Raw genomic sequence first — 72,089 nt, forward strand, 5'->3', positions numbered from 1 at the left:
GCTAAACGTAGAATATGATTACGAAGGACAAGGTACTCAAGATGAAGGTGGGGTAGGTGGAGGAATTATATACTTATATACTCTGGCTGTTGAGTTAAAGATTAGATGGGCTCACTCCTCCCTAACTTACATTTTAAGAACTTCATAAAGTTCAGCAATGGACTGAACTCAATGAACATCAATGGACTACTCCCAGCAAGGGGAACAAATAGGTTTTCACGATTGCTTGGGCTTAATACATGGCTCAATCTGAATGGCATAGCTGCATACCACATTCCTTTGGTTGGAATGTCTTTGGGGAGAAACCCACATCTCATTTCCTCCATGGTACTCTGAGGCTGAGGCCTGCAGCTCATACCAGGCTGCTGACATGGGATCTGGTCATTCTCCTGCAAGGCCTGGCTCCCTTCGAGCCTATCGAGGAGGTTCCAGACAAGTTTTTGTTGTCAAAAGCGTTGTTCCTTCTTGGTAAAAGCGTTGTTCCTTCTTGGTATCACTTCTCTTAAAAGAATCAAAGATTTGCAAGCCTTGTCGGTTTCACCTTCATGCTTGGAATTTGCACCTGGCATGCTCACGATCTTCTGTCCTCCTCATGATCCGGACCAGGAAAAGAATATCCTGCCTTGCCCAGTCAGGGCACTAGATACTTATGTCCACAGAGCTGCCCTGTGGTGTAAATCTAAACAGCTGTTCATATGTTTCAGGCCCCCCAACAAGGGGTCCCCAGCATTTAAGCAGAGAATGAGCAAGTGGGTAGTCGAGGCTATCTCACTGGCTTATTCATCGGTTGGACAAACCTTCCCTATGGCGGTCGGTTTCCACTGTACTAGGAGTATGGCGGCCTCTAAGGCCCTTGTATCAAGAGTTGCTCTCCAGGATGTTTGTGATGCGGCAGGGTGGTCCTCACCATACACATTTGTAAGGTTCTACTCTTTGAACCTGGACTCTACACCAGGGTCCCAGGTGCTCTCGTAGCAGTACTGCTCGTCATGATTTCACACAGGACGGTCAATTCTCGCTATGGTGGCTTTGGTATAGACATTACCACAGCGTCAATCGACCCAGCGTGAGTTACCTTGAAAAGACTGTAACCTCGGTTCCCTGAAGAGGGAACTAGACGCTGCATTAGAGGGCTGCATTGGGATTGAGTCCCGCCGGGTCCCGCGGGACCCAACGCAAATCTCGCGGGAGCGGGCGGTATGAACTTTGCTGCGGGCGGGAATGGACGGCTAAAAGAAACACTGCAGGATCGGGAGGTAGCCTAGTGACATGATGGAGATGTCAATAATGGAACTTTTCCACTACACAGTACCAGCTCGCCTCGGCTCGGATCGACTCGACTCGCCTTTGTTTGGTTTTCCACTGTGTAAAAGTTGTAACTGTATCTGCTTCCAGGTACTTTCATCTCCGGCGTGGTTCTAAATGAGCTGAGGCGATACTAAAATGTGACGTGAAAACACGGCAGACTGCTGATTGTTCAGAGAGAATCATTACTATTCACTGCGTCATCATTGCACGCGCCAGACGGAGTATCCTGAATAAAAAACAGCAAAAACAAAAACAAAACCATCCAAAAACAGCATACACTCGATTTCCTCCATTGTCCTGTGTGTATGTGTCCAGAATACATGCCGGCCAGGGAAACGAAACAAACAACCCCATGAATCTCTTTAATAATAGCAATACAAATACATGTTTTTTTCCTGCGGGACGGGAGAAGACACAAAATCAATGCATCTCTATTATTGTGCGGGAATAAATTCTCAGAGTTTTGCGGGTGCGGGCGGGAGTGGACATACATATTGCGGGAGCGGGCGGGAGTGTAACACATACGTTGCGGGAGCGGGCGGTAATGGTCAGAAATTCGGCGGGAGCGGGATGAAGAAAACAGTCCCGTGCAGGGCTTTACGCTGCATCACCTTGCCATACCTCCTACGTGCCTGTCAACGACTTAATTCAGACTTCTACGAAGATAGTGCTGTTTGTTTTGGGCATGCTTTATATTTTCCTGGTTCGTGACGCCACCCGCCTCTGATGTTTCGCCACAGCATTGGACTGATTTCACATGTGTTTCACAACGAAAGTAGACAGCATAACTCTGTCATACTAACATCCAATTTTTTCCAACCATTAATACATCAATTTCATACTTCCTTCATTTAGTATTTGTTCTTATTTGTTGATACAATTATTTTTATTACACGTGTTTTCCTTGTGTTGATGATAGAGAGACAGGCTCTGTAAGTTACTGTCATCTCACAAATCCTTCAGATTGTTCAGCTGATAAATTCCCTCCAGTTTACATATTTCTTATTTAACAATCTTCCTCCTTGATTGTACTTTATTTTTAAGGGGAAACACCCTCACACTGATCTTAAGTGATGTATATGACCAAAACTAACAATATTAATTTGGTGCCACTTAATGCTACATTGCGGTGGCCTGTGTGAGAAACTACTACACAACTCTTCCTCTTCCATTTCCTTTTCCCCTCTCTTTTCAGACGTAACTTTGTACGTATGATGTACTCTTTGTATGTAAGATGTACCCTCTCTGTACATCATACATAGTTTCATCTCCATAAGCATACCCTCTATGGCTGATGTTTATTGAGTGACCATTAGCAAGCATGCTCTGTAAAGTGAAGATATTTTTAAGGTTATTCATTTCCCCATTTCTCCAAGCCAAGAATCAATCAATTAGCAAGCACCATCGCACAGCTGCAGGTGATTTGTGCATGGGAAAAAAAAGTGAAGGTCAAAAAATCTACAAAAAACAAGGAACTCCCACACACTATCAGCACTTGCAATTGAGTATCAAAATTTTATTTGCAACGTTTCGGTCTCATGACCGTCATCAGGCAACCCAAGAATAAAATGTTCAAGATACATGGATGGGAATTTGCTCCCTAAAGAAATCTCTGTGTAATCTGTTGACCTCATCTCCAGCCAAGCAGCAGAAGCGTTTTATAAAACAACAGTCCTTGAACTGAGCCCAGACACAATGTTTAGCAGTGCACACAGAGCCTGGTCTGTATTAACAATAAGGTACAACAGGAATTTTTGTCAGGTACTATATTTGCAGGTCCTACATGTTACACAATGCGTGCAGAGATATATTTAAAGTTTATGTAACAACCATTTACTTTTAATTATAATAATATAATGTATAATAAGTAATTAAATGAAACTGTGTTTTCATGTTTTATTGTTTGCTTTTCCAGCCTGAAGGATGAACAAATCTACTGGTTTGGATCTGGTGTTTTCATCATATGAATCGCTGGGTCCAAGGAAATATGTATTGACTATTTTTATTTTCCTAGTTTACACAGTTGCAACCTTTGCAAACATATTTATAATGCTTGTTATCTACTTAGAATCAAGTCTCCATAAGCCAATGTATTTATTTTTGTTCAACCTGATGTGCAGTGGACTACTCGGAAGCAGTGCTGTTTGGCCAAAAGTTCTTTCAAATCTCCTAACTGATTGGCACACTAGTTCGTATGAGGGGTGTCTTCTCCAAGTCTATTTGCTTAGTATTTATGGTGCTTGCACTTATTCTACATTGACAGTAATGGCCTATGATAGGTATGTATCCATTTGTAAGCCATTACAGTACCATATTATCATGAATCCCATTAAAATTAAAATTTTGCTTATGTTAAGCAACTTAGTTCCTGTTTTCTCAATAGCTGGTCAAATATATTTGACATCAAGAATTCCCTTATGCAGCCGTACTCTTAATAAGCTATTTTGTGATAACCTTTCAATCATTAACATATCATGTAATACGAGTAGTCTTGGCTTTTTAAGCAATGTGTATGGTTTACTAATAATAGTGTGTTTATCTGTGCTCCCTACATGTCTTATATTGCTGTCTTATGTTAAAATACTTTCTGTTAGTTTAAAAGTGTCAAAAAATTGTCAAAACAAGGCACTTGGAACATGCCTTCCTCATTTGATAATCTTCATAAACTTTTCAATTGCTACGGTTTTTTCTGTTATATATAACAGATTTACTGTGCTTATATCTAGTGAGATGAATGTCTTTATATCAGTCCAAATAACACTTTTGCCACCACTTTTGCATCCAGTAATATATGGTGTTAGAACCAAAGAGATCAGAAAATGTACTGTCAAAATAACCCAGAGATTGTGTGCATCAACAATCTGTTATTATACTTCAATACTAAAAGTACGTAAAATATTTGCAATTTCATGATCTTTATGTACATTATGTGTTAAATTATATGTAAAGCTATAGACAACCAAATATATGATTAAAAGCAAATACTATTGTAAAATGTTTTGTCTACTTTCAGATTTTATACAGTAAGATACAATGGTCTGATCCTACTAGTGGAGCAACCTCTAATGTTCATTCTTTTTAAATAATACTACAGTGTTTTTCATTATAGATTATGTTATCATCATAACGATCTGAGGGAAAATTTGATTTGCACAATTTTCTAGTGTTTAGTGTGTGTCCTTGACAGCAGGGCTCAAGCACTGGCATGGGCGCTAAACCATTTGAGAATGTTCCAAGTATCATGTGCTTCACATCAAGAACATCTGACCTTTGTACAGTGCAGTTTGCGTTCTGATAACACTTTTTTCAGGTTTAAAGTTGGTAAAATCCTAATGTGTTCAGAAAATGTAAGTGTGGTCTTAGACATTTGAACCCACTGCAAGCTCATTTAATTTCATCCACAAAAACGTTAGGGTTATCTAAATATGTTCTCACTTGTGCACACATGTAAATGTAGTAAAGGCTGTTGCCTAAAAGCTGGTTAATTCATAGCTTTACCTGTTCATTTTGTACTGACACTCATTTCACTATAGGCTACAATGTCATGTGTGATAATTTTAATGACATAAAACCATTTTTTTATACTGAGTAATTATAGAGTAAAACAAAACAATGAATACTATTGATGCACAATTATTTCTAATTTGTTGTGTCATGTAAAAATCCCCCATATTTCAAAAATCTTGCCAAACAAATGTCCTGATTTAATGGTGATTTGTCACCATCTAGTGTTATCTTTGGGTTGGGTTGTTCTTTTGTTCCACAATGTTGAACAAAGAGACTTTTAAATCAGACCCAAATTTTATTTATTTCTTTAGCACGTGTTCTTATTTTAGGATTGAAGGCTCTTTACTGTAGATTAAGCTTTAAAATTTAGCAGCCTATATCAGCTCTTAGCTCTTATTGACAGCACAAAATAAAGTAAACAATTCCAAATATCTTTCTAATATTACCTGTTTATAGCTTAATCGCTGGCATATTTGAGATTCAGTTAATGGCTTCTTTTTTTTTTTTTTTTTGGTAACACTTTATTTTGATAGTCCGTTTGTTGAGACTTTACTAGTTATTAGTAGCCATTCAGTAGCTTGTCAACAGTGCATCAGTTGACATTCAACAACACTGTTTCAACTGACAAGTAACATACGTTCAACTGACTGCCTATAGACTATAAGGTACAATTCAAGTGTTAATCTACAGATTTTACGAAAAAGTGCCTGTTGACTGTCAATGTTATTTTGCAACAGGTTATTAACCAATTGGCGACTAACTTTCAATTGTCAACTAACTTTCTGTAGATTGAGTACCAACAACTCAAGATCAATCTGTCAGTTAAAAGTCAACAGTCATGTCAGCATATGAAGTACATGATACTGTATATCCTACTCAAGGGGTCTCATGTACATCAAATTTATGATTATTTTAGCTGATTTAAAACTGTTTTTAAAAATGTTTTAACCATTTGTAGATAATCTGTTGATAGTCAACTAAAGATTACATGTAGTTGCTTATTTGTTGCTTGTCAACAAATAAATTGTTTATGATCAGTAGACTATTAATAGACATTCTCAACTAAGCGTTAGTAGATATATTTTAGGACTATCTAATTAAAGTGAAAAAGAGTTTATATCAGTAGAAAGTCTATAACCTATCAACATATTAATATATTGTTTATGATCAGTTGACTATTAATAGACATTATCCACTAAGTGTTAGTAGATATCTTTTAGGACTATCTAATTAAAGTGAAAGACAGTTGATATCAGTAGAAAGTCTATAACCTATCAACAGATTGCATACCTAACCTGACTGAAGTAGAACAAACACTATGGCCAGCACATCAGAGAAAAAAAAATCACTTTTATTAAATAAAAAATAAATAAATACAACCCATTATTTACAAGGATATCACGATCACATCTGAACCATCTGATTATGTGAAAAAAATTATATTGAGCATTCCAAATGAGAAAACTCTCAATAGTCGACATCATTTCAAATGCCCGAGGCCAAGATCAAAAGTTATAAACAACAAATAACAATAATTATTAATGAATACATTTAGCCTTTCATGACAGTAAGTTTTACAGAAAATCGCATAAATGCAGTTTAACGTTATAACAGTTACTCATTTAAGAAATAATCTCTGTTCCTGCTGCAAACTCGCTTCGGAGAATTAACAGACAAGACTATAGTTTAAACCATTAACAATACCTTCTTTAATCGTTTAACCATTTTGTAACATTTAGTTCTCTTACGAGAGGTTCTCTCGTATTGCGTAAGTATAGCTTACGCTACGGGGTAAAGTCATCTTTTCTCGAGATATGAAGCCAAAAAATTATCCTTAATTTTTAATATCTTGTCAACGCAGTGCAGCAGCAAGCAGACCTAGAGCAAGCGAATTCGCGTGCTCATTGGCTGCTCTGCGGCAACTGCAGCAGCCTATCGCTGAAACCTTAGCGTGACGTCACGCCCAATGAGCGCGCTGGGCGCGCTCACGCGTCACGGCCCGTGAGAGGGGGTGTGGCTTAGCGTATAAAAGAAGGTTCAGAGGCTGCTTTTCTCTGATTTTTGTCTCTTCAGCGAAGCTCTCTGCATCGCTGGACTCTGAGGAAGCCGCCGTTGAAACAAGCGACCAGCAAGCCGAGGATATCAGCCTGAGGAAGCCGGCCGTCTTCGCCGCCTTCAGCCTTCCCTGCCTGCTCCGCTATCCGGCGAATTATATCCTTTTCTGCTCTGTGTTGTGTGTGTTTGTGTGTTCGCCTACTGCGACACACTGCATCTAAGAGCGCGAGGCGTTTGTTTCAAAACGCCTCGCAATTCCTGTGGCTCATCCAGAGCCCCGCTCAGCGACAGGGACCGCCTGTGATCTGCGCTCTCTGCCTGGGTCGTTACCGCGCAGCCCTCGCCCTTACTTCGGGCGGCTGCGAACTCTGCGAAGAACTGCCGATGTCGACCCTGCGGGCTCGACTCGCCACGTTCGACGCTTCCGCTGTCTCTTCGTCCGCGGATGCAGCAGCTGAGCGCTCGCCGGAGCCCCTCCCGCGAGCCTCGCTATCTCCTTCTCCCCCCCACCTCCCGACGCGCAGCGGCCGGCTTCGCCCGCACTGCCGTCGCCTCAGGGGATGAAGCAGACAGCGCTGCTATCATAGACAGCTGCTTACTCCCATCTGTCAAGCCGCGCAAACGGCGCCGCTCACAAGGGAGGTCAGAAACGGACGGTCTCGGGCTTTAGCTTCCTTTACGTTACAAGAAAGCTACCCCCCCCCCCCCGGATGACGCACGCCCCTTCCTGCGCTCTCCCCCTCTGTTCGAGCCGCGCAAACGCACCGCTCACAAGGGATGTCAGAAGTAGACGGTCACGGGCTGGCTTCCTTTACGTTATAAGAAAGCTACCCCGCGTCTCGGTCGCGCGCGTCACTCACCGGCCACCTCCGTTTCTCACACATTTCTCAGTCCCCTCCTAAGCTCAGGCGACTAGAAATATCTATATTGCAGTAAACGAGCCTGTTTTTATACACGCACGCCTGCAAACAGACGCCCAAACGAAACATGACACTCGCACTAACTGAAAGCTTATGTGTGCCCCTGTGGCTCAGTGGCAGAACATTAGGCTTTCGCGCGGGAGACCCGTGTTCGAATCCGGCTCTGGCGGCAGATAAATATTTTTCTGCTGGCTTCTCCGAGCTCACGGCCAGCTTTCTTACATTCAGAAAGCGAACCTGCATCTCGCACCCTCCCGCTCACAGGATGGTGCTTGAGTATTTATGAGCGTCTAAACATATGAGCCATCAAAGCATTTTGCTCTATCAGTTTCCTATAACGCCTATGGTGTTATAAGTGTAGAAAATGTGCCCACTCCCATGTGCTCACTGCTACACACAAACACGGTCTCCCCGGTAACGCTCACAGAGCGCACTCTCATAAAGCGGACACACGCCGCTTGAGTACTAAGTGTAGTAAATGTGCCCACAACTCTGTGCTCACACCTACCCGCTGCTCGCTCTGCCACTCAGTTACCCGGGTTGCAGATCCTCTAAAGCTCACAAACATTCCGGCTCTGGCCGAAGGTGTCATAAGTGTAGAAAATGTGCCCACTCCCATGTGCTCACCACTACACACAAACACGGTCCCCATGGTAACGCGCTCAGAGCGCACTCTCATAAAGCGGACACACGCCACTCGAGTACTAAGTTTAGTAAATGTGCCCACAACTCTGTGCTCACACCTACCCGCTGCTCGCTCTGCCATTCAGTTACCTCGGGTTACAGACCCTCTAAAGCTCCCAAACACTGGCCGTGTTATAAGTGTAAACTCTGCGCCCGCTCACGAGTACGCGCACTCACTTTTAGACACAATAACCCCCACGCCGCTCTCGCGCCAGGGGTGTTTGACAGCAAAACGCGCTCCATCCTTAGGGACCGAGCTACCGTACGCTGTACAGCCGGCCAGCACTGTTTACCAGCCCCCGTGTTCGAGCACCGGCGGCGCGTGCGCCGCCCCATCCTCTCTGATACAGGTTCCCCATCCTGCGGAGCGCGGCGATCTGAACCCAGAGACCATTCGACCCCTAGCTATGCGTGCAAAGCATGGGAAGCTATTCAGGGCGCGTCAGAATGGGTGCTGAATACTATAAAACACGGCTATTCGCTTCAATTCGCTCGTCGCCCCCCGTGCTTCTGGCGCAGACGGAGACGGAAGTGAGTTTAGAAGTAGCGCACCTGCTTCAAGCAGAAATAGTGAAGCTGCTGCGCAAAGGGGCTATAGAACAGGTTCATCCTTCTCTGAGCGAGTCGGGCTTTTACAGCCGTTACTTCCTCGTACCCAAGAAGGGCGGAGCGTTAAGACCTATTTTAGATCTGAGACATCTGAACAAAGCCCTCATGAGACGGCCGTTCAAAATGATTACAACCAGACAAATCCTCGCACAGATTCGCCCGGGAGACTGGTTTATCTCTCTCGATCCATATATATGCATATATATATATTGCATATTCTGGATGCATATTTTCAGATCCAGATAACCCCCCGTCACAGGCCATTCTTGAGATTCCTTCGACGGTCGGGTATATCAGTACACTGCCGTTCGGTCTATCTTTGGCACGAAATGCATGGACACGGCTCTCGCTCCCCTGAGAAGACAGGGAATGCGGATACTGAACTCTGGACGACTGGCTAATTCTAGCGCAGTCAGAGACAGAGTTTTTGTCTCACAGGACAGCGCTTCTCAGCCATCTGGAAAATGTGGGTCTCTCGGTCAACTGGACCAAGAGCTCATTACTGCCCCGCCAGTCTATCTCGTTTCTCGGAATAGAACTGGATTCGGTGGCTATGACGGCCAGGTTGTCGGAGCAGCGCGCGCGCCGCATTCGACATTTAGCTGCGTCTTTCCAGATGGGCAGCCAGACTCCGCTGAGAACATTCCAGCGAATCTTGGGGCATATGGCCTCAGCTGCAGCAGTGCTTCAGCTGGGCTTACTGCGCATGCGCCCGCTTCAACGCTGGCTAAGAGCGCGAGTGCCTCACCGAGCCTGGATGGCCGGCAGCTTACGAGTCAGAGTGAATCAGGGCTGTGTCTCAGCCCTCCAACCCTGGCTGGCAGCCGAATGGTATCGCACAGGAGTGAAGATGGGAGTTGTCTCACGCCGAAAAGTTATCTCGACAGACGCGTCCAACCGAGGTTGGGGAGCGCTATTCGAGGGCAGACCGGTCTATGGCCTCTGGTCAGACCAGGAGTGTCGCCTTCATATAAACTGTCTAGAGATGCTGGCGGTCGAGAATGCGCTCAAGCACTTCCTCCCATACCTGCAGGGCCACCATGTACTAGTCCGCACGGACAACACGTCAGTGGTAGCCTATGTGAACCGTCAAGGCGGTGTCAGATCCAAACGCTCTGCACCCTGGCGGAACGCCTCCTCGTGTGGGCTCAGCACTCACTGCGCTCGCTGAGAGCCGCGCATGTGCCGGGTCGCCTGAACGAAGGTCCAGACAGACTGTCCAGGGACAATGTTCCCCTGGGGGAGTGGTCTTTGCATCCCCATACAGTCCAGTTACTGTGGCACCGTTTCGGCAGAGCGAAAGTCGACCTCTTTGCGTCAAAAGACAACGCGCACTGCCCAAGGTTCTTTTCAAAGAGCGAGGACGCGCTGGCCCAGATCTGGCCCAGCAGCCCACTATACGCTTTTCCCCCGGTCTCCCTGCTGCCGCAGGTCATCGAGAGATTCAGGGAAGCGCGCCACACGGTGCTCCTCATAGCCCCGTATTGGGAGAATCAGACGTGGTTCCCAGATCTAATACGGCTGGCAGACACAACCCCCTGGCCGTTACCGGTGAGGAGAGACCTTCTCTCTCAAGCCCGCGGCTCGATCTTGCATCCCCATCCAGAGCGCTGGTCTCTGCATGCGTGGATCATCAACGGTTACCCGTTGACTTGCCAACAGGGGTTGTGAACACGATCACACAGTCTAGAGCTCCCTCTAAGAGACGGCTCTACACTTCAAAATGGTCTGTGTTTAGCAAATGGTGCACCGCCAAAGGGCTGGATCCACTAACATGTGGGGTATCGCAGGTGCTGTGTTTCCTCCAAGAGCTGTTGGACATGGGCAGGTCTCCCTCCACGCTCAAAGTGTATGTTGCGGCCATCTCAGCTTTTGCCGACTCGGCGCTGGGCCGCGCATTAGGGAGGAACGAGTTCATCATCCGCTTCCTTAGGGGAGCTAGGAGATTGAACCCACCGCGACCCCCTTCGGTTCCTATTTGGGATCTTTCCCTGGTCTTAGAGGCCATGAAAGCGCATCCCTTTGAACCCATGGAAACAGTGGATATGAAATACCTCACGCTCAAGACCGTTTTTCTGATAGCTCTGTCTTCAGTTAAACATGTGGGTGACCTTCACGCGTTATCAGTTAACGCTGCATGCCTCGAGTTCGGACCTAATGACTCTAAAGTCATTCTCAAACCGAGGCACGGTTATGTCCCCAAAAGTTTGGGCACACCGTTCAGAGCGCAGGTCATTTCTCTCTCGGCTTTGCCGGCATCCGGCAGCGAGATCGATGGTAAACTCCTTTGCCCTGTCAGAGCGCTTAGGAATTATACTGCATGCTCCGCCGCTGTCAGGCGCTCGGAGCAGCTTTTCGTTTCGTTTGGTGGGCGCACCAAGGGTCTCGCCGCCTCGAAACACAGCCTGTCCAGATGGATAGTGGACGCTATTGCAGCTGCTTATGCGTCTAAAAACCTGCAGTGCCCGTTGGGTATCAGAGCCCATTCCACCAGAGGCATGGCCTCTTCGTGGGCTTGGTCTAGCGGAATTTCCATTCATGACATTTGTGCAGCGGCAGGCTGGGCCTCCCCCTCTACATTTGTTAGATTCTACAATCTGGAAGTTCCCGCCCTGCAGGCTAAACTTTTATCAGTCTAAGTCTCGCGTAGCCGGCCCACTTCTGTGCGCAGGCTACTGCTGTGTGATTTAGCTCTCCTGGTTGAGCTCACTTTCAAGGGGTTTGTCAGTCAGACCGGCCGCGCCGCTCTGAGCGCCCTTATGTGTGCTTGTGTACTACACTAGCCATTCTATTGGCCACCCGGCTCCCTGTTATCGTGTTCCCCGGGCTTTCCCTGGGACTCATTCAGTGGATGCTGGGCGCGCACGGCGTTGACAAGGGAGTTCCCGTAGCGTAAGCTATACTTACGCAATACGAGAGAACCTCTCGTAAGAGAACGTACTCGGTTACCTAACGTAACCTCTGTTCTCTCTAGAGAGGGAACGAGTATTGCGTAACCCGCCGTGCTCGCGCCACGAGCCCACTTGCTTCAGCGACAAAAACCAGAGAAAAGCAGCCTCTGAACCTTCTTTTATACGCTAAGCCACACCCCCTCTCACGGGCCGTGACGCGTGAGCGCGCCCAGCGCGCTCATTGGGCGTGACGTCACGCTAAGGTTTCAGCGATAGGCTGCTGCAGTTGCCGCAGAGCAGCCAATGAGCACGCGAATTCGCTTGCTCTAGGTCTGCTTGCTGCTGCACTGCGTTGACAAGATATTAAAAATTAAGGATAATTGTTTGGCTTCATATCTCGAGAAAAGATGACTTTACCCCGTAGTGTAAGCTATACTTACGCAATACTCGTTCCCTCTCTAGAGAGAACAGAGGTTACGTTAGGTAACCGAGTACGTTTATTTAACGTTACGGAGAGACACAAAAGGCGTTTTCTCCTATAGAACCATAATACACCAAAACACAATATAAATTAACAAAATACATAATTTTTATTAGCTAACATAACGTTAGATGTAATCCAAATCTTTATAATCCATACGCAAGCAAGAAACAGATCCAAATTCAGCCCTTCATCCACATCCAACGATCTCCATCTTGTAAATGTCAAATCCCGCGCTCGTGATGAATTTAAGTTCAAAAATTGCGCCCTCAAGAAGCGTTACGACATGTTTTACGGCAGTGATATCAAACGCTCATTGGCTCTCGCCTGCTTCGTCACAGATTGCAGCATGCCGTGTTTCAGTTTAAACAACATTGAAATGCAGAAGCGCGCGCGCCGTCTTCATGCAGACTGAAGCTGGGTTAACATTTTCATGTATTAATAACTTAAATTCTGCTCTGTCCCTTACACAAAACTATTATATACTGCCAGAGAGGACTGCAACACATCGTCATTTGAGCGACTTTTGGTACCGATTTACATTTTCGCAATAAATTATTATGATTACACATCTGTTGTTTTTCTTCATAATTTTAGCCTGCATAGTTTTAAGAAATGGTTATGGGTAGGTTTAGGGGCAGGAGTAGGATTAATGTTAGTGGCTCAAATGCTATTAATAAAACTGGCATTTCCCTACACATCTCTGTCCATAAAGTGTTTTATTCTTTTTATATTCTGTATAAAATGAGTAATTTATATTTAGGTTTGGGAGTAGGGTTAAGGGAACTTACATTTATCTATAAAACAGTATAAGGGAAATGATACAGATATCTTTATGATTCGTAAACGTTTTGTAGCTGTCAAGTCAAGTCAAGTCATCTTCATTTATATAGCGCTTTTAACAATGTAGATTGTCTCAAAGCAGCTTTACAGAGATAAATGTATAATTTAACGTAAGATTGTTTTGGCTTTATAGCGGTTCTTTAATAAAGTTATTTTCCAGCTAAAGTTAGTTTTGATTGATTCGCTTCCGTCGCAACGATCATTTGTTTTTAAATTAGGGCCGCCAAGACGACACCATTCTCTCTACACAGACTTTAAACGCGAACCTGTGAGAAACGCTGATGGCGTTCAGATGCGCATTAAGAATGGGTTCTATAGTTAGTCTAAAGACCCCTTTTGCGCCGACGTCACAGTTAAGTCACGGCGCTAGCTGGAGGCAAAACAAACGGAAAACTGGAGGCGGCCAATACAAACCAGCACATATTCGGCTAATAAAGAGCTTAAATTATTATTTTTATTATTAAATGTCATCTTGTTGTGTTATTGGGTGCAAGAATCGATGAAAAATGAGTATGCTGTACCTGGAATTTTTATTTCTAGAAAATATCCACATCTTTAAAATTGCACCGTAATATGTCACTCTTTACATTGTCGTCTTCTTGGCGCTTGCTAGGCAGAACTGCAGATCGTACACACAAATCTTTACATGACCATTCAGCACATAGTTATAGGCATCTAAAGATTTATATGTCCTTTGTTTCTCGTTACCCTCAGTTTCTCTATCGGGTAGGTGTAGAAGTCAGGCCACTCAACTGTTGGTAGCGTTAACGTTAATCCTGTCAGATCGTCCATCCATTGACTGAGCGCGTGTACGGGTCGGCCAGTCTGGTTCCGTCCGTTAAAATTAACTTTTGCAAATAACAATCGCGGTCCTGGACAGTGAGTGACCTTGCACATTAAGATAAAACTGGATTTTCTCCAGTCATTGTTAAAAAAACAAGCTAACAAACTGGCAAACTAGCGTTAGTGAAGCGGCCAGAGGGATCTTTCTGCCTCCAGCTAAGCCCCGCCCACACAAATACTTCACCATGTTTACCAACTGTAAAAGGGTCTATACGCCTTATTCAGCCTGCCGCCATTTTCCGGAGAAAAGTGTTTGGAACACACTCTTGTGTTCTTTGTAATCTATACGAATAGGATATATTAGCACTTTGTTGTTGTTGTAAAATATCATGATGTAACAACTAGCAATTTATTAGTGTTTAAAGGAAGGTAAACTTGCTTAACACATAGAAATTAGCGATTAGCCAACAGGCTAATATCTAGAACTGATATTATATAAACAATGCAGTACTCTTACTTGAAAATTAGGTCCAATGTCGCGTCTAATTTTAACAATCCATGTTTTCCGAAGTTCTTTGTCCTGTGGAAATTTGTGAAATGATGTATTTTCTTTATTTTGACGGCTGAATGACCGGCATCCCGGTACACAACAGTACGCCATATGAACGCTCTATCCCTCACAGCCTCGTTCTGGAATCAAAATGGCGGCAGGCTGAATAAGGCGTATAGTTATGTGCGTTTGAATATATGTGTGCAGGTTTGGAATTCCCTAAAAACCAAGCCTAAACAAATTACTGGTGTTTCCTTATAGTTTTGATTCAGAATTTTATTTTATTTTATCAATTCGGGGTAGATACGCTTATTGATTAATTAAGCTGTGAATTCGTAATAATTCTACGTTGCAGACATGTCTGTATCATACGTTTCAGCATCTATCCAAACGTACAAAAAAAGTATGTTTTCAATCTGTTGATAGGTTATAGACTTTCTACTGATATAAACTGTTTTTCACTTTAATTAGATAGTCCTAAAATATATCTACTAACACTTAGTGGATATTAATAGTCAACTGATCATAAACAATATATTAATCTGTTGATAGGTTATACTGTAGACTTTCTACTGTTTTTCACTTTAATTAGATAGTCCTAAAATGTATCTACTAACACTTAGTGGATAATGTCTATTAATAGTCTACTGATCATAAACAATTTATTTGTTGACAAGCAACAGATCTAATCTTTAGTTGACTATATCAACAGACTATCTACAAATGGTTAACAATTTTTTAAAAACTGTTTTAAATCAGCTAAAATAATCATAAATTTGATGCACATGAGACCCCTTGAGTAGGATATACAGTATCATATACTTCATATGCTGACATGACTGTTGACTTTTAACTGACAGATTGATCTTGAGTTGTTGGTACTCAATCTACAGAAAGTTAGTTGACAATTGAAAGTTAGTCGCCAATTGGTTAATAACCTGTTGCAAAATAACATTGACAGTCAACAGGCACTTTTTCGTAAAATCTGTATATTAACACTTGAATTGTACCTTATAGTCTATAGGCAGTCAGTTGAACGTATGTTACTTGTCAGTTGAAACAGTGTTGTTGAATGTCAACTGATGCACTGTTGACAAGCTACTGAATGGCTACTAATAACTAGTAAAGTCTCAACAAACGGACTATCAAAATAAAGTGTTACCTTTTTTTTTTTTTTTTTTACATACCAAATACATTTACTCACAGAATATGAGATACTGTACTTATTTAAATATAACAACTTCCATTTATATATGCAGACCTGAAATTCATATGCCTTGTTTTGGTAAATGCAATAGCATCACCTTGTCCACATGGTGGACCACTTGTATAAGGAATTGCCTACAACAATTGCTGAAAGTAATACTATTGTGTACTTGAGCTGAGGAAAAAAAAAGCTTTGTGCGTTTTCAAATTTAGATTATAAAGATTAAATGTGAGCTCACAAAATATAAAAAATACAGTGCTGTCCCAAAAGGAATTTGTTAATAAATAAAAGACAAAAATATAGTGTCCGGTGTATGTTTTAGCTATAACATTGCTGTTTTAAATTTTTATTTCATCTTGCCGTTTTAATAGAAATTATGTTTCATTATGACACATACTGACAAAATTTAGTGTGTGTGTATGTGTGCCCTTGTTTATATTACATTGTGGGGACCAAATGTCCCCATAAGAATAGTAAAACCTGAGATCACCTACATTGTGGGGACCAGCCAGCGGTCCCTACTTTTCAAAAGGCTTATAAATCACACAGGATGAGTTGTTTTGAGAAAGTAAAAATGCAGAATGTTTCCTGTGATGGGTAGGTTTAGGGGCAGGGGCAGTGTAAGGGGATAGAATGTACAGTTTGTACGGTATAAAAACCATTACGTCTATGGAGAGTCCCCACAAAGATAGTGAACCAGACATGTGTGTGTGTGTGTGTGTGTGTGTGTGTGTGTGTGTGTAATACATGGCACTTTATGATTACTTCACGACACTCACAAACAGTAAGAATGAATTGCTTTTTAATTTAATTTAATTCTCAATTTTATTGAGAGTTACTTTTTTAGACTCCTATTAATGTGGTTATTAATCACGCTTAGGGAGCCTGTCATCTTCAAGTATTGATAAAACAAGCTAATGCACACATTGGTGTGCGAGCTTTGCATCAACGCTTTTGCGGAGCTTTGCCCCGCAGCTCGGTTATAAATACGGAAGTGGATGCACGCACCACTTGTCTTTCGCTTCGGAGCCGATCGGTCTTCATGACGGTGTCTCTGGAGAGTGTTGATTCATTCAACGAGCGAGTGTGTCGGTGCTTCTTCTTAAAGTCTCTCCCGGTGCTTGTCAGTACGAGTGCAGCGGTGGTCGCGAGCCTTCTGAGCTCTCAACTGCTGTTTTAACAGCATTCCTTTTTGAGTTTGTTTGTCTGACGGCCAGTTGAGGATATGTCAGCTATGCTGAAACGGGCCGCCAAGGCTGTCGGGTTCGCGTGGAATCCTCCACCGTGTCCCGAACAGTCTCGGTTGGATGATTGGTTTCTTGGGGCGGGCCGCACTGGTTCTCAGCCCACCGCCCCAGTGCCTTTCTTTCCCGAAGTGCATGGAAAGCTTTCCAGGTCGTGGATGGCACCTTTCTCTGCCAGAAACTGCTTGAGTAGCTCCTCCCCCCTCACTACCCTTGATGGAGGAGCAGTGAAGGGTTGCGAGGCAATCCCTCTAGTGGAGCGGTCTGTCGCGACACAGGTGCACCTGTGTCTGGCGGCCGCTGCCTCTTGGACGGGATGCTCGTCTCCCCTCTAAGGCCTGTGAGTTTTCGTCCGTTCTCACAGGCAGAGCTTACAAAGCCTGTGGGCAAGCCGCTTCCTCTTTACATGTCATCGCGTTGCTACAGGTCAACCAGGTCAAGGCACTCATGGACATACACGAGGGTAGCCCAGACCGTGCGCTCATAGGTGAGCTCCGCACTGCAACCGACCTCGCCCTCTGTGGTACGGCCGTTGCAGCTTGCGCGATCAGTCTGGCGATGTCCACTTTAGTGGTCTCGGAGCACCATCTCTCGCTCAACCTGGTCGATATGGGGGATACGGACAAGGTTCGGTTCCTGGACTCACCTATTTCACAGGTTGGGCTGCTCTGCGACACGGTAGAGAACTGCGCCCAACAGTTCTCTGCCGCCCAGGTGCAGACGGATGCCATCTGGCACATCCTGCCCTGGCGGCCTGCTGCTGCCTCCACCTCGCCACCAGTGGCAGATCCTCCCACTGCCGCCGCCTCCGCCTCCACTCACACTAGGCCACCGCAGCAGCCTCCAACCAGGCCTCAATGTGGAGCCAACCACAGGCAGGCCACCCAGCCCATCTCGGGCACTGCCAAACCAGGTGGCAATCGTCAGTCCAAGCGTCCCTGAGACAGGCCATCCAGGGAGGGGGGAACAAGCTCTTCAGATGGTTGCTGTTCCGCCGCTGACTTCCCAGAGTCCAGCGGTACCCGAATTGTCAAAAGAGCAAATTCCTCCGTTCCTGGGTCCCAAGAGGGCCAGCTTGGCGGTGTGCGACCCTGTGAAGCCTTGCACCCCTCAGCCCCCTCTTGTGTTGCCAGCCGGCAGCTGGGTGCAGTTCGAGGACCCGGTGAAGCCTTGCACCCCTCAGCCCCCTCTTGTGTTGCCAGCCGGCAGCTGGGTGCAGTTTGAGGACCCGGTGAAGCCTTGCACCCCTCAGCCCCCTCTTGTGTTGCCAGCCGGCAGCTGGGTGCAGTTGGAGGACCCGGTCAAACGCCTTCTCATGCACCTCCCTGGTCCTTCTGGACACGTCCTTCAGATGTCTATCCCTCCGCAACGCAGGCTATGCCTTTGTCTTTGTGTTCGAGAGTTCGAAGTCAGTACAAAGTCCTACCCTTTAAGTGCTCCACAGCCAGTTGGGTCTTTGGGTCAACTGGAAAAAGAGTAAACTAGCCCACGGGCTGAGGATCTCTTTTTTCGGTATGGAGATGGACTCAGTCCAACACTTTTCTCAGCAGGAACGTGTCCGGTCGGTGCTATACAGACCTTGAGAAAAGGTCCCACTGAAACTTTTCAGAGGCTCCTGGGGCAAATGGCAGAAGCAGCCGCAATAGAATGGCTTCCACCATATGATGACCACTTCAGCACTGGCTTCACGGCCGAGTCCCGAGGTGGCCGTGGCAGAGCGGCACGCTCCATGTGACAATCATCCTGGCCTGCCGCCACACCCTCAGCCTGTGATCAGACCTTTTGTTTCTCCAGGCCAGCCACCCCTAGATCAACTGTCCAACACCGGCTGAGGGGCCACGTACAACGGGCATGCAGTAACGTAGGTCTGGGTGGGCCTCCGACTGTATTGGCTTCAACTGCCTTGAGTTGCTAGCAGTACACCTTGCTTTGACACACAGAAAAATTCCGCTGCTAAGCAAGCATGTACTGGTCTGTACAGACAACATAATGCGACCATTGTGCTATGCTTCCCTCGCATGTCGCAACTCGCCCGCCACCTCCTCCCATGGAGTCAGAAGCTTTTGAGGTTGCTTCATTCCACTTAATTTTCCAGCCTGCTCAATTGTGCCACCGATGAGGCCTAACGACAGTTTGGAGACTCCATCCCCAGACGGTCCAGCTGTTCCGGGACCACTTCGGGGCCGGACAGTTACATCTTTTTGACTCTCTGGACTCACCCCATTTCCAGTAGTTTGCGTTGTTTACGGGTGGAGGGAGAGGGAGATGAAGAGATAAGGAAGGTTTGGACAGGACAATGTCCTGTGCTCTGTCTTTGCTATCTTCTGTCCAGGGTGCATTTTATGGCTTTATTGCAGGGTGAGTTTTGTCTTAGCAGGAAAATCAGTTCTTACACAGCTGGCCCCGGGGCCTACGCAAAGATGCATTTCCCCAGTGAGCCTTCTTGCACAACACTGTGCTAAGTCAGGAAGGAGAAGGAGCAGGTCTTCCTAGTTGCCCCTTAATGGCCCAACTGGACCAAGTTCCCCCGAACTTATGCTCCTCTCGACAGTCCCTTCCTGACCCATTCCTCTGAGACATCTCAGGGATGGGGCACCGTTGGCACCCGCGCCAGACCTCTGGAAACTCCATGTCTCGATGCGGAGGTTCAGGTATCTACCTCAAAATGATCATAGATACCATCACTTCTGCGAGAGCACCCTCTAAAAAAGTGAGGCTTGCTTACGACCTGAAGTGGAACCTGTTCGTTGAGTGGTGTTCTTCTCAACAAGAAGACCCCCAAAGGTGTTTGATCACTTCTGTGCTTTCTTTCCTGCAAGATGGGTTGGAGCGAGGGCTGTCTCCCTCCGCCCTTAAAATGTATGTTGCCTTTATATTAACACACATCATGATGCAGGGGATCCAAATCCCTTCACAGACGGGCCGAAGAGACCGGTGCTGGAGATGGGTGAATCAAAGAAAGCTGTCCTGTCTGCCTCCTTAATGTCTGTGAGGTTCAGCCAGAGATGAGGTTAGCCATGCTTCTGCCGATCGCTTGAGCAGTAGCCTTTGTAGCGCGCAGTGCTAAGTCTGTGGCGCTGTGCAGGTTACGGGAAGCCCCAGGGTCCAGGCCAGACTCGTCCATGGAATTGAGAAGCTTTGCCTAGAAAACCTGTAAACCGACCATCTGCTTGCTGTCTCACGTCACTGAGGTCAGATAAATCCCATCACATAAAGCCTCTTTCACCTAGATATCATCATATAGAGACTGTGTCTGTTTCCTGAACTAGGAAATACAAAAAACTCCCAAACCCATTCAAGGGTAAAAATGTAATTGATGTTCAAAAAAACACAAAAAAAACCCAGATATAATACAGATGACCAAATGATAAAGCTCAGGTTGCTGAATATTCAATCCCTTACTTCAAAAGCACTTATTAATGCACTTGTTAATGATATGTTTAAAGATTATGACCTAGATGTGCTTTGTTTGACAGAAACCTGGCTAAAACCAGACAATTACATTACTTTAAATGAGTCCACCCCCAAGATTACTGTTATAAACACGAGCCTCGTCTGAAAGGCAAAGTGGGAGGTGTTGCTGTAATTTATAGTAATATCTTCAGAATTACTGAGAAGTCTTGTTTAAATATAATTATTTTGAAGTGTTGGTGCCTAATGTAACACTATCTAGTGTAAATGAAAAATCACATTTGAGATTTGTGCTGGCTGCGGTATATAGGGCACCATACAGACTTTATCAAAGAATTTGGTAACTTTCTATCAGAGTTAGTATTGGCTGCAGATAAAGTGCTAATTGTTGGTGATTTTAATATACATGTAGATAACGAAAAAGATGCATTGGGAGTGGCATATGAAGACATGCTAAACTCTATTGGATTTATATAACGTGTCAGGACCTACTCATTGTCGTAATCAAACTCTAGATCTAATATTATCACATGGAATCAATGTTGATGCCGTTGAAATTCTATAGCAGAGCGATGACATCTCAGATCATTATCTAGTCTCGTATATACTTCATTTAGCCAAGGCTGCAAAGCCGACTCTGTGTTACAAATATGTTAGAACTATCACTTCTGCCACTAAAGATTGCTTTATTAATAATATTTCTGATCAGTTTCATCTCCTCAGCATCCTAGATAGCTTAGAAGCACTCAATATTGCGACATAAACTTTTGACTCTCTCTTTTCCAGCACTTTAGACACAGTTGCTACTTTGTGCTTAAAGAAGATTAAAGAAAATAGTCCAACGCCATTGTACAACAAGCACACTCAGGCCCTTAAGAGAGCAGCCAGAAAAATGGAGCGCAACTGAAAGAAAACAAAACTAGACTGTTTACGCATTCCATGGAAAGAGAGCACAATTGCATTCAGAGAGGCCTTAAAAGCTTCTAGATCTGCTTATTTTTCAACCATATTAAAAGAAAATAAACAAAACACTATGTGTTTCTTTGAAACTGGCTAAATTTACGAAAACTAAAGCTTCAACCACAGACGTTTCCAGGCAGCACAGCAGTATTGATTTAATGAAATTCTTTACTTACAAGATTTATAATATCAGGGAGAAAATTATAACTATGCATTTGTCTACTACAGTATCGCATCAGGCAGTGCATTGTAGTCTCCTTGAGGAAAAATTTTATTCATTCATTGCTATAGGAGAGAAAGAATTTTCTAAACTCGTTAAATCATCTTAATCGACAACATGTATGTTAGACCCTATACCGACTAAACTATTGAGAGAGATGTTTCCAGAGGTCATAGATCCTCTTATTTATATCATTAATTCATTGTTGTCTTTAGGATACATACCAAAAACGTTTAAGCAGGCTATGATTAAACCGCTTGTTAAAAAAACGCAACTTGATCCTATACAGAATTAGTCAATTACAGACCGATCTCGAATCTACCTTTTCTGTCAAAGATACTTAAAAAGGCAGTATCCTCACAACTATGTTCCTTTTTAGAAAGAAATGGTATCTGCGAGGATTTCCATTCAGGATTTAGACCATACCATAGTACTGAGACAGCTCTCATCAGAGTCACAAATGATTTGCTCTTATCTTTCGATCGTGCTTGTATCTCTCTATTAGTGTTACTTGATCTTAGCGCTGCATTTGATACTATTGACAGTGTTGGGAAGGATACTTTCAAAATGTATTCCGTTACAGAATACAGAATACATGCCCAAAAATGTAATTTGTAACGTATTCCGTTACGTTACTCAATCTGAGTAACGTATTCTGAATACTTGGATTACTTCCACATTGAATTGCATTTTATAAGTGTCGGACATCAAATCCTGCTTAATAAACAAGCCTGGGGGTGCGGTGATGCGGTGGTGACGCGTATGCCAATAAAGCACCTAAAAGCTGTCACAAAGAACCGGCAAAAGTAATAATTATGAATATGTCAAATATAGAAAGGAGATATTTTAATTGTTTATTAAACAAGTGTTTTCTTTGTCAGTGTCGGCTACAAAGATGAAGTTGACGATGCTGACTCGCGATCTTCGCAGTAGTGAACGCGCCAGAGAGAAATGCACATTTCATACAGATTACATATGCAGAGAGCAGTTCTTTCGTGTTGAATTGTTCTGTTTAAAAGTAGACATGTCTGTGAGGCAAGCAGGCAAGCAAATATTAATAATATTTCTGATCAGTTTCATCTCCTCAGCATCCTAGATAGCTTAGAAGCACTCAATATTGCGACATAAACTTTTGACTCTCTCTTTTCCAGCACTTTAGACACAGTTGCTACTTTGTGCTTAAAGAAGATTAAAGAAAATAGTCCAACGCCATTGTACAACAAGCACACTCAGGCCCTTAAGAGAGCAGCCAGAAAAATGGAGCGCAACTGAAAGAAAACAAAACTAGACTGTTTACGCATTCCATGGAAAGAGAGCACAATTGCATTCAGAGAGGCCTTAAAAGCTTCTAGATCTGCTTATTTTTCAACCATATTAAAAGAAAATAAACAAAACACTATGTGTTTCTTTGAAACTGGCTAAATTTACGAAAACTAAAGCTTCAACCACAGACGTTTCCAGGCAGCACAGCAGTATTGATTTAATGAAATTCTTTACTTACAAGATTTATAATATCAGGGAGAAAATTATAACTATGCATTTGTCTACTACAGTATCGCATCAGGCAGTGCATTGTAGTCTCCTTGAGGAAAAATTTTATTCATTCATTGCTATAGGAGAGAAAGAATTTTCTAAACTCGTTAAATCATCTTAATCGACAACATGTATGTTAGACCCTATACCGACTAAACTATTGAGAGAGATGTTTCCAGAGGTCATAGATCCTCTTATTTATATCATTAATTCATTGTTGTCTTTAGGATACATACCAAAAACGTTTAAGCAGGCTATGATTAAACCGCTTGTTAAAAAAACGCAACTTGATCCTATACAGAATTAGTCAATTACAGACCGATCTCGAATCTACCTTTTCTGTCAAAGATACTTAAAAAGGCAGTATCCTCACAACTATGTTCCTTTTTAGAAAGAAATGGTATCTGCGAGGATTTCCATTCAGGATTTAGACCATACCATAGTACTGAGACAGCTCTCATCAGAGTCACAAATGATTTGCTCTTATCTTTCGATCGTGCTTGTATCTCTCTATTAGTGTTACTTGATCTTAGCGCTGCATTTGATACTATTGACAGTGTTGGGAAGGATACTTTCAAAATGTATTCCGTTACAGAATACAGAATACATGCCCAAAAATGTAATTTGTAACGTATTCCGTTACGTTACTCAATCTGAGTAACGTATTCTGAATACTTGGATTACTTCCACATTGAATTGCATTTTATAAGTGTCGGACATCAAATCCTGCTTAATAAACAAGCCTGGGGGTGCGGTGATGCGGTGGTGACGCGTATGCCAATAAAGCACCTAAAAGCTGTCACAAAGAACCGGCAAAAGTAATAATTATGAATATGTCAAATATAGAAAGGAGATATTTTAATTGTTTATTAAACAAGTGTTTTCTTTGTCAGTGTCGGCTACAAAGATGAAGTTGACGATGCTGACTCGCGATCTTCGCAGTAGTGAACGCGCCAGAGAGAAATGCACATTTCATACAGATTACATATGCAGAGAGCAGTTCTTTCGTGTTGAATTGTTCTGTTTAAAAGTAGACATGTCTGTGAGGCAAGCAGGGCCTACTACCTTATACGCTGAGCGCCCGTTTCACACATACTCCGTGTGCAGTGCGTATGCGCTGCGTGTTGTGGTATGTGGTATGTGGTACAGGAGCAGCACGCACTATAGTGCTTTCACATATGATGCGTTAGCAGTGCGTAACTGATCCACTGATACCACAAACACATACACAATATTTGTATTTCAAATCCAGAAGTTTTCAGCAACTTTTATTTAAAAAAAGTTTTGTCACCGGTGCAATTTTCTTTGTAGCCTACACATATACACTCTTTAATAGACGTATTCAAGTTTAAACAATTTAAACAACGTATTAATCAATGCATTACTTCTATATAGATTCAGTTGTTCAAGCAAGTGGTAACATATTTAACATGTAGGCTATTAAAATCACAAACATTTTCAATTAAAACTTAAAATTGACAAAAACAGCCGACTCTCAAGCCTTTTCTTTTGCATTTAAATTTGAATACAATAGGCTAAATCTTGCATGCCACAAATAACTTGTTTTTCAACCTCCATGAATCAGACGAGTGTTGTTCATTATTTCGCCTTGTTAAAGTAAACTGTAGGCCTAGTTTTCATTGTTTTACCCAGGTCTAAAAATAAAAAGATGACCAGGGAAAAAAAGCAGTAGGCCTATTTAATTTAATTCATTTATGATGGTATTACTACATTTTATTTAATTATATGCATTTATTACTACAAATTACTACATTTTCAGCTCAGTCCGTGTTTATTCTGACCACGAAACATGCGCTGTATAATTTCATATAATTGTAATAGTGATGTTTCTACAGCATGACATCCAACAGTGTTTAAATAAGAAAATCTGTATAATAATAATAATAAAAAAAAACTAAACATTTTGTGCCACTGGTTCACTTAGCCACACTCAAATGAGCCTCTGATGAGTTTTGTATGATGAACTCAGAATGCATTGCGCCATAAAGCATGTCACCATTATTGAGATTCATGCGCTGATTCTTGAGGTTTGTGTTTGTCTCAATGAACGGTTTTAAAACTTACTATACACAGATTTAGTTTTTTCATATTAAATACTCCAGATTTTCGGATTAAAATGCTACATGATCACAGGCTGTAGAAATTCTGAATTATTATGATCACGTAGAATTGATACCGGAGACTATAGTCCCTGAATGAAATCAGGCCATTACATTATGATTATATGCTGAAAATAAAAGAAGACAAATAAATATATCAAGATATCAGCAGAGGAGGACTCCACATTACCAGCTTCACTTTTTACTAACCAGACTGACTTTATTTCTGCCTGGCGCTTATAGCAGTTGTTATTGAGAATTAACAGAGGTTTAGATGTTGATGTTTGGTTGAAAAAGTTTTGTTTAAAGTCACCATCATGGTGATCAGCATTTGCTTTAGTTGGGATCTTGACCCTTGTCATTTGTTAAGTTGCTTCTTTTTCAGCCATTGTAGGTGTTTTCAGAAAACATTTTTGCATTGAAAAAGTAGATCAAAATGGCTGCTTTAAAGGGATGGTTTGGAGTAAAATCAACCTAGGGTCTTTTGCACCATGACATCGAGCCAAACACCTACCACTACCAACAAAATATTAGTGCATTCCTGGAACTGGGCGTCGTTATAATAATAATAATAATACATTTAATTTGTAAGCGCTTTTCTAAGTACTCAAAGACACTTTACAGAAAATTATAAAACAGATGTAGCAACATAGAAAATTGTAAAGCAAATGTAGCAAAAAAAAAGAAAATTAAACACACAATTAAATTAAACATTAAAAGCAATTTTAAAAAGATGAGTTTTTGTCAAGATTTTGAATTTTGACAGGTCAGTGCAGTCACAGATTTTTTGGGGTAGAGAGTTCCAGAGGGTGGGGGCAGCGACAGAGAAGGCTCTATCCCCCCAGGTTCGGTGCTTGGTCCTGGGAGGTAGAGTCAAGAAATTTGCATTGGAAGAGCGGAGGCAACGAGATGGGTTGTGGCGGTGGAGCAGGTCAGTGAGGTAGGAAGGGGCCTGGTTATAGAGGGCTTTATGAGTGAGGAGAAGGATTTTGAATTGAATTCGTTGTGGCACCGGGAGCCAATGAAGGTTCTTAAGGACTGGGGTGATGTGGTCACGGGTGCGGGTGTGGGTGAGTAGACGAGCAGCAGAGTTCTGAATATATTGGAGTTTGTTTAAGCTTTTCAATGTTATGCCATACAGGATGCTGTTACAGTAGTCGATTCTGGAGGTGATGAAGGCGTGGATGAGGGTTTCAGCAGCGGAGAACGAGAGTGAAGGACGGAGTCGGGCAATGTTTTTTAAATGAAAAAAGGCAGTTCTAGTGATTTGTTTTATGTGCGGTTCAAAGGAGAAGTTATTGTCAAAGATGACTCCGAGGTTGCGACTGTGAAGGGATGGAAACAAGGTGGAGTTATCGACAGTGAGAGAGAAACTGTGAGTGGTCTTGGTGATGGATTTGGGACCGATGATGATCATGTCTGTTTTTTCACAGTTAAGTTGAAGGAAATTAGAGTGCATCCAGGATTTAATGTCAATGAGACAGTTGGAGATAGTGGAGTGGGTAACGGAGGTAATGGATTTGGTGGAGATGTAAAGCTGAACATCATCGGCGTAACAGTGAAAGTTTAGACCATGGTGGCGAATGACGTTGCCAAAGGGAAGCAGATATAATATGAAAAGGAGAGGGCCAAGCACCGAACCCTGGGGGACACCTTGGGACAGCGGAGCAGTGGAGGAGGTGCAGTTGTTAATGTGAATGAACTGTTGTCTGTCGGTGAGATACGATTGGAGCCAGGAAAGGGCGGTGCCAGTGATGTTGAGGGAAGATTCGAGGCGGGAAAGAAGAATTGAGTGGTTTATAGTGTCAAAAGCTGCTGTGAGATCCAGGAGGATGAGAATGGTGAGATGACCAGCATCAGCGGAGAGGAGGATGTCATTGGTGACTTTAAGGAGGGCTGTTTCAGTGCTGTGTTGCGAACGGAAGCCAGATTGAAAAGGTTCGAACAGGTCATTTAAGCAGAGGTGGGTTTTGAGTTGTTTGGCAACAGTGCGTTCCAGTATCTTTGACAGAAAAGGGAGATTGGAGATGGGCCGAAAGTTTGACATGATGTCGGGGTTGAGTCCAGGTTTTTTAAGGATGGGAGTGACAGCAGCCAGTTTGAGTGAAGGGGGAATTGAGCCAGTGCTGAGAGAGGAGTTAATGATTTCAGTGATGAGTGAGGAAATAGCTGGTAGACAGTTCTTGATAAGATATGATGGGATGGGGTCCAGGACACATGTAGATGTTTTCATTCCAGTTATGATTTTGGACAGCTCCCCTGCCGACACAGGTGAGAACTGGGACAGGGACAGAGAAGTGAAGGGAGCGTGAGCAAGTGATAGGATGGGAGTACAGACAGTATTGACAGAGGAAGAGGACAGGTTGTTATAAATGGTGTCAATTTTGGTCTGAAAAAATGAAAGAAAAGAGTTACATTTTTCAGTTGTGAAAGAGTTGGTGGTATTATCACTGGGTTTGAGAAGTTTATTTACCGTTGAGAAAAGAGCCTTGGGGTTGGTGGAACCAGAGTGTATGAGGTGTGAGTAGTAGGTGGATCGGGCAGTCTTGAGAGCTTCTTTATACTGCTCGAGGTAATCTGTATATGCTTGTAGATGAACAGATAAATTGGTTTTCCTATGGAGCCTTTCAAGCTGACGCTTTCGGGATTTCATTTTGCGCAGATCCGGGGTGTACCAGGGAGCAGAGTGAGTGAATGAAACAGTTTTGGTTTTAATGGGAGCCAGCTGATCGAGACAGATGGAGAGTGTTTCATTGTAGTAGTCAGTGAGATCGGAGGGGTTATCAGTCTGCAGTGGGGGGATGGAGGATATTTTGCTAACAAGAGAGGCTAAAAGAGCAGGAGTAGAAATGGATTTAAGATTTCTGAAGGAAATTGACCGTTTATTCTTAGTGGTCATAATGGGGAGATCGATGTTCATGGTGATTACCAGATGATCGGAGATGTTGAGGTTGAGGCTGGAGAGGTGAGATATGGTGAGACCAGTAGAGCAAACCAGATCCAGGATGTGGCCCCGGCTATGAGTAGGAAAGTTAACATGTTGGGTAAAGTTGAAGCAGTGTAGCATTTCCAGGAATTCAGTGGCAGATTTGCAGTTAGTATCGATGTGAAAATTAAAATCTCCCAAAAGCAGAACAGAAGGTGAAATGGCAGATAGCTGAGTCAAAAAATCAGATAAGTCAGCGAGAAAGGAAGGATTTGGTTTGGGGGGGCGATAGATTATGGCAGTGACCAGAGGAGTGGGACCAGAGAGTTTGAAAGTGATGTGTTCAAAGGACTGAACAGCAGGGATGGAGATGATGGATGTTTTAATGTCCTTTCTGTACACTGCAGCGACACCGCCTCCCCGCCTCTCAGGTCGGGGTTTGTCCATGTATGTGTATCCTGTGGGTGTGGTTTCGTTGAGTGAGAAGTAGTCCAGGGGTTTATGCCAGGTTTCAGTGATACAGAGGAAATCCAGGTTATTGTCAGTAATGAATTCGTTTAAAATGAGACTTTTATTGTTGAGTGAGCGAGTGTTAAACAAAGCCAGTTTCAGGTGACGTTGCTTTGTGATGGATTGAGAGGACAGAGGAAGGGGGCGGAGATTAGATAGGAGCGCGTGTCGTTTGTTGTGATGACGTAGTGAGGAAGTTGGAATGCGCGAATAAGACCAGATGGATGGAATGGAGTTTGAAGTTGAAAAGTTGTAATTGAACATACGACCAGAGCCTCTATGTGGAGGACGGCGAGGTAGTCCAGATTCTTGAAGGATGTTGATGTTGTCCGGACGAAGGTGGTTGTTGAGTGGGCGGGAGTCGACAGCAGAGCATAACGGTGGCATAATCCAGGCGTGGTGCGCTAGCACAAAGCTAGCGCTAACTTGATCCCAGAAGCCGGGCGTCTCAATTCCAGTCCAATTTCAGCAAGTATGTAACGTTAAGTTCTAAGATTTCTTCGCGATCAGAGTTGTTGATCTGCTCGAAGGCCACGGTTGAGTCGGGCACTTGTTGCTTGTTCTGGTGTTTTGTCCTTCGTGAGATTCCCAGGACAGATATCCGCTTTGATTTTTCATTCATGCGTTATCCGTTGTGAATTCAGTATGAGATGACTGAGAGGATGAATGAACTTGTAGTAATAAAATTAATACTGATTAAGAAGAATTAAAATAGATACACATTAAACATTAAGACATTAAAACAGAGCCGGGCGGAGAAGCGGCAGCCAACATGCGCCAGCGTACCCGTTGAAAAATCTACGGGATTTGGGAGAGAATCTAACGGGAAACTAACAGTAGGACAACAATGTTACACTACATCCTTATGCATCACTTTCTGTCAGGACTTTTACTTGCTTTTCTTAATGAAAAACGCATTGGATTAGCATTTACAGACATTCTAAACTCTATTGGAGTTAGACAACATGTGTCAGGACCTACTCATTGTCGTAATAATACTCTAGATCTAATATTATCACACAGAATCAATGTTGATGGCGTTGAAATTCTGCAGCAGAGCGATGACATTTCAGATCATTATCTAGTCTCGTGTAAACTTCATTTAGCCAAGGCTGCAAAGCCGACTCTGTGTTACAAATATGTTAGACCTATCACTTCTGCCACTAAAGATTGCTTTAGTAATAAACTTCCTGATCAGTTTCATCATCTCAGCGTCCCAGATAGCTTAGAAGAACTCGATATTGCGACAGAAACTTTTAACTCTCTCTTTTCCAGCATTTTAGACACAGTTGCTCCGTTGCGCTTAAAGAAGATTAAAGAAAATAGTCCAACGCCGTGGTACAACGAGCACACTCGGGCCCTTAAGAGAGCAGCCAGAAAAATGGAGCACAACTGGAAGAAAACAAAACTACAGGTATTTTGCATTTCATGGAAAGAGAGCTCGATTGCATACAGAGAGAACTAGAGGTATTTCACATTTCATGGAAAGAGAGCTCGATTGCATACAGAGAGGCCTTTAAAGCTGCTAGATCTGCTTATTTTTCAATCCTATTAGAAGAAAATAAACAAAACCCTAGGTACTTATTTGAAACAGTGGCTAAACTAACGAAAAAGAAAGCTTCAAGTACCGAAGTTTCCAAGCAGCACAGCAGTAATGACTTTATGAACTTCTTCACTTATACGATTGATAACATCAGGGAGAAAATTATTACTATGCAATTACAGGCCGATCTCGAATTTACCTTTTTTGTCAAAGATACTAGAAAAGAAAGAAAAAAGAATATCTGAAGAATAGAATATTCTTTAGAAAGAAATGATATCTGCAAGGATTTTCAGTCAGGATTTAGGCCGTACCATAGTACTGAGACTGCAGACTGAAACTGAGTTACAAATGATTTGATCTTATCTTCTGATCGTGGTTGTACCTCTCTATTAGTGTTACTCAATCTTAGTGCTACATTTGATACTATTGACCACAACATTCTTTTAAATAGACTCGGAAATTATGTTGGCATTAGTGGAATTGCATTAGCATGGTTTAACCCTCTGGGGTCTAAGGTGTTTTTGGGGTCCTTGAGATGTTCTGACATGCCCTGACATTTGTGCTTTTTTCAGTTGCTTATAAACATATTAATGGCAAAAAAAATTACACACTATTTAGCACAAACAGGGCTACCATAATATGTGAGCAACAAGAATGTACATGTCTGCATTTTTGAGAGAATAATGTTTATGCGTGGTTATTGAAAAAACTAAAAACTAAAGTTTCTGAAATAAGACCACAAAACACATACTAAATATGTGCCAATAAGACTTTTGTCTAATGGATGTCATCGCCTAGTGTTTTTTCTTCAAAATGATGTGAAAATCACCCTGCCTAATCATTCACATAACACAATACATTGATTTGAATTTTGCAAAGCACTTTCTGTTTGTAAAGGCAATATGTGGAGTGGGCGTCAACAATCATGCATATTTAGTGGTTCACACCTGAGGAGACAATGGGGCCTGCATACTTAATTAGCCATTCATTCAGGTGAGTCACTGAGCCACAAGAATGCAAGAGCAACAGTTGGAAGCATCTCAATTCTTTTTTATTTTTCCACATATTGTGCTTGCAATTTGGCCTATAATATCCAAGGAAAACATGTCTAGTAATTGTGCAGTTAATTCTCATACTGTATTTTCAGTTTTGGAATATTTATCCTCTCCCCAAATTTGTCACTAATAAAACACAATAAAAATTATTTAAGGAAAAGGCTTATATTTACCTTTTAATAGTTTGTTTACATCTACCTTGTAAATATATTTTTTTTATTAAAAAGGTTACAATTACAACAACAATTCAAGTGTAATCTTTCTTTGTAAAAACTAAAGTATACATTTTATCATACATATTTCAAAGTTAAGGATTTGATTGATTATTTGATTATTTTTGACAAAACATACTATATTTAACATGAGCAAATATTGGCAAACAAAAGCTTATTTGAGGTGGCAGATATTTTACAGTAAAAATGTATAATCTATCCAAAACTAATCAACGAAATGTTGTCTTTCATATGTCTGTAACATAGGTCTTTCATTTTTATTATAAGAAATATAAATGTTAATTTGCAGTTTAATACGTTGCTTATACAAATACATTTTATTTCAACATATTTCAGTCGATTTTTACTCAGTATAGCAATACAGTTTGCTAAAACCGAAACATTCATTCACAAACAGAAACGCCTGACTGTAACGTTGTTTTTATGAAATATTAGGGCATATAAATGTTAATTTTCAGTTTAATACGTTGCTTATACAAATAGCTAACATTTTATTTCAACATATTTCTGTCGATTTTTACTCAACTCAGTATAGCAATACAGTTTGCTAAAACATCATCATTCATTCACACAGAGACGCAATTTAAATTTAAACTGTCTTTTTGCAAGCTGTGATAAACAGCGCGCATCTCTGCGGCTGCCGTTCATTCATTCACAGAAACGCGATTAACTTGAGAAGGAAAAAAAACTTACTACAGTATTCGGATCCTCTCTCCTCGCAATACCCGGACTCTGAGGTAGATTTTCCATTATTATTATTCCTCACAGCGCTGCCAGATGGTGTAAACACGTAGGCTACAATGATATGATTAAACTTGTGTTTTCTCGAGCTGATATGGGGGCGTTCACAGGTTTGCTTGGATTGCCTCAGTAATTTGCGTTTGAATAGCCCGCGCTCTCCGTGGGCGGGTTCACATTACATTTGAATGAGCTCTAATTAGCTCGACTGGAATCGCTCTCTTTTAATACAGATTTCACAAGATGAGAATATTTGTTTTTTATATAAATTACCTCATTTAAAAGAAGAGAATTCAAGCTTCATGCCTGTGTGTCTGTATGCCTGTTTGACTGAGTATTCGCTGAGTTACAGTTCATTTTCGGACGCGTTTCAGAATGGTCTTCACTGACAGAGAGAAGGCAGAACTCGCATCACGTTTATTTTTCTTTATTTGGCAAAAAGCACAACACTTTGTTTTTATTGTGAGTATACACAAAAATAATACACATTTAACAGAATCGATTGATGTATGAAACTTGCTTGTAATATCAAAGTCAACAGAGCAAAATTAATTTCTTTTGAACTGAACTGAAAAAAAGCGAGCCTATCGCACCGGCGCGATTGTCGACCTCAGGGGGTTAAATCATACTTATCTGACCATTATCAGTTTGTAGCAGTAAATGAAGAGATGTCTCATCGATCACAAGTTCAGTATGGCATACCACAAGGCTCAGTACTAGGACCGTTGCTATTCACTCTGTACATGCTACCCTTGGGAGATACTGTATCATTAGGAAGCATGGAATTAGTTTTCAATGTTATGCTGATGATACTCAGCTCAATATTTCTTCATGCCCTGATGAAACTTACCTATTCACAAAATTAATGGAATGCATAGGTGATATAAAAAATTGGATGACTAGTCATTTCCTACTAATTAATTCTGAAAAAAAACAGAGATTCTAATTATTGGACAAAAACTTCCTCACGTAATAATCTAGAATACTGTCTAACACTTGGTGGCTGCTCTGTCAAGACATATCTAGTATCTGTAAAACCGCATTTTTCCATCTTAAAAATATATCTAAATTACGTCATATATTCTCATTGACAAATGGGGAACAATTAGTCCATGCGTTCATGACATCAAGGCTAGATTATTGTAATGCTATTGTTACGAACCACTCTGAGACACGAGGGTAGAGGACCCAAATGCAGCTTTTAATAAAGGGGTTATCCAGAATCGTAATCCAACAAGCAGAGGGTCAAGCACAGGATGACAGTCCAAACAAATCAACAAACAAACAAAACAAAACAGGCAGGGGTCAGAGGCACAAGAGTAATCCACGGGACAGGCAAGAAATCCAAAAAACCAAGAGACAAGAAAACCAGGAAAATGCTAAGAAGAGCAGTGCAACAACATACAAAACTTTGCAGTGAGTGAAGGGGTGAACCAGGCTTATAAGGGGTGAACTAAACAAGAAGATGAGCTACAGGTGAATGTGATAATGAGTGCTGATGAGTCCAGGCAGAGAATGATGGGAGATGTAGTCTGATGAGTGAACGTGAGAGTCTGGTGTGGAGTGCCCTCTGGTGGTTCTCAAGGGCACTCCAGCTAGTGATCGTTACACCCCCCCCCCCCCTTAAGGAGCGAATTCCAGATGCTCAGAAAAACAGTCCAGGAGGGTGGTGGAGCAGAGGAGGACCCGGGGGCGGGATGGAGGGCCAGGCCCATGAAGAGGAAGAGGACCTGGAGACTGCGGCAAGACGGGAGGCCAGGGCGGATCAGGCTGTGCAGGCGACCAGGGCGGACCAGGCTGTGCAGGCGACCAGGACGGAGCAGGCAGTGCAGGCAACCAGGGAGGAGCAGGCTGTGCAGGCGGCCAGGGAGGAGACGACCCTTCAGGCGGCCAGGGAGGAGACTACGGCCAGGGAGGAGACGACCCTTCAGGCGGCCAGGGAGGAGACGACCCTTCAGGCGGCCAGGGAGGAGACGACCCTTCAGGAGGCCAGGGAGGAGACGAACCTTCAGGAGGCCAGGGCGGAGACGACCCTTTAGGCGTCCAAGAAGGAGACGAACTTTCAGGTGGCCAGGGCGGAACAGACGGTTCAGGAGGCCAGGGAGGAGACGACCCTTCAGGCGGCCAGGGAGGAGACGACCCTTCAGGCAGCCAGGGCGGAGACGACCCTTCAGGCGACCATAGCACAGGAACAGACACCGGCTCAGTAACAGACACCGGCTCAGGGACAGGAACAGACACCGGCTCAGGAACAGACACCGTGGCAGTGGCTATCTCTGCTGAGGGCTCAGGTTCAGGCGTGTCGGCGACCATCTCTGCTGAGGGCTCAGGTTCAGGCGTGTCGACGGCCATCTCTGCTGAGGGCTCAGGCGACGTGGCAGCGGCCATCTCGTCCGGAGACCCTGGCTTGGCGGCAGCCATCTTGTCCGAAGACACTGGCTCGGCGGAGACCATCTTGTCCTGAGACACTGGCTCGGCGCCGACCATCTTTTCCTGAGACACTGGCTCGGCGGAGACCATCTTGTCCTGATACACTGGTTCGGCGGCAGCAGCCATCTTGTCCAGAGACACTGGCTCGGCGGAGACCATCTTGTCCTGAGACACTGGTTTGGCGGCGGCCATCTTGTCCGGATACACTGGCTTGGCGGAGACCATCTTGTCCTGAGACACTGGTTCGGCGGCAGCGGCGGCGGCCATCTTGTCCGGAGACACTGGCTTGGTAGAAACCATCTTGTCCTGAGACACTGGTTCGGTGGCGGCGGCCATCTTGTCCGGAGACACTGGCTCGGCGGGCGTGACGTGAACAGCAGAATCTCTGGATCGGCAGAAGTGACGTGAACAGTCTTTGGATCGGCAGACGTGACGTGAACAGTCTCTGGATCGGCAGACGTGACGTGAACAGTCTCTGGATCGGCAGACGTGACGTGAACAGTCTCTGGATCGGCAGACGTGACGTGAACAGTCTTTGGATCGGCAGGCGTGGCGTGAACAGTCTCTGGATCGGCAGAAGTGATGTGAACAGTCTCTGGATCGGCCGAAGTGACATGAACAGTCTCTGGATCGGCAGAAGTGACGTGAAGCTCTGGCTAGGCAGGACTGGCGTGAAGCTCTGGCTCGGCAGGGCTGACGTGGAGCGCAGGCTCGGCAGGGCTGACGTGAAGAAGCTCAGGCACGGCAGGGCTGACGTGAAGAGATTCAGGAACGGTGGCCATCTTAGGATATGGCCCTGGAACAGTGGTCGCGGCAAGACGAGACCCTGGGACGGTGGTCTCGGCGGAACGAGACCCTGTTCGGGCGGCCCTCTTGGCAGTACATTCTGACATCAGTGGTGGATCTGTCACGTAGGAAATAAGTCCTGGACACCTATAGACCGATCTGGTGGCAAGCTTTATGGGTGGTGTGACGTTAAGATTCTCAGGCTGAGGGGATACTGCGGGTTCACGGAGCTCCTTCTCCTTCACGCCCACAGTAAATGATGAACCGCTCAACAGCAGGGCCAGATCTATATATTGTGCTAATGTCCTGTGAGGATCATGGTCGGGCATCAATGACCGGAGCGGTTCAGATAATCCTCCGCGGAAAAAGATCATTAAGCACTCGGTGTTCATTAGCGTGAGATGTGCCAGTTCAATAAAATCTGCGACGTAGTCTTTGATGGACCGATTCTCCTGACGGAGACGCATGATTTGGACGTCTGGACACATGGTTGGCATGGCTGCTGGATCTCGGTGTGGCGAAGTTTTCTGTTACGAACCGCTCTGAGACACGAGGGTAGAGGATCCAAATGCAGCTTTTAATAAAGGGGTTATCCAGAATCGTAATCCAACAAGCAGAGGGTCAAGCTAGTGATGTTACATATGACACTGAAGCTTCGATGCGCGTATCACATAAGCGACACAATTTGTAGTGAAGCCCCGTATCGAGGCATGTATTGGTTTACTAGAGTCACGTGATTGATGACAAACGAAGCCTCACTTTCTGACCAGTCACGTGCGCGAACTTCAGATCGTATTTAACGACTCATTGTTGCCTCAGTCTGGTTGATATTTACAATTATTGATATTGACATTTAATAACAGACGATCCTATCAGACAATGTCCTTATTCATTGTGTGTGTGTGTGTGTGTGTAGAAAGAAAGAGAGAAAGAGAGAGAGAGAGAGAGAGAGAGAGAGAGAGAGTAGGCCTACATTAAATCTTATTGAATCATACGCTTATAAGCTATTATATTTTATTGTCACACTTTAATGGGAAAATGAATTTATTTAATGAACAAATCAAACACAAACATGTAAGGCATTTATTTGTACACATAACATTGAAACTATGGAGTGTGTTGTGGTTGCTTCATCTGCCAGAGCTTCTAACACAGGCTTCTGGCTGCTTTATTTTAAATAAGCACCAGATGGCGCTCTTCTCGGCGCTGTTCTCGACACTCTCGAAGCTTTGAATCTTTTCCCGGAACAGTCAGGGGAAAGCCTCAGTGATTCATGAGGCTTCATTTCCCCATCCCTAGGTCAAGCACAGGAAGACAGTCCAAACAAATCAACAAACAAACAAAACAAAACAGGCAGGGGTCAGAGGCACAACAGTAATCCACGGGACAGGCAAGAAATCCAAAAAACCAAGAGACAAGAAAACCAGGAAAATGCTCAGAAGTGCAGTGCAACAACATACAAAACTTCGCAGTGAGTGAAGGGGTGAACCAGGCTTATAAGGGGTGAACTAAACAAGAAGATGAGCTACAGGTGAATGTGATAATGAGTGCTGATGAGTCCAGGCAGAGAATGATGGGAGATGTAGTCTGATGAGTGAACGTGAGAGTCTGGTGTGGAGTGCCCTCTGGTGGTTCTCAAGGGCACTCCAGCTGGTGACCGTTACAGCTATTATGGGTGGTTGCCCTGCACGCTTAATAAACAAATTACAGCTGGTCCAAAACGCAGCAACTCGAGTTCTTATCAGAACAAGGAATTATGACCATATTAGCCCGGTTCTGTCAACACTGCATTGGCTCCCTATTAAACATCGTATAAATTTTAAAATATTGCTGATTACTTAGAAAACACTAAATGGTTTAGATACTGAATGGTAGATCCTTTTCCTATTTAGCACCAAAACTTTGGAACAGTCTTCCTAACATTGTCCAGGAAGCAGACACACTCTGTCAATTCAAAGCTAGATTAAAAACACATCTCTTTGACCTAGCATACACATAACACATTATAGACTTTTATAATTCAATGTTAGGCAGCATAGATTAGGTCAGCCGGAACCAGGAACACTTCCCATGGGTCCTGATGTACTCGTTACATCATAAGAAGAATGGCGTCTACGCTAATATTAGTCTCTCTGTTTATCCCGAGGTTTACCGCAGTCTGCCGGATCCAGGCTGTATCCAGATCTGATGAAGGACCTGCGCCTGGACGCGACGGCAGCGCAGTTCTGAAATGTCAACTAGTATCTCCCCTGTGAAGGCCTCCCTTTACCTCTCTACAGATAAAGCGTTGTCGGGATAATTCCGGTTCGCGTGGCTACGCGGAAGCGATGAAAATTCTGTATTATAAATTTTAAGGCCAGACAAGTAGTAGCCTATGTTGAGGGTTGATTTGTAGGGAAGGACTACACGCCTGCGCGTACATATATTCAAACGCGCATACGACTGAACTCGTAATGTGCATGTGCACGCCATCGGCGTTCTCACTGGTTCACGCTTTTGAAGTTTGCGCAGAAAGAACTTAAGAGTTTTCTATTAAAACGGTGTCATGTTAGCGGCCCCTAAGTTTATGATTAACGATTGTTGTGACGGAAGTGAATCAATCAAACTAACTTTAGCTGGACAATAACTATATTCTAGAGCTGGTATAAAGCCAAAACAATCTCTGTTACTCTAATATCCTATTATCAATGTATCCTATTATCAAGCCGCTTTGGAACAATCTACATTATTAAAAGCGCTATATAAATGAAGATGACTTGACTTGACTAGATGGAGTTATGACAATCTCTGTATTCGCTTAATATAACATTTTGGGAACTCGTCAAACGGGTTTTCTATTCCTCAGCACTGCCATATGGCTCTCAGTATAATAGGCTAGACTTGAGGAAACTGAACTAAAATGGTTGTAGTAATGGAATCACAAATGGTCAGCTTCCTTAGGTTAGGAATGCAAGTTCATGAAGTTGATAGCGCCCTGGGAAAATGAATCCTGACCGTATAAAAAGTTGGTTTAATGTGTGTTAACAAACAGTTGAACTTGGGAACATAGGTCCCTTTTTCATATGTTCATTATGTGCCAAATAAAGTTGGGCAGCATATGAATTAATGAATGAGGCATTTTATATAGCGCTTTCATATGTACTACTGTACACCCAAAGCGTTTTACAACCACGTCGGGGTCTCTCCTCAGCATAGGTCCCTAGGAAAATCGATATGCTCCCCCACAACACAATTAAATTCCTTGATCTTGTATTTCACACTGTATTTGTGATTACTTTTTTTGATTGTTAGTCACAAAAATCCTAGAACTCAGAAAAAACTTTCTGAAATGGAAACTGAAATCCCATGATACAGGTGGCGTTGAGCTCACAGACTGGGAGTAGCACACAGACTCATGGGAACACAACACAGTGTTTTTAGAGACCAAGATATGAGTCAAGTCTTCATTTCACTCTAACAAGTAAAACATATAACACATCTGAAATATAATAAATTGTATCTGTTCAACAATCCAATGGGAAGAGCTCAGATTAATGAGTATATGGGTAGATTTAATATATCGGATTTGCTGCATTTATATATGAATTTCATGGTGTACATACAATGAATTATTCAATTTACTTCTGACTTGAAGTTTCAAATGTAGCATGTACATTTGCATCACAGTTTAACAATACAAAAAAAGTAAGTAAGGTAAATGTGTTTTTTTCCCCCTTTTTTATTGGCATTAACAGTACTGAAGCAATGGTTTAGCTTCACACTACAGAGATGATGTTTGCTGGCACAGTAGAACATATGACAATGCTGTATTTTGTTGTTTTAAAAAGTGAAACATGGTCAACTACTGTATAATTTCTCTTCTCAGTTTCATTAACTTCATTTGTTTGAACAGAACACTGTGTGTGCAGAAGAGTTTTTCAGCATGAAGGACCTACCTACACAAAATATCTCATTCACAGACTTCAAATTAGTAGGTTTCTACAGCCTAGGAGAATGGAGGCCTTTGTTATTTATACCTTTCTTTTTGATGTTTTTATTAGCTCTCACAGCAAATAGTATTCTCATATATTTAATCAAATCACAAACGTCTCTGCATTCTCCTATGTATGTACTAATAGGTGTTATGGCAGTGTTAGACATGATCATGCCTATATTTTTTGTACCTAACATGCTTCTTAGTTTTTTATTTAATTGGAATGAGATATCTCTAACAGGTTGTTTGATACAAATGTTTGGCCTTCATTTTATTGGAACATTTCAATCTACTTTGGTTTTTTGGATGGCACTGGACCGTTACTTTGCAATATGCAAACCTCTTCATTATCATAGATTCATGGAAATCTCTAACTTTCTAAAGTTTGTTGTTGTGCCAGTAATGAGAAATGGACTACTTATTGTCACCATGGTCTCTCTGGCTGGAAAACTGTCATTTTGTGTAACAAATGTCATTGATCACTCTTTTTGTGAACACATGGCGTTGGTTCAGTTAGCATGTGGAGATATATCTGTTAATAATATTGTAGGACTTTTGTCTGCTTTCCTTATAACAACTGCTGATTTTATTCTTATTACTGTATCTTATGTTATCATTTTCTCTTCTGTGTTTAGATCTGGTGAGAATCATTTAAAGGCCATTAATACCTGCATTACTCACATTATTATTATGACAGTTAGTTTGATTTCTGCTTTGACTGCATTTTTGTCATACAGAATAAGGAATAACATTTCTTCTAGCAACCGTATATTTATAAGCATCATGTACTTATTGTTTCCAAGTTGTCTACACCCGCTAATCTATGGATGGAGAACAAAGGAAATTCGACTAACATTTCTGAAGTTTATAAATAATGCAAAGGTCTTTCCTTTAAAAAACTGAATGGCTTTTACAAACGAATGGATACTACAACATGATAATACATAGAACACATAACTTTTATACAAGGAACTATTGTTTTGATAAAAGCTGAATGATACTTTGTAGATAAATGCATGATAAATATAAAGATAAAATAATGCAGTTAATGTCTTTACAAAACACATCTAAAACATCTAATAGAGATGGAAACATATACACAAATGCAAATGATGTGTAATATGTAGGGGTGAGCGGGGCACAAACTAACACGGGTCTAGTTGTAACACACACGGTTTAAAACTTCCCACACATGCCAGCATGATGAACCTTAGTGTATTTATTAGTTCCCATATCAACACTATATAGAGAAAAAAATTGCTGAACATTAATTTATTTTTTAAGATAATTTTTCATCTATGTTTTTTGGGTTTATTTAAAATTAGAGACATCAGATATTATTTTAATCTGATATCTGTTATTTAACAGTTGAGATAGTTCTTTAATGCTTCACTAGCCAGCAGAAGACACTAGCAGAGTTTAAATCCCATGCTATAACACTGCGTTACTACATGCCCCTATTAGAACTATGCTATTCTATTCTACACTTTTATGAATTCTATTGAGAAAACATGAGAAAAAGGTGAATAAAGACTGAGAGTCAATGTTTAGAAGTGATTCATTATTATTATGTTTTGAACTATGCTGTATAGCTGTGTTTTGCGGTGTGTTTGTTGTCAAACTCAAATATTTGTTTATTTTTAGTTATTAAAAAATGTCATTATTTTACATGAAAAAGTGAATACGTGTATTTTATTAATGAAATATTTTAGTTTGTCTTGTCATGTGGTCATGTTACAATGTCCTCCTCACGTGTTACAACATGCCCCACATATGGGGCATGTTGTCACATTTCATTTCCATTCTTTCGGGGTAAATTAAGAAAAAAAAGTATACAATGTATTAATGAAACAAAACCACATAATTGTACTCGACATGTGAGAAAAAATGAATACTCTGAACCCCAAGTGAATTTACACAAACTGAAAAAGTCAAAAGTGTTAGGTTGTGCCCCGCTCTCTATACATCAGCTAGTAAAGTACAGCATATTATTAAGATTTCATTAAAAAATAAACAGAATCAAAACAGAAGGCATGCTTTGTATCTGTCAGAAGCTGCGTTTCCATTACAGATTTGCGCAAAACTTTTGCAATATTTTCTAAATGTCAATAAAAAAATACGAAATGACAGCGTTTCCATTTTAACCGATGTTATGCTTAATTTTTTCCTCTTACGATAAGTAATTCCAAAAAATCATGGTAATGGATGTTGGTAGGTTTACACATAGGCTATCCCAGCCACGGCACTAAGCATTATTTTTAATAGAAGGAGACGGCATGTTATCCAAGCATTAATGGCAAGGAAACACCCTTATACAGCACATTTGAGGGGTTTCTCCTTCCTCTGCTTCAAGGTCTTGTTAAATTGTGGCATTTCTTTGTTGTTTAGAATCCAGTATTCCCATAAATCCTTTTATGAGTTTAATGAACTCTGTCTCGTCTTCTGCCCAGCCACCCAGCAGAGAAAGCTCATTTCGGCCGCCTGTATCCGGGATCTTGTCCTTTCGATCATGACCCACAGCTCATTACCATAGGTGAGAGTAGGAACGTAGATTGACTGATAAATCGAGAGCTTCGCCCTGCAGCTCAGCTCCTTCTTCACCACGACAGACCGGTACATCGGCCTTGTTACTGCAGAAGCTGCACCGATCCGTCTGTCAATCTCCCGTTCCATCCTTCCCTCACTTGTGAACAAGACCCCAAGATACTTGAACTCCTCCACTTGAGGCAGGAACTCTCCGCCAACCTGAAGTGGGCAAGCCACCCTTTTCCGACTGAGAACCATGGCCTCTGACTTGGAGGTCCTGATTCTCATCGCAGCCGCTTCACACTCAGCTGCAAACCGCCCCAGTGCACGCTGAAGGTCCTGGTCTGATGAGGCCAACATGACAACATCATCCGCAAAGAGCAGAGACGAAATCGTGTGGTCCCCAAACTTGACACCCTCCGGCCCCTGGCTGCACCTAGAAATTATGTCCATAAAAGGGTAGCCCTGCCGGAGTCCAACATGCACTGGGAACAAGTCTGACTTACTGCCGGTAATGCGAACCAAGCTCCTGCTCCGGTCGTACAGGGACCGGACAGCCCTTTGCAGATGGCCCCGGACCCAATACTCCCAGAGGACCCTCCACAGGACGCCACGAGGGACACAGTCGAATGCCTTCTCCAAATCCACAAAGCACATGTGGATTGGTTGGGCTAACTCCCATGAACCTTCCAGCATCCTGGAGAGTGTATAGAGCTTGTCCAGTGTTCCACAACTGGGATGAAAACCGCACTGTTCCTTCTGAATCCGAGGTTCTACTATCGGCTGAATTCTCCTCTCCTGTACCCTGGCATAGACTTCCCGGGGAGGCTGAGAAGTGTGATCCCTCTGTAGTTGGAACACACCCTCCAGTCCCCCTTCTTAAAAAGAGGGACCACCACCCCGGTCTGCCAGCTCAGAGGTACTGTCCCCGACCGCCACGCGATGTTGCAGAGGCGTGTCAGCCAAGACAGCCCCACAGCATCCAGAGACTTGACGACAGGTATAGTTTAGTTTAATTACGGTTATAACTTATGCTGTCATCTTGCTTTTATCCACTATTAGTACAAGCCTGTTGTAGCGGACCTCATCTGAATGATGGCCAAAACTTTACTGATGAGTTTTTTTAAGTTTATTGTACTTCACACAAAAGATGAAGCGTCAGTTCTCTTACGAGAGGTCTCTCGTACTGCGTAATATCTTACGCTAGGGGAAAATCTCTTTTCCACGAGATATTGAAGCCAAAAAATGATCCTTCATTTTGTAATAATGCAAAACGCGTTGCGGCAGCATGCAACAACAAGCCTTCGCATCTGAAGCCGCTGGCCTCAACTCGCCGCCTTCAGTCGCCGTTCCTGCTATGCTATCCGGCGTCTATATCCTTTTTCTCTCTAAGTGTGTGTTCGCCCCCGCGGCACACACTCCCTATTAAAAGAGCCGGGCGTCTTTGTAAAGATGTCTCGTTCCTTCTGTGGCTCGTGCCGAGCCCCAGTCAGCGACGGTGACCGCCATGTCATCTGCGTTTCCTGCCTGGGTGAGGATCATGCAGCTCTCGCGCTCGCCGACGGCGGCTGCCCTCACTGCGAGCTAATGCCCATGGTGACTCTGAGGACTCGCCTGGCATCTTTTGCCGAGACTGCACCTCCGCCCACTGCGGTGCCACGCCATAAAAAGCGCCATGCTCAGCGGGTCCCGGAACCTCCTCCAACCCGCAAAAGCTCGCCGGTTCGCCCGCCAGCTTCGCCGCCTGCTTCACCTGAGTCTCTTACTGCTGGAGAGCGGCCGCCGTCTGCCGCCACTTCCGCCATGGATGATGACGAAGAAGCTGTGTTTGTGGAGGATGACAGCTGCTCTCTTCTGGCATCGGGCAGTGAGGATTGGTCGAGCTCTGTGGATCTCGCCTTCCCTGTTCGCCAGCCTTCTGGAAAAAGAGCCAGCATTGAGGCAGAGCTCCTGCGTCTGCTCGCGCAGGCCGTGGCAAGCCTCGGCCTCGAGTGGTCTGCGCCCGAGGAGCCTGCGCACAACCGGCTGGATGGATGTTTCCTGCAAGGGGACTGCACTTCGCCGTCCTCGAGACCAGCGCCCTTTCTTCCTGAGCTTCATGAAGAAGTCGCTAAGTCTTGGAACGCCCCCTTTTCAGCCAGAATGCGTACCTCTGTCTCAGCAGCATTCTCCGCAGTGGACGGTGCTAAAGACGTGGAGGAAGTAGAACAATATAAATACCTGGGCACGGTTTTTGATAACAAGTTAAAGTTTGATCAGAATTCTGAGGTAATTATTAAAAAATCACATCAAAGATTGTTTGTGCTGAGAAAGCTCAATTCTTTTAATGTACAGAGAGTTGTTCTTAAGTCATTTTATAATTCATTTGTTGAAAGTATTCTGTCCTTTTCTTTTATTTGTTGGTTTTCATCATTGTCTATAAAAAACAAAAATCGGTTGCAGGGTATTGTCAGCACGTGCTCTAAAATCATGGGTGTTCCTTTAAGAAGCCTTACTTCCTATTATGAACAGCAGGTGCTGAGGATGGCACACAAAATATTAGGAGATAGTACTCACCCGCTGCACTTGGACTTTGAGTGGATGCCCTTGGGGCGACATTTAACCCCCTGAGGTCGGCGGTATCGCCGGCGATACCAGGTGGCTTTTTTTTTATCAGTGTAAAAGAAACTCAAAAATACTCTGTTGACTTTGATTTTCCATAAGAGTTTCATACATCAATCGATTCTGTTAAATGTGTATTATTTTTGTGTATACTCACAATAAAAACAAAGTGTTGTGCTTTTTGCCAAATAAAGAAAAATAAACACGAAGCGAGTTCTGCCTTCTCTCTGTCAGTGTAGTCCATTCTGAAACGCGTCCGAAAATGAACTGTAACTCAGCGAATACTCAGTCAAACAGGCATACAGACACACAGGCATGAAGCTTGAATTCTCTTCTTTTAAATGAAGTAATTTATATAAAAAACAAATATTCTCAGTTCATGTAATCTGTAAGAAAAGAGCGAGATGTCAGTCGTTCTCATCTCATCTAATTACTTGTAATGTGACTCCGCCCTCGGAGAGCGCGCGCTATTCAAACGCAAATGTCTGAGGCAATCCGTGCAAACTGTGAACGCCCCCATATCAGCTCGAGAAAACACAAGTTTATTCAGATCATTACTTGTTTACACCGTCTCGCAGCGCTGTGAGGAATAATAATAATGGAAAATGTACCTCAGAAGTGCGGGTATATCGAGGAGCGAGCTGAGGAATGCTGTAGTAAGTTCTCTTACGAGAGTTCTCTCGTACTGCGTTTTATCAAAACGCTACGGGAAAAGTCTCTTTTCACGATACACTGAAGCAAAAATTATCCTTAATTTTCATATATGTAAAACGCGTTGCGGCAGCAGCAGACAGCTGAAGCAAGACGGCTTGTCCGCTCATTGGCTGCTCTGCGGCAACTGCATAAGCCTATCGAGCGCATGCTGATGCAACATCAGACCAATGAGGGCGCTTCGCGCCCTCCTTGCCACTTCCCGCCGAGACGGGCGTGGCTTACCTCTATAAAAGGAGCTCGAGAAGGCTGATTCACTTGATTTTAATCTCTTCAGCGAAGCGCACGCATCGCTGGATCACGGAAGCAGCGTCGTTTGAAGCAAGCACTTCAGCGGGACGAGCCCTCGAAGCCGCTGGCCAACGCCGCCTTCTACAGCCGTACCTGCTGCGCTTTCCGACGCCCATATCCTTTACTGTTGCTCTGTTTTGTGTGTGTAGTGTTCTCGTAGCACTCACCCCCTAAAAGAGCGGCGTCTTTTTCAAGATGCCTAAATCCTGCGGCTCGTGCAGAGCCCCACTCGCCGAGGGAGACGACCACGGCATCTGTGTTTCCTGCCTCGGTGAGGACCATGCAGCGCTCGCACTCGCTGACGGCGGCTGCCCTCACTGCGAGCTTTTGCCTATGGTGGCTCTGAGGACCCGCCTGGCATCCTTTTCGAAGCCTGCATTCTCCGCCGCGATGCCGCGCCGTAAGAAGCGCCGCTCGCAGCGGGCCCCGGAACCCTCCCCAGTCCGTCCAAGCTCGCCGGTTCGCCCGCCAGCTTCACCGGCCTCGCCCGCTTCACTCCCTGATGCTCAGCGCCCGCAGTCTGCCGCCGCTTCATCAGAGGAAATTGTTTCTGAGGCCGCGTCGGGGGAAAAGGATTCCTGTTCTCTCCTGGCTTCAGGCAGCGAGGATTGGGCGAGCTCTGAGGATCTCGCGCCTCCTGCCCGAAAGCCCTCGAAGAGAGCCAGCATTGAGACGGAGCTCATGCGAGTACTCGCTTTGGCCGCGGCGAGCCTCGGCCTCGAGTGGTCTGCACCGGAGCCCCCCTCTCGCACCCGGCTTGATGGTAGCTTCCTCCCCGGTGAGCGCACTTCTCCGGAATCTAAGCCCGCTCCTTTTCTTCCTGAGTTACATGAAGAAGTTGCGAAGGCCTGGAACGCGCCCTACTCTGCGCGAACACGCTCATCTGTGTCGCCTGCATTCTCCTCTCTGGACAAGGCGAATGACCAAGGCTACCTCTCTATGCCGCCGGTGGAACAGGCTATAGCGACCCATCTGTGCCCGCCCTCTGCTGGACGGCGGACTAAACCGGTGTTGCCTTCAAAAGCCTGCCGCATGACGTCGACGCTGCTCGCGCGAATATTCTCCGCCGCTGGGCAAGCCGCGTCAGCGCTACACACCATGGCTACATTACAAATTTTCCAGGGTGATCTCCTCCGTAAATGGGACGAGGTTGGGCCTGATGCTGTCTGTATTGCGGATTTGAGGAGTGCTTCGGACCTCTCGCTCCGAGCCACCAAAGCTGCCGCACAAGCCATGGGACGCTTTATGGCTTCCGCCACTGTCGCCGAGAGGCACTTATGGCTGACGCTCACGGAGATGGCCGATTCCGAGCGCACCGCGTTTCTCGACGCCCCGCTGTCTCCCGCTGGCCTCTTTGGTTCTTCTCTCTCCGAGTTCGTAGAGAGATTTACTGAAGCCCAGAAAGCGTCCCAAGCCTTCAAGCACTTCCTACCGAAGCGCTCTGGTTCCGCGACGAGTCATGATAAACGGACCCCGCGAACCACACAGCCTCAGCCCCCGCCTTCGGCCTCCTCTTCGCAGCAGCCACGACAGCGCAGCTCGAGACCCCGCTCTCGATCGACCGCCCGGCGCCCCGCGCGCGCGCCGCGACCGAGGATTGCGGTGAAACCAGAGGTCCCGAAGAAGTCCTAGCCCGTCTAGGAAAGCGCAGGTGTGTGAGTCCCGTTGCGGCCGGCCTCCCACCCAAGCGCCTCGCTGTTTCAGCCCCAAGTTTCGCAGCTGTTCCAGCGTTTTCTGCAAAGCGCAAGCCTGTACAAGTGCCCGCTTGCCTGCACTCAAAAGCCGTTTTTACGGCTACCCAGATATATCCCGAAAAGAGTGTGATTTCTGGTGTCCCGGCCACGGCCGATGGTGCTATAAATGTAGTGTCGATGCCCACTCCTCAGTGCCCATCCCTACACACAAGCACAGCTCTGCACTCAGGGCTCGCGCAAATAAAATCGACTCAGGTCGATTGCGCTCCCCACATAGTAAAAGTGCCCACTACTCAGTGCCCACGAACACTATGTCTATCAGATCACAGGCTCTCTGTAAAAACGCCCCAAGCAGTAAATGTGCCCGCTTCCAGCCCACATCTACTTGCACACAGGAGTCCCACGGGACTCGCGCAGCCCTCCCTCACTCAGCCAAACACTGTTGTAAGGTCGAGGGCGAGCGCTCCGCCCGCTGTATTAAGCGCGCCCCCCGCCTCAAATGCCGCAGGCATAACGCCTACGTTTATGAGCCCCGCAGCACCTCTGTCGCACGGCGAACAGAGCGCGCTCTGTATCCGGCCCTTAGCCAACCATGCGGAGGCATGGACAGCGCTTCCAGGGGTTTCGGACTGGGTCTTAGGCATTATAAAGAGAGGCTTCTCGCTACAGTTTCATCGACGCCCTCCGCGCTTCACAGCGCGCGTCGAAACTTCGGTACCGCTGAATGTAGCACACCTACTTCGCGCCGAGATATCGAAACTGATAAGCAAAGGGGCGATAGAGCTTGTTCCCCGAGCTCAAAGCGAACAGGGGATATACAGCAGATACTTTCTAGTCCCCAAAAAGGACGGCGGTATCAGACCCATTCTGGATCTCAGACGACTGAACAGAATGTTAGTGAAACGCCGTTTCAAAATGCTCACAACCAGCAAAATTCTCGCGCATATTCGCCGGGAAGACTGGTTCATGTCGATAGATCTGAAGGACGCGTATTTTCAAATACAGATAGCGTCACATCACAGGCGATTCTTGAGATTCGCCTTCGAGGGTCAGACATACCAGTACACAGTCCTGCCTTTCGGCTTGTCCCTGGCACCTCGTACATTTACGAAATGCATGGACGCAGCGCTCGCTCCTCTCAGACTCAGAGGCATGCGAGTGCTGAACTATTTGGACGACTGGTTGATCCTAGCCCAATCACGATCTCAGCTCATAGAGCACAGAGCCATTTTACTCGATCACCTCGAGAATCTTGGTATCACGGTCAATTGGGCGAAGAGTTCACTGAACCCCGGTCAAACGATTCCGTTTCTGGGTATAGTTCTGGACTCACGGTCTATGACAGCGCGGCTGTCGCCACAGCGCGTGCTGAACATTCAGCGCGCGGCGAAGTCTTTCCACCGCGGCGCTTTCACCCCGCTCAGGAAATTTCAAAGGATGCTGGGTCTCATGGCCTCGGCATCGTCAGTTCTCCGGCTGGGCTTGCTCCGCATGCGCCCGCTGCAGTTCTGGTTGAAAGCGCGGGTACCGCGCAGAGCGTGGGTGTCCGGTCATTTACGCCTCAAGGTCGATCAGGACTGTGTCACAGCCCTGGTGCCTTGGATGGCGAACGACTGGTACCAATCGGGTGTAAGCCTGGGGACTTCCTCGAGGGTGAGGATGGTGTCTACGGACGCATCCACCTCGGGATGGGGAGCGCTGCTCGAGGGCAGACCGTTCTTCGGCCTATGGTCGGAACGAGAAAAGCTCCAACACATAAACTGCCTAGAAATGCTGGCAGTGCACAACGCGCTGATGCGTTTTTGTCCCCACATCAAGGACCAACACGTCTTAGTCCGTTCGGACAACATGGCAGTGGTGTCCTACATAAATCGCTAGGGCGGTCTGAATTCCATATCCCTGTACAGGCTGGCGAAACGCCTCCTACTATGGGCTCAGCACAACTTACGCTCGCTGAGAGCAGTACATGTGCCCGGGCTTCTGAATGTGGGCCCGGACAGACTGTCCAGGAACAACGTTCCTACAGGCGAATGGTCTCTACACCCACAAACAGTTCGGCTGTTGTGGGAGAGATTTGGCAAAGCGGAGGTGGACCTATTCGCGTCCCACGAAAACGCTCACTGCCCCGCATTCTTTTCAAAGACCGACAGCGCGCTGTCCCAAAGGTGGCCGCGCTGCCCGCTATACACTTTTCCCCCCGTCTCCCTCCTGCCACAGGTGTTGGAACGGGTCAGGAAAACAAAATGCCCAGTGCTGCTTGTAGCACCGTTCTGGAAGAACCAGGCATGGTTCCCAGTTCTGATGCAGTTAGCAGACATCGCTCCATGGCAAGTGCCGTTGAGGAGAGATCTCCTCTCGCAGGCCAGGGGCTCGATCTGGCACCCACACCCGGAACTGTGGTCCCTTCATGTGTGGGCGCTCAACGGATACCCGTTAGTCTCGCAGAGGGAGTCATGAATACCATCACGGAGGCTAGAGCGCCGTCGACCAGGCGGCTCTACGCTTCAAAGTGGTCGGTTTTCTCCGGCTGGTGTACAGCTCGGAGCCTTTCACCCCTCGAATGTGAGGTAGCGGAGGTTCTCTCCTTCCTACAAGAGCTGTTGGATAAGGGCAGATCCCCTTCCACGCTCAAAGTGTATGTGGCGGCTATTTCAGCGTTCTCCGGTTCAACGCTGGGTCAGTCACTGGGGAGGAATGATTTAGTCATCCGCTTCCTCAGGGGAGCTAGGAGACTGAATCCGCCCAGACCTCCTTCAGTCCCTATGTGGGACCTTTCTACGGTCCTGGCGGCTATGAAAGGTGCCCCTTTCGAGCCTATCCAATCAATCAGCCTCAAACATTTGTCTTTCAAAACAGTGTTTTTGAAGGCTCTCGCTTCAGTGAAGCGCATAGGCGATCTGCACGCGCTCTCCGTGAGCCCGACGAGCTTGGAGTTTGGTCTTAATGACTCTAAAGTCATACTCAAACCTAAGCACGGCTATGTGCCGAAATCCCTCAACACGCCTTTTCGGGCTCAGGTCATTTCCCTGGCTGCCCTGCCGGCGTCGAGCGAGGAAGGGGACTCGAGTTTTCTTTGCCCTGTTAGGGCTTTAAGAACTTATATGTCCCGCTCTGCTGCCTTCAGACAGACAGAGCAGCTCTTTGTCTCGTTCAGCGGACGTTCCAAAGGAACGGCTGTTTCGAAACAGAGTCTATCCAGATGGATAGTTGACGCCATAGCGCTGGCTTATACTGCCAAGGGCATTCAGTGCCCGTTGGGAGTCAGAGCGCACTCTACGAGAGGCGTTGGCTCCTCGTGGGCTTGGTCCAGCGGGATTTCCTTACAGGATATATGTACGGCGGCAGGCTGGGCCTCTCCGTCTACATTTATCAGGTTTTATAACCTAGAGGTTCCCGCCTTACAGGCTAAGCTTTTGTCGGTGTAATCTATTTACAGGCGCTATGCGCTACCGACCATACTGGGCAGAACTGTGTAAGACCCACGTTTTTCCCACATTAGTGCAGGCTCCCTACCCTGGCTATGTGATGTCATATTCGCGTCTGTGGACATGTCTATATAAGGACGGAGGAAACCCCTCCTGTCTTTAGACTCTCCCTGTGAGGTCATGTTAAGCCTGCGGACGCTACAATATAAGGAATTAAGGCTCCCCCCCTTATTCCCTGACTCTGTGTGAGTCTATCTGGTGATTATGCACTGTATGCCTGAAATAGCTTCCGGTGATCAGTGTTTTTATCCCAGCACGCACGGCGTTTTACAAGGGGTTCCCGTAGCGTTTTGATAATACGCAGTACGAGAGAACTCTCGTAAGAGAACGTACTCGGTTACTAACGTAACCTCGGTTCTCTCTAGAAGAGGGAACGAGTACTGCGTTCCCTTGCCGTGCGTTTGGTTCACTCTGGTTCGCTTCGGCGATCAAAATCAAGTGAATCAGCCTTCTCGAGCTCCTTTTATAGAGGTAAGCCACGCCCGTCTCGGCGGGAAGTGGCAAGGAGGGCGCGAAGCGCCCTCATTGGTCTGATGTTGCATCAGCCTGCGCTCGATAGGCTTATGCAGTTGCCGCAGAGCAGCCAATGAGCGGACAAGCCGTCTTGCTTCAGCTGTCTGCTGCTGCCGCAACGCGTTTTACATATATGAAAATTAAGGATAATTTTTGCTTCAGTGTATCGTGAAAAGAGACTTTTCCCGTAGCGTTTTGATAAAACGCAGTACTCGTTCCCTCTTCTAGAGAGAACCGAGGTTACGTTAGTAACCGAGTACGTTTTTTTCCTTCTCACGTGAATCGGGTTTCTGTTTATGAATGAATGAACGGCAGAGATGCGCGCTGTTTACCACAGCTCGCAAAAAGACAGTTTAAATTTAAATCGTGTGTGTGAATGAATGATGATGTTTTAGCAAACTGTATTGCTATACTGAGATGAGTAAAAATCGACTGAAATATGTTGAAATAAAGTGTCTAGGTTTTGACATAAATGCAAATATAAATGTAATTTTACTAAATATTATCGATTTTCAAATACTGCTGTTTTGAATGAACAGCTTTTAGCAAACTCTATTGCTATACTGAGATGAGGAAAATATCAAAAATTATCAAAAATAAAGTCATCAAATAATACGTTTTGTATACTTTAGTTTTTACAAAGAAAGATTACACTTGAATTGTTGTTGTAATTGTAACCTTTTTAATAAAAAATATATATTTATAAGGTAGATGTAAACAAGTAAATATAATTTTTTTCTTTAAATAATTTGTATTGTGTTTTATTAGTGACAAATTTGGGGAGAGGATAAATATTCCAAAACTGAATAATACAGTATGAGAATTAACTGCACAATTACTAGACATGTTTACCTTGGATATTATACAATTTGCAAGCACAATTTGTGAAAAAAAATCAAATAAAATTGCGATGCCTCCAACTGTGAACCAATTTGGTAGTGTGTATATATATATATATATATATATATATATGTGTGTGTGTGTGTGTGTATATATGAAGAGTTCAGATGCAAAAGCCTCTAAATGCCATCTGAAATTTTCTTCTAGAATGATCATTTTTATGAAGCTTGTATATTTAAGTTAGCTATAGGTGACACACCTGAATGAATGGCTCATTAAAGGGGGGGTGAAATGCTCATTTTCACTCAATCTCCTGTTAATCTTGAGTACCTATAGAGTAGTATTGCATCCTTCATATCTCCAAAAAGTCTTTAGTTTTATTATATTTATAAAAGAAAGATAGGCTGTACCGAGTCTTTCCGGAAAAAACCGAGCGGCTGAAGGCGGGCCGTGTGGGCGGAGCTAAAGCTGTGCTAACGCGCCGAGCTAGTAACACACAGAGACAATAGAAGCAGTTTTACTCACCGAACCTTTATCATTGTGACTGCTCGATCCTTAAGCATTAGACGATCTGCAAATCCGTCGATCTGGGCTTTGTTTATAAAACAATCATCGTCGAAATGCAGGGAACAAACAGTCTTGCACAACCTCCGTTGATGCTCAGGAAAAACAAACTCCATCCACTGGTGCCTTAACGCTGGGTTCTTTGGGAATCTGTGCAGGGTTGTCTTGCCCTGGCAACCAAAAACACACTTCTTTGGTGACATTGGCTTCCCAAAAGCCGGGCAGGGCGCTTTGATGGCGAACTGCTTTCGCTCTCTTGCTCTGGTCTACGAGTGCGTGCGCGCGCGCGCGCGCGATCTTACCGGAGAAGTGCCCTTAGGACCCATATAAGGAAATTCCGTTACATCTGACGTCTCACATGCCCATACTCGAAAAAAACTTTCCGAAACTTGTGACAAACCGGAAGGACAATTTTTGGCACAGAAATACTCCTTCAAACGTACAATTTAATTTTTGAGACTTTGTCCATGTTTAGCATGGGAATCCAACTCTTTAACAGTGTAAAAAACTCAGTATGCATGAAATAGCATTTCACCCCCCCTTTAAGTAGGCAGGGACATTGTCTATCAGGTGTGAACTACTAAATATGCATGATCGTTTACGCCCCATCCGCATATTGGCTTTCCAAACTAAAAGTGTTTCGCAAAACTTAAATCAATGTATCGTTTTATGTGAATGATTAGGCAGGACGACATTGATTAGGCAAAAACTCTAGGCGACGACATTCATTAGTCAAAAGTCTTATTGACACATATTTACTATGTGTTTTGTGGCCTTATTTCAGAAACTTTAGTTTTTAGTTTTTTCAATAACCATGCATAAACATTATTCTCTCAAAAATGAAAACATGTACATACATGTGGCTCAAATATTATGGTAGTCCTGTTTGTGCTAAATAGAGTGTAATTTTTTTTGCCATTGATATGTTTATAAGCAACTGAAAAAAGCACAAATGTCAGGGCATGTCAGAACATCTCAAGGACCCCAAAAACACCCCAGACCCCAGAGGGTTAAGAGCAATTAAATGCTCTACAAATCGTTATAAATGTACTTTTGTGCCTGAAGTTATACGGTTATGTTACACACGTAAGTGATTTTATTTTATTTTTATTTATTTCTTATTTTATTTTTTATTTTTTTTTTGTGTTTTTTTCTTTGTGTTTAAATGTGTATATATGTAGATGTTAAGTGTTTTATGTGAAGCACCATGTAAGCTTAAATTAATTACCCCACGGGGATCAATAAAGCTTTAAACTTAAACTTAAGACAAAGGATACCATTCTCTTCCCCCCGTGGGGGAAGCTGTAGCTGCCCATCTTTGCCTGCCCTCTGCTGGACAGCGTGCTAAGACGGCGCTACCATCAAAAGCTTGCCGCTCGACTTCAGCCATGCACGGTCGCGCTTACACCGCCGCCGGGCAAGCTGTATCTGCGTTACACTCTATGGCCATCCTGCAGATCTTCCAGGCCGACCTTCTCCGTAAACTGGACGAGGAAGGACCGGAAGCTATCAGCATGCCGGACCTAAGGAGCGCTACGGACCTAGCTCTTCGCGCCACCAAGTCCGCTGCACAGGCCATAGGGCGGAGCATGGCCTCTCTCACCGTGGCTGAGAGACATTTATGGCTTACACTCTCCGAGATGTCGGACTCAGAGCGCGCTGTGTTCCTCGACGCCCCCATCTCCTCTGCCAGCCTCTTTGGATCATCCGTCAAAGATTTCGCGGATAGATTTGCTGAGGTGCAGAAAACATCACAAGCCATGAAACACTTTCTGCCTAAGCGCTCCAGCTCCGCTGCAGGTCGCTCAAAACAGCCGTCTGCTCGAAGCTCACAGCCACAGCCCACTGCCGCCGCTTCGCAGCGTCGACAAGCCCGGGACCCGAGACCGCGCTCTCGCTCTGCTGGCCGCCGCCCCCCTCTGTGTGGACCCCAGCCTAAGATCGAAATAAAGCCCGAGGCCTCAAAGTCTTCCTAGCCTGTCTAGGAAAACGAAGGTGTTCAAGTCCCGCTGCGGCCAGACTTCCACCAAAACTTCTCGCTCGTTCAGTTCCAGAAAATGCGACTGTTCCAGTGTATTTTGCAGAAAACAAGTCGGTACTACAGCCCGCTTGCCTGCACACAAACGCCGTTTTTATGGCGACCCAGATAAATCTCATAAAGAGTGTATTTTCTGGTATTCGCCACGGCCGATGGTGCTATGAGTGAGCTCCCCGGGGTATCAGAATGGGTGCTGAACATTATAAAAAGAGGCTATTCGCTACAGTTTGCTCGACGTCCCAACCGTTACGCGGCGCGAACCGAAACTACAGTGAAAATGGAAGTTGCACATCTACTTCGAGCCGAAATAGCAAAAATGTTGAGCAAAGGGGCCATAGAGCCTTTATCTCAAGCTCAGAGCGAAGGGGGTCTATACAGCAGATATTTTCTGGTACCGAAAAAAGACGGGGGTCTCAGACCCATTCTGGATCTAAGACAGCTGAACAAAGTGCTTCAAAGCGCCGGTTCAAAATGCTCACAATGTTTTGAATTACTTGGACGATTGGCTGGTTCTAGCTCGATCACACTCAGAGCTCATAGAACACAGGACCATATTACTCGAACATCTCGAGGATATGGGTCTCAAAGTCATTTGGGAGACGAGTTCACTGTCTCCCAGTCAGAGAATATATTTTCTGGGCACAGAACTGGACTCTCTGTCTATGACAGCACAGCTATCGCCGCAGCGCAGACTGGACATTCAGCGCATGACGAAAACTTTCCGCTGCGGCACTGTAGTCCCGCTCAGAAAGTTTCAGAGGATGCTGGGTCTCATGGCCTCAGCATCATCAGTACTCCAGTTGGGTCTGCTTCGCATGCGCCCACTGCAGTTCTGGCTAAAAGCGCGAGTACCGCGTCGAGCGTGGACCTCCGGTCTTTTCGCCTCAAGGTCGATCAGAAATGCGTCTCAGCTCTGAAACCTTGGAAAGCGACCGTCTGGTACCGGTCAGGTGTAAACCTCGGCACTTCCTTGAGTGTGAAGGTGGTGTCTACGGACGCCTCCACCTCAGGATGGGTAGCGCTGCTCGAGGGCAGACCGTTCTTCGGCCAGTGGTCAGAACGGGAAAAGCTTCTACACATCAACTGCCTGGAGATGATGGCATTCGACAACGCGCTGAGGCGCTTTTGTCCCCAGATAAGAGGTCACCACGTCTTGGTCCGTTCGGACAACATGTCGGTGGTGGCCTACATAAATCGCCAAGGAGGTATCAGGTCCCGAAACCTTTACAGACTGACGGAGCGCCTCCTGGTCTGGGCTCAGCACAACCTGCGCTCGCTGAGAGCAGCGCGCGTGCCGGGCCACCTGAATGTAGGACCAGACAGACTGTCCAGGAACAATGTTACGGCAGGGGAATGGTCCCTACACCCGCAGTCAGTCCAACTGCTGTGGAAGACATTTGGCAGAGCGAAGGTAGACCTGTTTGCGTCTCAAGAAAACGCTCACTGTCCGGAGTTTTTTTCCAAGAGCAGGGATGCGCTGGCCCATGTCTGGCCCCGCTGCCCACTCTATGCCTTTCCCCCCGTCACGCTTTTGCCTCAGGTACTAGAGCGGATCAGGGAAAGCGGATGCTCAGTGCTACTGGTGGCTCCGTTATGGAAGAACCAGGCTTGGTTTCCAGCTCTGATGCAGCTGACGAGCACTGCCCCATGGCCAATACCAGTGAGGAGGGACCTCCTCTCTCAAGCCAAGGGCTCGATCTGGCATCCTCGCCCAGAGCTATGGTTCCTACATGTGTGGGCCATCAACGGGTACCCGCTAACCTCCCAGAGGGAGTGCTAAACACGATCATACAGGCTAGGGCACCGTCTACCAGACGGCTCTTTATTCCTCAAAGTGGTCTGTGTTCTCTAGCTGGTGCACAGCTCGTGGCATATCACCCCCAGACTGTGGGGTGACGGAGGTTCTCTCTTTCCTGCAAGAGCTACTGGATAAGGGCAGAACCCCATCCACGCTCAAGGTCTATGTGGCAGCCATAGCAGCGTTTACTAAACCGACGCTTGGCCAGTAACTTGGAAGGAACGATCTGGTCATCCGCTTCCTTAGAGGAGCTAAATCCTCCCAGGTTAAATCTTCCCAGACCTCCCTCAGTCCCCATGTGGGACCTCTCTACGGTTCTGGAAGCCATGAAAGGTGCCCCATTCGAGCCAATCCAATCGATCGATATCAAACACCTGTCGCTCAAGACGGTGTTCCTTTTGGCTCTCGCTTCGGAAAAGAAGGTGAGGTGTCAGAGCGCACTCCACGAGAGGCATGGCCTTGTCGTGGGCTTGGTCTAGCGGGATTGCCTTGCAAGATATCTGTACAGCGGCGGGCTGGGCCTCCCCGTCTACATTTATTAGGTTCTATAACCTAGAAGTTCCCGCCTTGCAGACTAAGCTGTTTTTGGTCTAATAAGACCCTTATTATTCATCAGTTCAGGCCGAGTTTTCGCCCTGACTGTGTGGAACACTTGATATAATTGCCTCCTAATAGGACGCTACTTATTACGGAAATGATGCTGTTCTAGCCCCTCTTTCCCGGACTCTCTGCGAGTCCCTGGTGATCATGCACTATATGAGCCCCGGGCACCTGCCCTTGGGACTTTGGTGTTGGATCTCAGCACGCACGGCGTTTTGCATTGTGTTCCCCTAGCGTAAGATATTACACAGTATGAGAGACCTCTCATAAGAGAACGTACTCGGTTACTAACGTTACCTCGGTTCTCTCTAGAAGAGGGAACGAGTACTGCGTATCTTGCCGTGCATGCATCACGCTCTGGTTCGCTTCGGCGATGAAAAACCAGATTCGATCAGCCCATCGAGCTATATTTATAAGCCTAAGCCACACCCGTTTCGGCGGGACGTGACGTAGTGGGCGCGAAGAGCCCTCATTGGACATGACGTCATGAGGGGCCTCTCTCGATAGGCTGCTGCAGTTGCCGCAGGGCAGCCAATGGGCACGCGAGCTGTCTCGCCTATGTCTGCATGCTGCCGCAAGGTGTTTTGCATTATTACAAAATTAAGGATCATTTTTTGGCTTCAATATCTCGCGGAAAAGAGATTTTCCCCTAGCGTAAGATATTACGCAGTACTCCTTCCCTCTTCTAGAGAGAACCGAGGTTACGTTAGTAACCGAGTACGTTTTCACTCCAGAAAATCAATGTAAGAGCTGAATAAAACACAGTACAAGAATTGTGCATTAAAGTCTTATCCATAAACTCTCTCTCTCCCTTGTATTATCATCAACATACACAGCGAATTACACAGAAACACTCGTTACAACTAACAGTAAACAAATATACAGACCGTATGCCTTTTCGAGGGGTGCTTATTAACTTTTATGTAAACTTTATATCTGTAAAAGAACTCTGATGAAATGTAATTAAGTGCACGCTCTCCCTTTCATTACTGCCGTGACCACTCCACTCCACTCCAGAACCTATAAGCTGGATCACAAACAGTTGGTACTGATCCATCCTTGAGTAACAACCTTTTAGCAAAACGTCTTGTGTTACGACTGTAACCCTTGTTCCCTGAGAAGGGAACGAGACGCTGCGTCAAGAATCGTCACATTGGGGGAACGCCTTCAGCGTGACGCTTCTGAAGTCTGTATAGAACTAGTCCAATCTTGATTGGTGTTGCGTCATGACGTCACTCGTGACGTCGCATGTGACGGTGATGCGGAAGCTATAAAAGGACGCCGGCACATAGCAGCATTAGCTTCTGATTGGTCGAAGCAAGTCGTTCTCAGGAGCGTGCGAAGTGTGGCCGAGTGACGCAGCGTCTCGTTCCCTTCTCAGGGAAAAAGGGTTACAGTCGTAACTCGAGACGTTCCCTTTCGAGGGAACTTGCGCTGTGTCAAGAATCGACACATTGGGGAACGGAATGCCCACTGCGCCACACTGAGAGATAAACGCCCTAGTGTGAAGCAATCTGGCACACTCAAGACGAGAGCACTTGTGAGCCCGGTGTAGAGGGCAGATCTAGACTGTAATGTCTTATAAAGGTGTGTGGGGAGGCCCAGCCTGCGGCATCACAGACCTCTTGAAGGGAAACACCCGCTAACAAAGCTTTAGAGGAAGCCACTCCTCTGGTTGAGTGGGCTCTTATTATGAGAGGCAAAGGCAAGCTGCGCGCCTCATAAGCCGAAGAAATAGCTTCTACTATCCATCTGCTGATAGTTTGCTTAGAGGCAGGGGAGCCCTTCTTAAGTGACCCAAAACACACAAGTAACTGATCCGACTTCCTCCAGCCCGAGGTTCTCTGAACATAGGCCTCAAGGGCTCGGACCGGGCATAAAAGATATAGCTTCGCCTGCTCATCAGACACATGCGGTGGAGGATGAAATGCCTGAAGAATTACAGACCGTGCCACATTTGTAGGCACCTTAGGCACATAGCCAGGTCTAGGGTGGAGAATGACTCTTATTCTGCCGGGAGTGAACTCGAGGCAAGAGGGAGCAACGGATAGCGCCTGCAAATCGCCGACTCTTTTCAGTGAAGTAATAGCGAGCAGGAAAGCTACTTTCAAAGATAGAAACTTCTCAGACACCGTGTCCAGTGGTTCGAAGGGTGCCAGGGATAACCCTTCAAAAACCACAGCCAGGTCCCACGTGGGGACCCTGGGCTGGACGACAGGCCTCATCCTCCTTACTCCACGAAGGAAACGTATTATAAGTGGGTGTCTCCCCAGGGTGCCCACCCCTAAAGGCGTGTGGAAGGCAGCTATGGCCGCCACATAGACCTTAAGCGTGGACGGGGAGAGCCCGTCAGAGAAGCGACTCTGGAGGAACTCCAGCACTGAAGCCACTGGGCAGTTAACTGGGTCCAACTGATGTTCTCTGCACCATAAATTAAATACATTCCATTTTAATGCATACAGTTTCCTCGTGGAGGGGGCTCTAGAGTTTAGGATGGTCTCAACAACCTCAGTTGAGAGACCAACATATATGACATTATCAAAGAACGAAGGCATCTGCACGTTACTTTGATCGTGCGAAATGGGTTTCCCCTCGGGGAAAACCCTCTGGTCCTGAGCCACCACTGCAGGGCTCTCATATATAGCAGGCCAAAAGGTATCACATTGGACGCTGCTGCTAGAAGACCCAGAACTCTTTGAAAATGTTTGACAGTGATGGCCTGGCCTAGCTTGATACTCATTGATACTCATTGATACATTGATACATCTTGATACTCAAGATGGTGTTTACACGAGCAGGAGACAATTGTGCCCGCATCGTGACTGAGTCCCATACTACCATACGATGTTGAACCGCCATCTCCTCTGATTGTGCTAGAATGAGCCAATCGTCGATATAATTGAGGATGCGAATGCCTTGAAGTCTCAATGGAGCAAGGGCAGCATCCATGCATTTCGTGTAGGTGCGAGGTGACAGTGCTAGGCCGAATGGAAGAACTCTGTATTGATACGCTTTTTCCCCAAAAGCGAACCTTAGAAACTTCCTGTGTTGGGGAAGTATGGATATATGGAAATAAGCGTCTTTTAGATCTATTGTGACAAACCAGTCCTCGGACCTGATCTGACTCACGATTAACGGTATGGTTAGCATTTTGAACCTGAATCTCCTCAGAGACCGGTTCAATACCCTGAGATCTATAATAGGACGTAACCCCCCATCCTTCTTGGGAACTATGAAGTACTGGCTGTAGAACCCGGCTTCGCTCTCCTGAGGAGGAACCTGCTCTATGACCTCCTTTGCCAGGAGGGAATGAACTTCTTGTTCCATGACCTGACCCTGTTCGGGGCTGACAAGCGTGTGTATGACCCCGTTGAACCTTGGTGGACAAATTTCAAATTTAATTCTGTACCCCTTTTCCACTGTGCGCAGGACCCACTGAGATATATTTTGAAGACCATTCCAGGTGTCTAAATAATCTACTAGGGGGACCAGTCTGTCTGGACTGGCCTCGGATGTCATATTTAGAGTTTCGGTGACCTGAAGCAGTTGACTGGCATGAATTAACCGATATCGTTTTTCTACAGGCCTCGTGAGAGGAAGCGAAATCGACAGGGCCGCAATATTTTCGGGCGGACACTGCGATTCGCGTTTGCTGGAAACCGATGCGTCCCGAAGCGCATTTAGCGGCGGGAGGCAAACATCGATTTCCTGAGGGCTCCGCGAAGGAGCGAGATGTTGTTGCTCGATCGCGGGGGGGACCACCCTCATAGGCCTGCGCATCACGTCAGGACCTCTTCGCCGAAGCCTTCCTCGCCTGAATAACAGTCCTCAGATCTGCTTTCGGCTTGGAAGGCTTCGGCTGAGAGTGTTGCCTCTGGCTCCAGGCCTTTAGCGGGGGAGCACGAGAAGCAACACTCTCCTTCTGCATCTGCAGGTGTGAGGAGCTGGCGGCGGCCTCGTGGGACTGCCCCCTGGCAGCAGACCCACGAGACCTGGAACGACGGCGGGGATTAGCTGTTTAAACGCTGCTGACTGTCGTTTTGCCTTCTGAAGCCTCTCGACGACATTATTTACGGCGTCGCTGAAGAGGCCAGAAGGCAAAATCGGGGCATCGAGGAGGAAGGCCCTGTCCCTGTCCCCTATGCCCGACAGATTCAGCCAGAGATGTCTCTCCGTAGACACCAAAGCTGCCATGGAGCAGCCAATGGCGCGGGCCGTCTCCTTGGTGGCTCGGAGAGACAAGTCGACCGCTCGACACATCTCTTTAATGTCGTCAAGGGTGACCTCATCGCTGTCGTCCACCTCCTTGAGGAGGTCGGCCTGGTATACCTGCAGTAGCCCCATTGGGTGCTTAGATAGCGTGGGCAAGGGGACGCACACTGCCGAAATTGCTTGCTTTCTTTCGTCGCCATGATATATATATGTGCTTGTGAGGGATACTGACAAACAACACCAAATAAGACAGACAGTTTTTAGACATAGAACGCTTGCTGAAGAACAGAAGCTAACGCTGCTATGTGCCGGCGTCCTTTTATAGCTTCCGCATCACCAATCAAGATTGGACTAGTTCTATATAGACATCAGACGCGTCACGCTAAAGGCATTCCCCCAATGTGTCGATTCTCGACGCAGCGCAAGTTTCCTCGAAAGGGAACCTGTGTTTTGTGTTGTCATTTTGTATTGACCCTCGTCTAAATTTAGGTATATGGGAGCGCATTCCCTTAAAAAAAATCTAACTAATAGCAAATAAAAACACTTAATAAAAAGTGGGACTAAAAATGTTATCATATTGTTTTTCATAATGTGGAGGCTGCAAAGTTTATCTGTGTATCTCAGTCAACTCTGATCTTATTCCTGTGCCTCTTAAATGCTATTTGGTGTGTTTATTATCAAGACAGTAATTCGGATGATTATTATATTATTTTTTTTATTTTTTTTTTTATTAAGAAAACTTTGTGATCGGTCATCATGGTCAGTAGTCCTCCGAGCTCTGACGTGGATCTCTATCCCTCTGGCTCTGCCATGTTCATCAACATTCTCTTCCACAGGCTCATCCGTGGGGGTCTCCAGCTCCGCTGTTGTCTCTTCCTTTGCCAGCTCCACCATGGTCTTTTCCTCTGCTGGCTGATCTATGGTTATCTCCTCTGTCTACTCCTCCGTGGTGGTCACCTGCTCTTTCGATGGCCCCCAACTTGGATTTGTGTATTATTCTGTTTACAGCACCAGGTGTCGCCTAGTGTATATCTAGCCCTCGGTTTCAGTTGTTATTTGTCCGTTCTTGTCTACATATACTTCGTTTCTTGTGCTTCTGTATTTTCTAGTTCCGGGGTGCTTTGTTTACATTTAAATAAATACACCACTTGCATCAAGATCCTCTCCCCGTCCCTCATTACCTGCACCAAACCATGACAGATTGTTTTAGGGAGCTAAGAGCAAGGCTTGGGCCAAAAATTACACCAAAATGAACAAAAGTGAACAATAAACAAATTCAAGATAAGGGGCAAAAATGCCCATAAACAATTAAACTTAATATATTAAATCCAATCTTCCTGAAAATTACACCATTTATATAAATGTTTCCCAACCTTGTTCCTGGAGGCAACCCAATAGTGCACATTTTTGCTGTCTCACTTATGACCCATCAATTTCAGCTCTTGGAGTCTCTACTAATGATGAGCTGGGGTGCGTTTCCCAAAAGCATCGTTAGCCAACTATGTTCACAAGTTCCGTCGTTATCAGGATAGTTCAACGAGTCAGTGTTTCCAGAAACCATTGTTCCAACGAACATTCGCAAGCAGCATCGCAAAGTTGTGTGGTTGGAACAACAGCTCTCGGCCTGTGGTTAGAAGCATAGTTTCTAGTTTGCATGACATGTGGACTTAATAAATCCTTATCTTGAGCAAAATAAGCAAGCTGACATTCAGTACAACCTGTGTCTTTTATTTAGAATACATACAAATGTAATTTACGTCTTTTAGTTTGTCAAGAGATTTAATGATGTTTCATTAACAAAGTTCGGGAGGAGCACGTTCAAATAATCAATCAATCAATCAACTCATCAAACAATTACCCTATCAGCATGAGAGGAAGCATATATATTCACTCTGTTTTCAGCATTTGGCCGCCTCGCCCTACCTTCCTAACATTTTCGAAATGAGCTCTCCCGTCCAATGAAGACTATTTCGTCCTTCAGGAATCTTTGCCGCAATCCTCTGGTGTTATCTCGCGGGCATCAGGCCAAACAAACGGGTCCTCGCCACCACGGGCGAAACATCCGCGATCTCCTTCCGCACATTTCTCTAAACCGGATCATTCAATAATTCCTGCAATAGAGAAATGGACAATAAAGCACCACGCTCGCGTCTCGGGCAATGCCGCCCAAAGACACACGAAGAAACGGGCCTTCCTCCAGGACCAGGCCGCCGCAGCAGGCCCTCAGTAAGCCGCGCCGCAGATTCAGTCCCGGCCGGCCAGCTCACACTCTAGACCCGCTGGCTCGACTCCGTGAGTGCTCAGCTCAAAACCTTCTCGTTTTGCTCCTGGTTAAATTTCGCATCGTTGAGTCTCAAGCACAGTTATGCAATCTGGATATTCATTTTGATCGGGGGAATACACGTTTTAAATGATTTCTGTTCAAATTATTTGACGTCATTAACGCGCTGCTTCCTTGTGGCTTAAACTCTCCCGTACAAACAGTAGCTCGCACATTACGTGCAGATTTCACGCACACGAATCATTAAGAACCTTTTGTTAACGCTGTCTTGCAATTTATCTACAAAAATCGCTTAGAAACTTGTAGTTATTATAGCATAGATGTATTTTTATTTAAAAGTAATTTAAAACCACAGCTTCACCATTGAAGAAAAAAAATAAAAAATAAATTCTGATTAAGAATGAACAAAATCGGCAGCTGATGTGACCCATAGAAATGAAGAAGAATTTTTTAGATAAAAATTCACACAAGCAGTGTGTTTCCACGGCAAAGTTAGAAGTCCTTAATGATTTTAAAACACAATTGGATAAATTCAAGGCGCAAAATTCTGTGATAGCTTTGTCTTTCACCATAAGTGAGTCTCTCTTTTGAACTTCACTAAATAAATGAACCAGCAACAGATAAAGGAACAAACGATCATCTAAATCAGATTGTACTTTGGTGTTTGATGATCAAACAACATCTACAGTATCAAAGCGATGCGTCAGAGGTGAATATGTCACAGGTCGGGGTGGGCCAAACCAGACTGCACCCACCCCTGGAGACCGGGTACCACCTCGAGGAGCGTGTCAGGGACCAAGCAGACAACGGATAAAGGAATAACAATTTCTTTATTGAGTTAAAAGCAGATAATTTGAAAGTCCTAATTAAAATCTTCCTTCTCGTCGCCAGAAGCGATCCGATGGGCCCCTTGGACTGGAGCGGGATGAACGTTCGTGGACACCCTGCAGCTCGTCGGAGAGGGCTCAGAGGAGGACGCACACCATCCAGGTAGGTCACTGGGTACGTACTCCTTACAGAGCTCGCAAGGAAGTCTTGGCTATACGGACCCCATTCGGACTGGAACCAGGTAAGTACTCGCGGCGAGGATGGAACAAGTCCCGGAGGCTGCCCAAAGGTAAGTACTCAGGGGGCGGTGATCTCTGACTCAGACGGGTCACAGGGACGCAGATGGCGAGCGGGCCGGGCCAGGAGGGGAAGCAGGTGAGTATGTCCCAGCAGGTGTCCTCTGGGCCGAGCCAAATGGACCTGGGCCTTGGGCCGTGACGGGAGGGGACCTTGGGCAGAAGGACGACACTTCGATCGAAGTACGTGCCGCAGCTATTCTCTTTCCTTCTCAACAGCGGCAACAATTTACAACACGGGCGCGGAGGGCCACCCGGCAGGAGGACACTTCAAGCGAGACACTCCCTCTCGGCTATGCCCTGCAACAATACAACAGGGTTCAATGGTTCAACAATATGCGACGCTCAACGGCGATACCTTCTCTCCTTCTGAACAGGGCGGAGGCCTTCAATGGGACAGGTGGAAACCACCAGACGGAGAGGACACTCTGAGGGAGACACTCCACTTTGGCTGTACACTGTAACCAGGTAACAGGGTTTAACTTTTCAACAGCATATGGAACGTTCAGTTGAAATACCTTCTCTCTCTCTGAACAGGGCGGAATCCTTCAATAGGGCATGTGGAGACCACCAGACGGAGAGGACACTTTGAGCGGGACACTCCACTTCAGCTGTGCACTGTAACCAGGTAGCAGGGTTTACCTATTCAACAGCATATCAAACGTTCATTTTAAATACCTTTTCCTTTTCTGAACAGGGCAGCGGCTTTCGATAGAAACATGTGGAGACCACCAGGCGGGGAGGATGCTTTAAGCAAGACGCTCCACTTCAGCTGTACGCTGTAACAATGCAACAGGATTTGACCATTCAACAGTAGATGAAACATTCAACGGCAATCCCTTCTCTCGTTCGGACCAGGGCAGCAGCTTTCGATAGGAACATGTGGAGACCACCAGGCGGGGAGGATGCTTTAAGCAAGACGCTCCACTTCAGCTGTACGCTGTAACAATGCAACAGGATTTGACCCTTCAACAGTAGATGAAACATTCAACAGCAATACCTTCTCTCGTTCGGACCAGGGCAGCGGCTTTCGATAGGAACATGTGGAGACCACCAGGCGGGGAGGATGCTTTAAGCAAGACGCTCCACTTCAGCTGTACGCTGTAACAATGCAACAGGATTTGACCCTTCAACAGTAGATGAAACATTCAACGGCAATACCTTCTCTCGTTCGGACCAGGGCAGCGGCTTCCGATAGGAACATGTGGAGACCACCAGGCGGGAAGGATGCTTTAAGCAAGAAGTTCCAGTTCAGCTGTACGCTGTAACAATGTAACATGATTTAACGGGTCAACAGCATTAACAGAGCGGGGCTGTCTCAAAATGGTAAGTTGGGCGCTTGATGTAACAAACCCTGCTTGGAGACAGCGGGTGAAAGACTATAGAAGAGAGTGCACAGCAGACTACTAATACTTCTCCACACGATAAACTTCACTCCACCACACAAACCGTGTGAGTCGTCACTTCAGGCACTGCATTCCACTCGCACACCGTGCATTCGGGCCAGCACTCACCCACCGGTCTTTCTCCCACCAGATCGACTCTCGTCTCTCACAAGGGCTCAACTTCTCTCGGAGACAGCCAGAACGGATGCAGCAATCGTCACATTCAGTGAAGGAAGAACAAAGGTTGGAGACAGATCAATGATTCACTCGGTGTAATAATTCACTCGTGCCACACGCTTTCCAAACTCTCCACACCACTTCAGTGTCAGTGCATATAAACAACGAATCCAATACTCATCACTTTGCGTCTTTCCCACTGCTGACGATATCCCTTGGGTTTTCGTTGACAAAAACTTCACTCTCTCCTTTCCATTTCTCGGCTTCAATCTTCGCCCTGCTGCACAGCCCAGCCTCAAATACAAACGACCCGCCGACAAAACACAGTATCTCACGGGAGGAGAACCAACGCTGACAGTCTGCGTCCTCTCTCTTTTTAAAGCCCCATCTGAATACGTGTCCCTCTCACAACGCTCTCTGTAATTCTCCACACCTGCTGTCAATCAGGCAATTGGCCTCGCTGCCATGGCAACAGATTCGCAGTGCAATGAGACGGGCGTCCACAGGAGGTCTCCAAATAACACTGCATTCACAAGGGCTTTAATCTCTTTTTCTAATTTTTGTCACACCGTGACAAATATACGCAGGTCATAAACCATTTACCCAGCAAACACATTTACGTTGTGGCAACGTCTGTAGCACGTTGCATTTCTGCTATGGCAACGTCGCTGTCTACGTGCTCGCAACATTGTAACAACGTAGAATTGTAAGACGTGACAGGGCTGTAGCAACGTTGTTGCGCGACATTCAGCAACTGAGAGACGACGTTCTGACAATATTTTTATATGGTGTATTTTGTTAGATAATTCTATACTTTTTATCGTTTATTGTTTATCTATATTATTATTTAATTGGGCTATCAACAAGTGTAGCCTACACTTTGAAGAGTAAAAATAACAGAAGGTTTTTTCGTTAATTCAACTTTATTAAAACTGCATATAATCAAATTGCACTTCCAAAAGTCATACATTTGTGAAAAAAAAAGAAAAAAAAGAAATAAACAAATATACAATTTTATTTCATGTATAATAAATAAAACATAAAAAGCAAAGGCAGATCAGAACATTTAATGAACAAAACCGGGTCTGTATGGCGGACAGTAGCCGAAAGCAGGTGTCACCGGGGAAACATCCACAAATCCAGAGGAGCAAAGAAACGAATGAAACTAAATAGCAGAAAAATCAAACAGAAAAACTAAACAGTGTGAGTGATGCTACATTAATCACATTAGAAATTAAAGTTGTAGGTTGTGTTTGATAGCTGAGGTAGGATCAATTAAACGCAATACCCACGTATCCTTGCTCGATGATGAACGAGAACACAATGAGCCCACAGGTGGTTGGAATTTAAAAGGCTGATTTTCGCGCTTCAGGGCAGTGACGAGTACATTATGTCGTCCAGTGGTTGTCCAGACACCGTTGGCACAACCTTAAGCAATGGCCCTGAACGGTGGTTTAATGCCAACATTGTGACAACGCTGTAACAACCTTCACTACACAACGTATTTATAGCAACCTTTTGGCCATGTTGTTAAAACGTTGTTAGAAGGTTGGCTACGTTGTGCCAACGTTCTGTGTTTGCTGGGTAGGCTTCTCATGTATCCATTCAAAATAAATACAATAAAAATAATTTAGCAATCGATCTCTCAGCCCCACACGGTTTCTGGTGAGCTTGGATTCCAGTCACCCAGAATAAACCATGTGTCTAGCCACATCCGTTGAATTCTGGGCATTAACTTGGATACAGTTAATTTCCAGGCTGCACTGCACGAGGAGAAATCAAAGGATATTTCTGGTCTCACCCACCTTCTCAGACATTTTAAACTGTCCTAAATGCGAACTGCTATCTTCGCTCTGCCACTTAAACTTCAGATGTGCATAATCCTGCAAGGCTGCCCTCTAAACTCTAAACCTACAAGATAACCATATCCACCTTTCCCCACCGTTCCCATAGGATCCCACTCGCTTCTCACCTTGCCACAGCAGTGTCATCTCCTCCGCTCCCACAGCAGCTCCGTCTCTGGCGTTCCTCTGGTTAACCTTCTTCACTGTCACAGTAGTCCGTCCATTCTGCTCCCACTGGAGTCCAGTTTCCGTGGCTAACCTTGCCTTCACTGCCGCAGCAGTGATGTCCCCTCACGCTCCTGCAGGAGCCCAGTTTCTCTAGCTAATGTTCTCCATTGCCGCAGCAGTGATGTGACCATTGGGTCCCACAGGAGCTCAGTTTCTGTCTAACCTTCCTTAAATAATGGAACGGCCTGTCCTTTTTCTATAATAATCTGATTTCTCTCCCTGTGGATATCCAACTGTTCACTGATGCAGTTCCCTCTATCGGTTTCGGGGGATTCTATCAAGGCCGTTGGTTCACGTCTACGTGGCCCGCCCAGCTGTTAGACTCACCGCAGTCACTAAACATCCTCAGCGCTGTTCGAGTTGTATCCTTTAGTGGTAGCAGTTTTCCTGTGGTGTAAAGAATGGTCTTCTAACAGCATCATAGTGCACTGCAACAACGAAGCAACCGTGCATTGCATCAACAAAGGCTACTCAAATTTCCCCCGTACTAATGCCTCTCCTAAGACGCCTCATTTGGATTGCAGCCTGCGATCAGTTCATCATAACCGCAAAACATGTTCCTGGGTCCAAAATCCGTTTTGCTTTCCAGAAATTTAGGTTGCTGGCACCGGACACGGACCCATTCCCATCCTCAGTACCTCACTTCAGAGCTGATATCCACATTAACCACCCATTGAAACCACTTCTTGACACCTCTCTTAATTCCATTCTTCAAGCCGTTTCACCCATGCACCCTACAATCCTACTTAACCGCATGGAAGCATTTTAAGTCTTTCCACTTCACATACAACCTACCTTTTCCCAATTTTTCTCTGCTCGCCGTCACTTCATTCTTATCCTATCTCAACAGCATCAAGAACTGCAATGATCTTCTGGCTGGACTTCCATCATGTGCAACTAAACCTCTACAAATGATTCAGAATGCTGCAGCTTGTCTTGTCTTCAACAAGCCCATAGGGCCCACGTCACTCCTCTGTTCATCTCTCTGCACTGGCTACCTCTCGCATCAAGTTCAAGGCATTGACGCTTGCTTAAAGATCTATCACAGGCTCAGCTCCCTCCTACTTTCACTCACTCCTACAAGCCTACATCCCTACCAGAAGCCTACGATCGGTCAACGAGCGACGTCTCGTGGTTCCATCACAGAGAGCCACAAAATCACTTTCCAGAACATTCTCATTCGCAGTTCCATGCTGCTGGAATGTTCTCCCCACCCTCATCTGGAATGCAGAATCCCTGGCAACATTCAAAAGACCCATGAGCAAAACTGAAAACCCATGAGCAATTAACCTCATAACCCAACCTACTCGCCCAGATGCCAGACAACCAATAACGTTAGACATACTTACTATATGCATCTCCACCCTCCGCCGAGGCTACCACTCCACCAACACTGCCCGCACACTGGACGCAATGTTCATAGTGGCTTTTTTTTTTTTGTTGTTTCCTCAGATGCTCAGAACTCACCATCCCTTCCAGCTTTAACCCAAAAGTCCACCCCACAATCACAGATCTATCAGTGCTAGACAATGAAACCATCTCCTACTTCATAAAGCAAAGTAGGACAGATCAAACCAGGAAAGGCCATTTCATTTACCCTTTCAATCTCTCATCACTAATCCAACCATACCAAACTCTCTCAGCCTACTTGCTTTTCAGAAATTCACAGACTAAATCCCCTTCCGACCCACTTTTTGAAGACGACTCCAACCGCCCTGTCAGACGTTTCTGGTTTCAAAAACAATTGCTCCATTCAGGCATCCCAGCAGACCACTTTTCCAGCCATTCAGGCATCCCAGCAGACCACTTTTCTGCCCTACAAAGGCAAAAGACCTTAAGTCGCTAGAGTGTGGAACTGAGAAAAATGACTTTAAAGATTTTTAGTTGTCCCGCCAAATTAATTATAGGTAGGACACTGGAAATCTGGCAAATAGATGTTTTAGTAATGGAAATTATATACATAAAAAAATCTTGAGCTCAAACTTGACTTTTGACCACTATTTTAAAGTTACTTTACTCTGCCTTTGTATTGTCAGCAAAAAGTGAGAAGTCATGCCAAGGCAAAAGGCAGTAACTTCCACATTATCAATATTTAGTTGCTGATCACCATTAACAAAATCATTATAGTACACACCTGTATAAAATCTTGTGATCATGGCATTTATTTTGTATGATTTACAATTATTTATAGCCATCTACTTATTGCTATCCTGTGCTTTGGTTGCATTCTGATGGCATTATTAATACATTTGACATGACAAAATACCTCCTAGTCCAGCGTTGACTCGACCGCGTTTAGGGCGGGGCTGAAGGCGAAGTTTTGGCACTCTGCCAGCTAGTTTGCCGAGCTTTAATTCTTGGTTGTATTCATCTGATACGGCAATGTGTAACGTTTTTCTGTCAACTCTGCATAATCCTTCGCGATCGATATCGCACGTTTGTCGATGGAGCAGACCATACTAAATGTTCTGACCGCTCTGAGGACATCAGAAGTTAGAGCGACTGATGGCAGCTGTACAAAGTACACAGGCTACACCGTAATTTTTATTTTAATGGACAATAAAACAAAGGCAGATAACCGTACAATCTGGTAGGTAGCATTATTTGATTGAACACCAGCACAGTAACTTCATATTGACGCACGGCTAAACAAAGGCAGAGCACCGTAACTCGTAATTTGAGCGTTCCAAAACAAAGCCAAAGAGCGGTAACTGATGTTACGGTGTTCTGCCTTGGTTTCTCATGGGCTTTTGGAAGTTACTGTTAAGACAAATCATTATTTTCTCGAAAAAAACCCGGAATTGATTCAAGATACTTATCCACATGATAAAGAAGGTCTTGAATGTGCCAAAAATATAAATAACTCAATTTCGACCAAAAACGAAGTTACGGTCTTTTGCCTTTGCACGGCAGTTTTCCAGCCATTCATTTTGTAACTGATGTTACGGTGTTCTGCCTTGGTTTCTCATGGGCTTTTGGAAGTTACTGTTAAGACAAATCATTATTTTCTCGAAAAAAACCCGGAATTGATTCAAGATACTTATCCACATGATAAAGAAGGTCTTGAATGTGCCAAAAATATAAATAACTCATTTTCGACCAAAAACGAAGTTACGGTCTTTTGCCTTTGCACGGCAGTTTTCCAGCCATTCATTTTGCATAAGCGCAGCAACCACAGCTGCCCAAAAAAGGCCTCTCAGCAGCAGATCCAAGCACTTGGCCGCTGGTCATTGGAGGCCTTCGAGAGTTACATCCGCTCAAATCGCTTCCATATCAAAGAAGCCCAATGAACCCTCATCAGCTAAATTCTTTTTGTCAACTTCTCATACTTCCAACCCTACAGGCCACCACTCCCGCAGGAGCCACGTTCCCCATCCTAACTCGCTTTACTGCCACAGCAGTGCTATTTTCCGCTCCAACAGGAGCTCAGATCTCTGTCCCACTCACCTTTTGGATCATAGTTTGAAAGCAAGTTGTTTCCAACACCACAGCAGCATCATCTCTTCCTCCAACAGGAGCCCATTCTCCACCCAACTGGCTCATCGGACAGTTAAGAGCAAGTCAAAACCAAGCCTTTCTACTACAGCTAATCTACTCCGCTCCCGCAGGAGCTCCGTTACTCTGTCCAAACTTGCTCCACTGCCGCAGCAGTGTCAT

The 72,089-nt window shown here is 45.1% G+C and overlaps 2 protein-coding genes across 2 annotated transcripts; both read left to right on the plus strand.

Annotated features, from left to right (window-relative positions):
* Positions 1-3,357: 3,357 nt before the first annotated feature.
* On the plus strand, positions 3,358-17,417 carry LOC307167246 (olfactory receptor 2K2-like; the record flags this gene model as incomplete). The annotated part of the gene is made up of 4 exons (XM_079886233.1): positions 3,358-4,129; positions 10,515-10,634; positions 11,178-11,360; positions 17,056-17,417. The coding sequence occupies 4 exons, from the start codon at positions 3,358-3,360 to the stop codon at positions 17,415-17,417; spliced, it is 1,437 nt and encodes a 478-aa protein (XP_079742359.1).
* Positions 17,418-39,463: 22,046 nt separating this feature from the next.
* Positions 39,464-40,423, plus strand: LOC307167247 (olfactory receptor 52K1-like; the record flags this gene model as incomplete). The annotated part of the gene is made up of 1 exon (XM_079886234.1): positions 39,464-40,423. The coding sequence occupies exon 1, from the start codon at positions 39,470-39,472 to the stop codon at positions 40,421-40,423; it is 954 nt and encodes a 317-aa protein (XP_079742360.1). The 5' UTR covers positions 39,464-39,469.
* Between the last annotated feature and the right edge of the window lie 31,666 nt (positions 40,424-72,089).

Source organism: Squalius cephalus, assembly GCF_949319135.1.
Source record: "Squalius cephalus genome assembly, chromosome: 11".
Classification (NCBI taxonomy): Eukaryota; Metazoa; Chordata; class Actinopteri; order Cypriniformes; family Leuciscidae; genus Squalius; species Squalius cephalus.